The sequence below is a fragment of the Leopardus geoffroyi genome, chromosome X (genome assembly GCF_018350155.1).
Source record: "Leopardus geoffroyi isolate Oge1 chromosome X, O.geoffroyi_Oge1_pat1.0, whole genome shotgun sequence".
In the NCBI taxonomy this organism is placed as follows: domain Eukaryota; kingdom Metazoa; phylum Chordata; class Mammalia; order Carnivora; family Felidae; genus Leopardus; species Leopardus geoffroyi.
Window position 1 is genome coordinate 65,070,271 of NC_059343.1, and position 72,089 is coordinate 65,142,359.

The window sequence follows — 72,089 nt, forward strand, 5'->3', positions numbered from 1 at the left end:
CCCCATGCACCCCCCTTGTGTTAGTCTGTCTCTCAGCCTCCTCCACCACCATAGCTCTGTCCCCACTGCAGAGGCCACAATCCATTTCTCTATGAAACCATGTCTCTGTACTTCCTACCTTCTTCGATGTGGCCTCTTCTCTACCTTTAGTTGTGGAGTTTGTTCCTGCAGTTTTCAGGTCAATTTCTGGTGTATTTAGGATTATTTGATAGTCATTTAGCTGTGTTTGTGAGAGGAGGTAAGGCTAGGGTCCTATTACTTTGTTACTATTTTCCATTTTTTTAAATATATTTTTAATATATTTTATATTTCATAATTACATGATTGAGGAAGTATTTATAAATTGTCTTGACCTCTATCTCTAATTTGACTGGGCTTAAACTTTTTCTTTTTAAGTAGATCTGAGTGAGTCAAGATGTCCACCCTTTTTACATATAAAGACAGAGCCATAGAATTTAGCCTTTGAGTTTATTTGATATTTGGCCTTTCTTCTGTAACTAAATAAGACAAACCTTGCCACAGATTATATAATAGTGAGTAAATTACCCATATCATTGATGCCATTAGACCCTGGCCAGATGGAAATGATGTTGGTGAGGACATTGTCTTAAAAGTCAAGAAACCTGGGTCTAAGTGGCAGCTTTACCATTAATTCACTGTGAAACATGAATCAGGTCCTTCTCTCTTAACTTATTAATCTTTAAAATGAGGACTTAGACTACATCATGACTCCTATTGCATTCAGCTCTGAAAGTATTATTTGAGCAATTTGGAGTGGAATTTAACAATGTTCTTATAGGAGCATAAGTTGGATTCTCATCGAGGTAAATTTCCTTGACCTAAATAAGAAAGATAAGTATAGACTAGGTCAGGAAACTTCACCACCAGGTAGTTTTTCAAAATATATAAGGATTGGCTCCTATGTGTTCTATCTGAGACAGCCAGCTGAAACCTCAAGACTGATCTGTCTGTACCCAAACTTTATTTGGTGGAAGAAGACAGGAGAAAAATGAGGATAATAAAATGTGATCCTGTACAAAGAAGCAAAATTTATGAGTTTTTAGAAATTTGAAAAATACTGTCACTTCTGTAATTACTGAAATCCTTCCATTCTTTTTTTTTTTTAATTTTTTTTTAACGTTTATTTATTTTTGGGACAGAGAGAGACAGAGCATGAACGGGGGAGGGGCAGAGAGAGAGGGAGACACAGAATCGGAAACAGGCTCCAGGCTCTGAGCCATCAGCCCAGAGCCCGACGCGGGGCTCAAACTCACGGACCGCGAGATCGTGACCTGGCTGAAGTCAGACGCTTAACCGACTGCACCACCCAGGCGCCCCGAAATCCTTCCATTCTTAAGAGATACAGCCCAAACTCTCATTCTCCTGAAGACTTGCTTGACTTGCATCCTGAAATTCCATTTCTTATCGCAGCCCTCCTGGGATCCCTGACATACTCTGTAAAATATTACAGAAGTAGAAATAACATTTTTAGGCCCTTATGACATATATGCTGCCTTATAATTTAGGCAATTAGATAATGTCTTATCTGCTTAACTAGATTCTAAAAAGTTTCTGGGAAGCAGTATCCTTTCCTTTACCATCAGCTCTCTTGTACTCTTTTCCCCTCATTCTCTCCTTTTCAGCTATATTTGATCTACTGGTCTGCATTTGGCAGTTATTCAGTAAGTGTTTGCTGAATGGAGCTAAGGTTGTGTGAATGGAGAGAGCATCACAATAAACTCTGGACACAACAAACGCAAGTAGGACAATTTTCTTTAAATAAACACAGAATTAATGCCACATTCTTCCAGACTGTGGGGTACAGAATAAAAGGATATAGAAGGGGCAATGAATTGTGATCTTTTGTCAATATAGCTGACCTAATTAAAATTTAGATTAATTTACCCCTTCCCCTATATTTTCTCCACTTACTCAGAACTACACTCGACATAGCTTAGTGCAAAATCATTAAAGATTGGTAACTCAGTTTTCATTCCCTGGAATCTATTCAGTTTTCTTTTATATCCTGCTCTCATTATCTATTTTTATCTTTCCAATCCTAATAAATTTATTCACACCAAGGTTTTCAACTAAGTATATTTCTAAGAGTGTCAAGATTTGAAAATCAACACTTCAGGAAGAAAGGAATGCTTACCCCCAAAGGATTTGTTTTTCAGGCATTAGTGAAAAAAATATTTTGAGGTAAAGAGTCCTACAGATGCTTCCTAATGCTTCCTATAATATGCCATACAGATATGTCCTGGAATAAAACTGGATTTGCATTAATATACTTCTTTCTCCCATGGTACATGTGAAAATTTCCTTTGCTCTGATCTAAAATACTATGCAAGTCTTGGAGATTGCTTTCAGCTGCCCCTTGTCCATTTCACAGGTGTACTGCTGCAGGTAGAATATGTTAGGCATCTAATACAGTGTAGTCCTAGGCTCTGGGGCTCTGAAGGTGCTTGGAACACCATCTTCAACGGGTTGTGGCTACAGGTCTGGGCTACAGAAAACCAGCCTCTTTTCACCCAATTATTCCTAACCACTGAGAGGAAATGAAAGTTTACTTATACTTCCTGGCAGAGGACTCTGAGGGGAATGGGGAGTGGGTGGACAGGAAGTGTGAGGTGAGTTATGTATCTTTAAGTTTTTCTTAAGGAGTAGAGTATTTATTTTAATATCAGGGGTTTAAATGTCTGTATATCTAAGAATACTCTAGGCAGAAGTCATCCCCACTTTGAACTCTCCTATTGGGAGCTACCTAAGGGTCAATCTTAGGTAAGGAGTGTCCACTTTGGTACCTGAACACAACAATTGAGGGGCTTAGAGAAAGGATCATGATGAAGATTGTAGTGGTCCACTATGAAAGGGGCCAGAGGGCACATAGTTTCTACAAAAGACTCCATAAACAAATAAACCACGCATTGTCACAAACTCAAAGCTAAGTGCAACCACAGGATTGGAAGACAATGCACTGTCGCCCTATAAATAGAAACAAAAGTTTATTTGCTTAATGTGAAGCTTTGCAGCCTGTATTTACAGCCCATAAAATAGTTCTTCATAATTAATCAGAGATAAAGAGGGAGAGAGAGAGAAAAAGAGAGAGAGAGAGAAGAGAGAGAGAGAGAACAAGCACAGGCAAGCTTGCTAGCTCAAGCTACCGCCTGGAAAACGGAAATGTTCAGTGTGCACAGAGGCTTGCACATTTCACGCTGACATCTCACTACCATGTTTTCCAACATGGTAGTGGTTAGGTAATGCTGAGAATTTTCTTTCCTTCTTTTTTTTTTTTACCTTTGCTATCTTCATTTTTATTTTGGCTTTATTATATTTTGTTTTATTTTTACTCTTTCTTCCCTCCTTGTCTCCCTCCTCCCTCCCTTTCTTTTCTTTTTCTTCTTTATCTTTCACTCTTTCTCTATCTCCTTTCCTTTTGTCTTTCTTTATCTCATTTTTAAGAGGTTGTGTTTTTTTTTTTTGTTTTGTTTTTTGGTGATGGAAAAGGATGTTGGTTTTTCTCAGAACAAGGAGCTGGAATTGAGGTACAGATCAATAGCATCCTTGTTGAAGTGGCTGTCACTTGAATTCCTTGGAAATCATTGGAGAAAACAGAAAGAAACTGAAACGGTAGGCTCCAGTTTTTAATGAATTAGATCTCATCTGTATCTTTTACCATTAATATCTAGAACTGTTCTTTTCACACCAAGTTCTGGGTAATCTGTCAGATCTAAGGGTGGTATGGATATCATGAACCTGGACCATCCTTGTATGTCATTTCCTTAGTATTTGCACAAACAAAAATAATTATACACTTGATTGCTTAATATGGGAAGGGGGAGGTAACTTTTAACGGGGAGAAATTTAAGTTTGACATGGAGAGGTTTTTTCTAATGTGTTTCACTCAATTGATATTGAATAAAATAGCCCTGTGAACATTTGTAATTTAAGCAACTCTATATTAAGTAGAGTTACTTGCAGAATATGCAGGATGTTTTTTATCTACTCTTAGTTATAACTTTTTGGAGGTGATAGTTTCTCTGATAAATGATTTAAATGGTTAGATTTCTGTTATTTTCAAAATGAGCTATGATTAAAAAATAAGAACTATAATGTCTCAGGACATTTACCAACATGAATACATATTCTTATCAGCTTGTAAAAGTTATATATTTTTACTGTAAAAGTGAACTGTAATTAATGTTAAGTGTAAAGATTCTGCTTTCAAAGAAAGCACTCCAGAACAACAACAACAACAATAACAAACAACAACAACAAAAACATGTTTATAATGAGAGAGGAGAAATAAGAAGACAAGAGACTTATTTACTCTGTTTCTCATACATAAGCTTTATCTATCAGAATAATCAGTACATTACAATCAATAATGGGTTAAATGATTTTAGATTAAATTTACATTTTTAGATACTCATCATCAACATATTTTGACAAAATGTAAGTAAAATTGTTTTCTGGTTTGCGTGTTGCTTTTCTTTTATGCTCAAGTAGAAAATATTGAGGAAGGCACCTTCTAACTTTAAACCCAATGATAAGGCTATCAGTAGCATGTAACTTCTAGAAGCTGCATTTAGAGATTTTAAAAAAGGAAAGGATGTATGTCCATGGTGCAACATGACCCAAGATAAAAATCTCAAATGATTTTCTGCTCCTTCCTTTCTCTACTGTCAACAGTGGTGTCCTTGGACTTCATTTTGTTTTTTAATTTCTTTTTCATGGACTTTATTTTATACTGCTCTAATCTTTCCAGGGAAGTAAAAAAGTTATAATTTTATTCAACTAGAGCTAAATTTGTTAGAGAGCTTTGGGTCATTCAGCAAGGAGTATTTCTTTCAGGCAGCTGCTGTAAATATCAGGTATTGTGGCAAAGGCATTAATCTTATAGATGGGATTCAAGTTTTTCATCCCAAGGAAAGATTCCACCAGCCACATTAGTAAATATTTGGATCACATGAAAGTCATCCTCCAGGAACTTTGTATCAGAGGGGGTATTTTTTTATTATAGAAAATATTCTTTGTACTTGTAAACACATGTACTGCTCTCTCTTACTGTATGTTTGCAATAGTTACATTTCTGTGAGACAGGAATCATTTAATATACCAATTCTGTGTGGGCTGGTACAGTATGGTACAGAATATTGTAAAGGTGAATAAATACAAAGTGGGACATTGATTCCTCCAAAAATCTCACTGAATTTTCACCTAGAGACCCTTAGGAATGAATGAACTCAATTTTCCCCCTGTGTACTAGGTAAGTGAAATGAAAAGTAGAAAGAAGCATGCTTTATACCTTCTTTTTATAGATACTATTAGCACCAATCAGATGCTCAGAAACGAAAAGGAAATTAAACTCTTTCTTCTGACCCTTGCCTAATCCTGAAAGAAAGAACTACAGATAGTGCTCTTTCCCTTGCCCATTAAAGTTACATCCAAAAAGCCTTTGTCTTGTGACATAGGTCTAGAGAATCAGTCTGCAGACCACGAGTTAAAGGAAATTATTAGAAATGGATTCAAAACCTGTCACTTACAGGAGCATTGGAAAAACACCTAAGACTCTTTTATGCTTTGAAAAGTGACATAGATTGACAGTTTGCATTTTAAAGCTGGAAAAGCTGAGATTCAGAGAATTGAAGTGACCGAACCAAGTACCTCTGTGAGTCTATGACAGAGAAAAGACTGCAACTTAGGTCTCTGATACCTCATCAGTGCTCATTTTACTTTTTTATTACTGCTGAATAAGGCTTAAGAATTAAGAGACATATGTATTAATCGTTGGGAAATGTTAAAGATGTCCTTTTGAAATCACTCAAGAATGAAGGGGCACACTTCAGGCTTCTCCCAAGGGCCCTGATAATTTAGCAAATTTTGCTTTGCTGGGCTTTACTATGGTTTTCTTGCAAGAATAGGAGAAAATTATTCTACTGTTCCCACAGAAAAAACCCAAAATTAAAATGAATATAAACAAAATGATATAATAAACATTAACACAGACCTGTCCATGTACTGGATGCTTTTGTGAATTATTATGTGCCAGTGCAACAGTTTGGGCAAGCTATAAAACATCAGAAAGTACTCAGGAAGTTCTGAGGTCTAGGATATTCCAAATTTGAGAAAAGAGTAAGATTACAGGGTAAAAATAAAGGTAAAACAGCCTTAGAATAAAGTGTGAGGAAGTTAATATTATAATAATTGGTAGTATGTGAATACAGAAAAGGGTATAGTCATTAGTGCCTTGATTATTACTGCTTATCATATAACAGGATAATATCTGGGACTTGAAAATTAAAGTGGGTTTTCTTGGTATAGTCATTGAAAGATAATCCATAGAGGAGAGTGTGCTTCAGAGGAATAACTTTTACTTGTAGCAATGACTGCCTTAGTATCAGCCAGAAATCAAGATGCAGACAGAGTTCCTGAGAAATCATCAGAAGTACAGGAATTTAACCAAAATCAAGTCTGGGGATGGGTACGGGCCAAGAAATTCACTAAATCTAACTAGCTAGTGAGGAAACAGAAGTTTAAACCATTGGCCATGATCGGCAGGTGGATCATGAAAAGCATGATTTGAGCCCAGAACATGAGCCAATGCTGTCCATTTAGGCTCAAATGTATCTTGGACAGCATAATTAATATCTCACTAGGTACCTAAAATATATGCAATGTAAGTCATGAACTCAAAAAGCCCTTCAATTCCTTCCTTACTTCTTGAAAATATATTCGTTTCTTCCAAAAGCTTTTGCTCAATGCCACACTATTTACGAAAGGGAATGGCAAGGCTTCTTCCACATTCTCAGAAGCAGAAGAGAGCACGTAATTTAGTTATAATTATAGTTACTCAGTTAAAACTCTTTTCAGCTTTACTTGGTACATCATATTCAGATATTTCTCATAAGCTAACAACATATTACCAGATATTTCTTTTTTAAATGTTTTTCTTAAATTCCAGTTACCTAAGATATAGTATAGTATTAGTTGCAGGTATAAAGTTTAGTAATCCAACACCTCCATACAACACTCCATGCTCATCACAAGTGCACTCCTTAATTACCATCAGCTATTTAACTCATTCCTCCACCCACCTCCCCTTGTGTAACCATCACTTTGTTCTCTATAGTCAAGAGTCTAATCCTTAGTTTGTCTCCCTCTATTTTTCCCTATGCTCCTTTGTTTTGTTTCTTAAATTCTACTTATGAGTGAAAACATACAGTATTTGTCTTTTGCTGATTGACTTATTTCACTTAGCATAATAATCCCAAATTCCTTTCATTTCACTGTGAATGACAAGATTTCATTCTTTTTGATGGCTGGGTAATATTCCATTATATATATGAAAATATAATGGTGTGATATATATGCACCACATCTTCTTAATCCATTCATCAGTCAATGGACACTTGACTGAATATACGTATATGTATATGTATATGTTTATGTATGTAGATTGATTTGGGTAGTATAGACATTTTAACAATGTTTGTTATTCCAATCTATGAGCATGGAATGTCTTTCCATGTTTTTGTGTTGTCTTCAATTTCTTTCATAGTTTTTTTTTTCATAGTTTTCTTTTTATAGTTTTTAGAGTACACGTTTCCCCCCCTCTTTTACCAGATATTTCTTATAGGTTAATGATTTATTTTTATACGCTAAAATAATTCTTACACTTTATTTATAGGATAACATTAATGATACTTATTTACTGTTTGGAATATCTACTCATTTTTAGGTGATACAAGGTGACCTGTGAGTTGGTTCTTTATTTTTTCAAGTTTATTTATTAATTTTGAGAGAGAGTGAGCACATATGCAAGTGAGTGGGGGAAGAAAAGAGAGATAGAGGGAGAGAGAGAGAGAATCCCAAGCATGCTCCACACTTCCAGTGTAGAGCATGACGCAGGGCTCAAACTTACAAACTGTGAGATCATGACCTGAGCCAAAATCAAGAGTCCGATGTTTAACTGACTGAGACACCCAGGCACCCCAAGTTCTTTAAAACTGAAAATCTGTTACACTGAGTGGTTCCTCTATTTTGAGTGTGTCAGACCAAATGGTGTGCCAGAAAATAAATGACATCTAAAAGATCGATTGATTTATTATTTATCAAATGTGTTTTTTCAACAGCCATTTAATTCCAAACCTCCAGAAGGAAATGTTTTCTTGACATTTGTGATTGATGTCACATCAATATGTATAAATAGAGACACCCTGATTACAAAGGTGAATAAAGTAGCAAGACAGTGACTACAAACTATAGAAAAAAATTTGTTTTAAATTAAGCTTCACAATTTATGACTTCAAGTTATATTACAAACCTTAGTGATCATACAGTATTGTGCTGCCACAAAAATAGACACATCAATCAATGGAAAAGGATAGAAAACCCAGAAATGAACCCACAACTATATGGTCAATTAAATTTCAACAAAGCTGGAAAAAATATCCAATGGGAAAAAGAGAGTTTCTTCAAAAAATGGTGTTGGGAAAAATGAACAGCAACGTGCAAAAAAAAAAAAAAAAAAAAAAAAAAGAAAAGAAAAGAAACTGGACCACTTTTTTACACCATACACAAAACTAAATTCAAAATGGATTAAATACCTGAATGTGGTAACTTGAAATCATGAAAGTTTTAGGAGATCACACAGGCAGTAACCGCTTTGATATTGGCCATAGCAACTTCTTTCTAGATATATCTCCTGAGGCAAAGGAGACAAAACCAAAAATAAACTTCTGGGACTTCATAAAAATAAAAAGCTGCTGCACAGCAAAGGAAACAATCATGAAAACCTAGAGGGAACCTAAAGAATGAGAAAAGATATTTGCAAATGACATATCTGATAAAGGTTTACTATCCAAAATATATAAAGAAATTATAAAACTAAACCCTACAAAATAGAATAATCCAATTAAAAATGAGCAGAAGACATGAATAGACATTTTTCCAAAGAAGACATACAGGTGGCCAACAGTCACATGAAAAAAATGCTCAACATCATTGATCATCAGGGAAATAAAAATCAAAACTACAATGAGATATCATGTCACACCTGTCAGAATGGCTAAATTCAACAACACAAGAAACAACAGGCATTGGGAAGGATGTGGAGAAAGGGGATCTCTTTTGGTAAGAAGGAAAACTGGTGCAGCCACTCTGGAAAATAGCATGGAAATTCCTCAAAAAGTTAAAAATAGAACTACCCTATGATCAACCTATTGAACTACTAAGTATTTACCTAAAGAATACAAAACTACTAATTCAAAGGGATACATGCACCCTGATGTCTATAGCAGCATTATCTACAATAGAAAAATTATGGAAACAACACAAGTGTCCAGTGACTGATGAATGTATAAAGTGAATGTACACACACGCACACACACGCACACACACACGCCATATGTATATGTAATGGAATATTAGTCATAAAAAAAGAACGAAATCTTGCTACTTGCAATGATGTGGATGGAATTAGAGAGTATTATGCTTAGGAAATCAGTCAGAGAAAGAAAAATACCACATGATTTTATTCATATGTGGAATTTAAGAAACAAAAAAAAATGAGAAACTGACTCGTGTAGAGAACAAACTGATGGTTATCAGAGGGGAGGTGGATGGTGGGATGGGTAAAATAGGTCATGGGGATTAATATGTACCAATTTCAAAATTGGTTATTCTTTTCTTATATTGAAGCCATGTGAACTAAGAAGTAGGGGGGAGTAAAACAGATAAAATAGGGAATAAAGTAGATTAAAAATGGGGATCATAGAAAGCATAGATAAAATACTTTCTCTTCAACCAATATTTACTGTGTTTACTATTTTTCAAGTGTAGTATGGTTAATAATTGGAGTTTTTTTCCATAGGACCAAGGATTTGTAGTTACAGGATGACTGTCACAGGTTCAGAATACAATATATGGCTATATTACAGAGAGAATTAATGAAATCTAATTCACATACTTAAGTTTAGGAGCTCAGTGTTGTAACCATCTGACCCAACCATCAACAGAACTCTGAGAAACTAACTAGATAACTAACTAACTAACAGGTGCAAGGTTTTAGGATAGTCTGTCTCGTGATTATGTGGTTATTCCCCACATCCTCCTGCTCTCTATACCCCACCCTCCATGTCTATGCTTTCTTATCTAAGAGGAAGTAGAGGAAGAACCTTGAGACATGCATCCCTGAACTCTGTTCTAAATTATATTTTCGGCAAGCACGAATCAGAAATTTGAGCTTTAGATTGTACTCTTTTGGGACTGGCTAGGGGTATAAACCTGAATAAAGGAGTAAACTTCCTCATTTTTCAGTTTCACTATTTGTGAGAATAGTATGATTGAGGGCACCTCTCTTTCAGGGGTATTAATCACCATGCAAATACCTAATAGACACTTCTAATTACTTTGTTTAGAATTCTTCCGTAAAATTTGCAAAATGTCATGTGCAATTGGATTGAAATTATACTGGAAAAGTTAGGTTACACCTGCCTTCCACCTGTCAGATTTCTTTCAGCACATGGAAACATTATGCTTGGTCAAACTTCAACCTTAAATTATTTATAAGGAACATGACTGTTATAAGGTTTAAAGATGAAAAAATGAGAAATAGAAATATGAGTTTTATGGTTTAATAAAATAACTGCTTTTAGAAAGGCCATATGGAATGACCCAACCACATTAAAAACTATGCTGGGTTTGTACCCTACATATATGGCAGCTTTCTATAGAGCTTAGTACTTGACTTGCTCAATTTAGCAATCGATTTTATTCAATTTCTCTCTCATTTTGTGTATTGTGTTGCTGCTGACAGTCCACCAGTTTTCAAGTAGAGAGGCATGTCTTCTTTTTCTCTCCAGCATGGTAACTTGATTTACAACAAGGTATTGCTCATCTCGTCACTTTTTCCCTAGACTGATAATGTAGCAAATTGTAGCAGCAGGAAAGGGCTGGACAAAAAAGAACATTTGTCCCATTTTCGTTACTTTATCCAGTCTTGCATGCCAGTGAAAAATGGATGTCTGTATGTCTGTGTTTCTGTATGTAGGAATGGGGATAGAGAGGGAAGAGACAGGAATAGGTGTTGATTTTTTTTCTGCATGTAGTAAGAACACTGGTTCTTACTGCATTGAAGAAACAAAAATGAAGGACATGTGTTTTCAATGATTTACACACTGGTGTCTATTTAAAGATTGCCAGCCCTTAATAAAGTAAACAAAGCTTACATCCAAATGGTCTGACTATATGAGGACTAAAGTATCCACTAACATATTAGAGAGTGTAGAGTTGGAAGTGTGATGTGGATAAAAGAACCCAAAGCTTTTTAACTAAAATGTACGTTCTAGTAGTGGCTTTGCCGTTAAGTTGTTATGTAACTAAGAAGGGATACCTTACTTTCTCTAGCCCTCAGTTACTTTGTTTCTTAACAACAAAGCATTAATATAGATTAATAGATTATTAGTAAATAATTCTAAAATTTAATATTTTTTAAAAAATATTCAATCACTTCTACCAGCAATTGAAAAAAATATATAATAAGGCTTATTGAATTGTCAGCATACTGACAAAAGAAAAAAAAAGAAAAACTGCGTACTGCTCCAGATGCTCAAGACGATTGTGTTGACTGAACTTGTTGAATTATTTACTCCATGTGTAGGCTGATGAGAAAGTTTAGTATAATATATGAAGGGTACAAATTGTTTAAAACCTCTCCCTTACTCTCCTCCCTTGGTACTGTCCTCCGTTTTTCTTGGATCTGTGATGGTTCCCATGAATTATTTAGAACAAGACTACTGGGGGCACCTGGGTGGCTCAGTCAGTTAGGTGTGTGACTTTAGCTCAGGTCATGATCTTATGGTTCATGGGTTTGAGCCCTGTGTCAGGCTCTGTGCTGACAGCTCAGAGCCTGGAGCCTGCTTTGGATTCTGTCTCCCTCTTTCTCTGCCCCTCCCAACTCGTTCTCTCTCTCTCTCTCCCTCTCAAAAATAAATAAACATTAAAAAAATTAAAAAATTATAAAAATAAAAGACTCCTGGGAAAAACTCCTGGGAAAATGGTCTCAGTGAAGTTTGTGCATAACATCTTCTACTTCTTGGTCATGGATACATTAGCTTAAATCCACTGATAAAATCTCAGTCTTTTTGAGCTTAAAAAATAGAGACACTGTCTTTATTTCGCTTAGCATTATATCCTCTAGGTCAGTTAATGTTGTTGCAAATGGTAAGATCACAGTATTTTTTATGGATGAGTAATATCGCTTTCTATACCTTTTTTTAATCCATTAACTAAGGATAGGCACTTGGGTTGCTTTCATATCTTGGCTATTGTAAATAATGCTGCAATAAACATAGGGGTATATATATCTTTTAGAATTAGTGTTTTCTTTTTCTTTGGGCAAATACCCAGTAGTGGAATTATTGTATCTATTGTAATTATATTTTTAATTACTTCAAGGAATTTCCACACTTTTTTTCACAGTGGCTGCACCAATTTGCAGTCCCACCAACAGTGCTCAAGTGTTTATTTTTTTTTTCACATCATCACCAACACTTGTTATTTATTGTACTTTTGAGTTTAGCCATTCTGACATGTGTAAGGTGATATCTCATTGTGGTTGTGATTTATATTTCCCTGATGATTAATGATGTTGAGCATCTTTCCATGTGTCTGCTGGTCATCTGTATGTCTTCTTTGGAAAAAAGTTTTTAGGTCCTCTGCCCATTTTTAACCAGATCATTTTTTTGTGTGTTGAGTTGTATAGGTCCTTTATATATTTTGGAAATAACCCATTATTATTCATATCATTTTCAAATAACTTCTCCCTTTCAATAGGTTGCTTTTTTGTTTTGTTGATGGTTTCCTTCACTGTGTGCAAGTCTTGTATTTTGGTGTAGCCCCAACAATTTAATTTTGCTTTTGTTTCACTTGCCAGATGAAACATACCTAGGAAAATGTTGTTATGGCCCATGTCAAAGAAATTACTGTCTATGTTTTCTTCAAGGAATGTTATTGTTTCAGATCTCACATTTAGGTCTTTAATCCATTTTGAGTTTATTTTTGTATATAGTGTAAGGAAGTCGTCCAAATTCATTCTTTTTCATGTAGCTGTCCAGGTTTCTCAACACCATATCTTTCCAAATATATATTCTTCTCTCCTTTGTCATAGCTTAATTGATAATAATGTGTGGATTTGTTTCTGGGCTGTGTATTCTACTCCACTGATCTCTATCTATTTTTGTCCCAGTACCATGTTGTTTTGATTATTGCAGCTTCCTAGTATATCTTAAAATCTGGGATTGTGATATCTGCAGTCTTATTCTTCTTTTTCAAGATTGTTTTGGATATTTGGGGTCTTTATTGGTTCCATGTCCAATTTTAGCATTATTTGTTCTAGTTCTGTGAAAAATACTGCTGGTATTTTTTATAGGAAGTGCATTATATGTATAGATTTCTTTGGGTAGTATGGACATTTTAACAATATTTATTCTCCCAATCGGTGAGCAAGAAATATCTTTCCATTTCATTGTGTCATTTTAAGTTTCTTTCATCAGTATTTTATAGTTTTAGAGTACATATTTCACCTTCTTGGTTAAATTTGTTCCTCGGTGTTTTATTATTTTTGATGCAATTGTAATTGGGATTGTTTTCTTAATTTATCTTTCTTCTACTTCATTATTAGTGTACAGAAATGCAAAAGATTTCTTTATATTAATTTTGTTTCCTGCAAATTTGCTGAATTCATTTATCAGTTCTAGCAGTTTTTTGGTAGTATCTTTAGGGTTTTCTATATAGAGTATCATATCATCTGCAAATAGTGCCAGTTTTTTTTTATTTATTTTATTTTATTTTATTTTTAACATTTGTTTATTTTGGGGACATAGAGAGACAGGGCATGAACGGGGGGAGGGTCAGAGAGAGAGGAAGACACAGAATCTGAAACAGGATCCAGGCTCTGAACTGTCAGCACTGAGCCTGACGCGGGGCTCGAACTCACAGACTGTGAGATCATGACCTGAGCTGAAGTCGGACGCTTAACCAAGTGAGCCACCCAGGCGCCCCAATAGTGACAGTTTTACTTCTTCCTTACCAATTTGGATGCCTTTTTTTCCCCTTTTCTGATTACTGTGGATAAGATTTCAAGTACTATGTTGAATAAAAGTGGCGAGAATGGATATCCTTGTTTTGTTCCAAATATTAGAAAAAAAACCTCTCAGTTTTTCCCCATTAGGTATGATGTTAGCTGTAGTTTTCATTATATGGCTTTCGTTATGTTGAGGTATGTTCCCTCTAAGCTTACTTTGTTGAGGGTTTTTATCATGAATGGATGCTGTACTTTGTCAAATGCTTTGTCTGCATGTATTGAGTTGAACATATGGCTTTTATCCTTTCTCCTGTTAATGTGGTATATCTAATTGATTGATCTGAGAATATCAAAACACACTTGTATCTCAAAAGTAAATCCCCTGATGAGGAGTGACATTGAGCATCTTTTTATGTGCCTGGGAAGGAAAAAAAAAGTTAGAGAGGGAGAGAGCCAAACCATAAGAGACTCTTAAAAACAGAATAAACTGAGGGTTGATGGGAGGGTGGGAAGGAGGGGGGTGGGTGATGGGCATTGAGGAGGGCACCTGTTGGACTGAGCACTGGGTGTTGTATGGAAACCAATTTGACAATAAATTTCATGTTAAAAAAAAGTAAATCCCACTTGATCATGGTGACTGATTTTTAGCAAAATATTTATTTATTTATTTTGGAGAACACAAGTGGGGGAGGGGCACAGAAAGGGGCACAGAGGATCTGAAGCAGGCTCTGTGCTGACAGCCTGACAGCAGTGAGCTCGATGTGGTGCTTGAACTCATGAACCACAAGATCATGACCTTAGCTGAAGTCAGATACTTAACCAACTGGGCCACCCAGGTGCCCTAGTGACTTTTTAAAAGGTATTATTGGACTTGGTTTGCTAATATTATGTTGGAGATTTTTTCATCTAGGCTCATTAGAGATATTGGTCTGTAGTTTTATGTAGTGTATTTAACTGTTTTTAGTATTAGGGCAATGCTGGCCTTATAGAATGAATTTGGAAGCTTTCTTTCCTCTTCTATTTTTTGAAATGCTCTGAGAAGTATAGGTAGTAACTCTTCTTTTAATGTTTGGTAGAATTCACCCATGAAGGCATCTGTTCCTGGACTTTGTCTGCTGGGAGTTTATGATTACTGAGTCCATTTCATTGCTAGTAATCTGTCTTTTCATTTTTTTATTACTTCCTGATTCTATTTAGAAGCGTTATTATTTGCATGGATTTATACATTTCTTCTAGGTTGTACAATTTTTTGGCATACATTTTTTTGTCATGTCAATACAAATTCTTTCTATTTCTCTGGTGTCAGTTGCTATTTCTCTTTCTTCATCTGATTTTATTTATTTGCCTTTTTTGTGCCTGGCTAAAGGTTTAACAATTTTTTTTCAGTCTTTTCAAAGAAACAGTTCCTAGTTTTATTGATCTGGTTTTTTTTTTTTTTTTTTTTTTTTTTGGTTTTTGTTTTTTGTTTTTTTAGTCTCCATGTCATTTATTTCTATTCTAATCATTATATTTACCTTCCTTCTACTGGCTTTGGGCTTTGATTTTTTTTATTTTTCTAGCACATTTAAGTGTAAGTTTAGGTTATTTATTTGAAGTTGTTTTTATTCCTTAGGTAAACCAGTGTTATTATAATCTTCTTTCTCACAACAGCCTTTGCTGCATCCCAAAGATATTTGACTATTGTGCTTCTATTTTCATTTCTCTCCATTTGTTATTTTATTTTATCCTTGATTTCTTTAAAAAAAATAATGATTATTTAATTTTGAGAGAGAGAGATAGAACATCAGCAGAGGAGGGGTAGAGAGAGAGGGAGACACAGAATCTGAAGTGCAAGGCTTGAACTAATGGACCATGAGATTGTGACCTGAGCTGAAGTTGGATGCTTAACCGACTGAGCCACCCAAGTGCCCCTCTCCTTGATTTCTTGGTTGACCCATTAATGGTTGACTAGCATTTTATTTAGCCTCCACGTATTTGTGTATTTCAAGATTTTTCTTGTCGTTGATTTCTAGTTTCATACCATTGCTGTTGACAAAGAATCAAGATATGATTTTGACTTTTAAAAAAATGAGGCTTTTTTGTGGCCTAATATGTGATATATTCTGGAAGATGTAGAATATGCACTTGAAAAGAGTGTGCTGGGGCGCCTGGGTGGCGCAGTCGGTTAAGCGTCCGACTTCAGCCAGGTCACGATCTCGCGGTCTGTGAGTTCGAGCCCCGCGTCCGGCTCTGGGCTGATGGCTCAGAGCCTGGAGCCTGTTTCCGATTCTGTGTCTCCCTCTCTCTCTGCCCCTCCCCCATTCATGCTCTGTCTCTCTCTGTCCCAAAAATAAATAAACATTGAAAAGAGTGTGCATTTGACTGCTTTTGAATAAATTGTTCTGAATATATATTAATTCCATCTTTTCCAATGTATCATTCAAAGCTACTGTTTCCTTGTTGATTTTCTGTCTGGATGATCTATCCATTTTTTTAAGTGGAGTGTTAAAGTCCCTTATTGTATTATAGATTTTTGCTTTTATATCTGTTAATACTTGCTTTATTTCTTTGGGTGTTCCCATTCTGAGTCCATAAATATTTACAATTGTTATATATTCTTGTTGATTATTTCATGATTACATGAAAGAATACTTTGTTTTTTGTTACAATCTTTGTTTTAAAGTCTATTTTGTTTGATATAAGTACTGCTACCAGTTTTTTTCCCCTTCCATTTGCATGATAAATGTTTTTACATCTTTTCACTTTCAATCTGCAGATTTCTTCAGGTCTGTCATGAGTCTCTTGTATGCAGAATATAGATGGATGTTGCTTTTTTGTACATTTATTTCTCCCTGTGTCTTTGCTCCATTTAGTGCATTTATAATCAAAGTAATTATTGATAAGTATGCACTTACTGCCATTTTGTTACTTGTTTTACAGTTGTATTTTTTCTCTGTTCCTTTTTTTCTTGCTCTCTTCCCTTGTAGTTTGATGGCTTTCTTTAGCGATATGCTTGGGTTCCTCTCAGTATACTTTTTGCAATTCCATTATAGGTTTTTTTATTTGTGGTTACCATTAGGTTTATATACAACACCCTATGTATATAGGAATCTATATTATGTTGATGGTTGCTTAGGTTTAAAACCATTTTAAGTAAGCACTAAATTTTTACTCCACCCTCCATGTTATATATATAGATGTCATACTGTGTATCTTTTTATTATGTGAATTAATTGAATGATTTTTGTTGATATAATTGATTTACTGCTTTTGTGCTTTAACCTCCACACTGGTTTTATAAGTGATCAATCTATTACTTTTATTATGTTTCTATGTACTTATAAAGATTTTTCCTCTTCTAATTTTCTCCTGATTATGGCATTTTCTCTCCACTCAAAGAATTTCCTTTAATGTTTCTTGTAAGGTAAGTTTAGTGGTGATGAACTCCTTTAAATTGTGTTTGTCTTGGAAACTCTTTATTAAATTATCCTTCTATCTTGAATAGTAGCCTTGCTTGATAGAATTTTTTTCTGCAGTTTTTTTCTTTTTTTACAGTTTCTTATTTTTTTTTTTACAGTTTTTTTACACTTTTAAAATATCATCCCACTCCCTGAAAACATTTCTGCTGAAATATCAGCTGACAGCCTTATGGGGTTTCCCTTTTATGTAACTGTTTTTTTTTCTTGCTCCTTTTAAAGCTCTCTATCACTGCTTTTTACCATTTTAATTATTATGTGTCTTGGTGCAAACCTCCTTGGCTTCATTTTGTTGGTAGCTCTCTGTGATTCCTGAATCTGGATATCTGTTTCCTTCCCCACATTAGGGAATTTTTCAGCTTTTTTTTTTTGTCAAATTAATTTTCTGTCCTTTTATTCTCTTTCTTTTCCTTCTGGAATCCTTATAATTCCAATATTATTACAACTTATGAAGTTATTGAGTTCCCTTAACCTATTCCCATTTTTTATTAATTTTTCTTTGCCATTTAGCTTGGTTAGTTTCTATTAACTTGTCTCCCAGGTCTCTGATCTGTTTTCCTATTTCCTCTACTATATATTCTCTCTAGTGTATTTTTAAGTTCAGTTATTGAGTTCCTCATCTCTGACTGGTTCTCTCTCTCTCTCTCTCTCTTACATTTTCTGTCTCTTTGCCTAAGGTCTCAGGCATATTGCCAATCTCCATTCCATTTAACTCCTTTGCTGTGATTTTTCCCTGCTCTTCTGCTTGGAACATATTCCCCTGTCTCCTCATGTTGTTTAAATTTCTGTGTTTGTTTCTGTGTATTAGGAAGTTCAGTTATGGTCTGATCTTGACAGTAATGGCCTTATGAAGATGAGGTCCTGCAGTGCACTGTAGGGCAATGTCTCTTGGTCACTGGAACCAGGTACTTCAGGGGTGTCTTCTATGTGTGTTGCATGCACCTTACTATGGTGGTTGAACTGTGTTTGCCTTAAGTCCAGTAGGCTGTAAGGGCCTACTTTGCCTGTTGTAGGCAGGTTTTTGTCCTTGTACTTTGGAGGGGCCAGTCTAGGGTTGCCTTATTATTATACTTGGGTCAGACCAGATGCCTGCTTTTTTCTGGGGCTGCTTTTGCACTGAACTTCAGAGTGTTCTCCTTACATTGTCCCCTGAGAAGATTTACTTGATGGGTGGAACCTGCAGTCAGACCTAGATGTTTGCCTTCAGTCTGTCTCTTGGGGTTGCAGTGACCCCAAATTAAAAGGGCTTTCTCTTTGTGAAGTTTTGTTGGCAGGTGGAGCTGGCAGTCAGACAAGATATCTGTCCCCATCCCACTGCTGAGGCCATGGTTGGGTTGTGTGTGTAGTTATATTTCCTTCTCTCCAGGGCAGGATTCACTTTGGAATGATTACTGTTGAGTGGGTTGGACTGGATAGGCAACTATGCAGAACATGGGGATGGGGCCTGCAGTGTTTGCAAACTAGGTGAAGAGTGTTCAAGTTGGTTTCAGCAGGTATCTGGCTAGTTAGGTTGGCAATGGGGAGAGAAGTCATGCCCACCAGTTATTTTGTCTTTAAAGTATTTTAAATATCCTTGTTACTCCAGTACATGTTCTGAAATTAGTAAATAAATCTCCTTCCCATATACTTCAGGCACTTTTTAAACTGCTGCTTCTATGTTGTATCTTTCAGGGTGGGTTGTTTATTATACTGTCTCTTTAATAGCTGGGATTCAATTTTCCCTCTGGCTCTTCCACAGTTAAAAATGCTGATTTTTAAAGCACCCAGAGTTAAGCTGTTCTTAGTGTAAAAGTGCAAATTTAATCCCCACTGTTTTTCAAAGCCAAATGTTATAAGGATTCATCTGCCCAGTGCAGGTCCCTTGTATCTAGGGTGCCTGCTGTGGGGCCTATTCCTCTTCTTTTCCATGCTTGTGGTGTCCCTCCCATGTGTGGTTACTCTGACCAGGAGTTTGGTTCATAACCACATTTCTTTCCCTACTACCATTTTTATGTGATCTCTTCTCTAGGATTAACTATGGAAAGTCTGTTTTGCCAAGCTTTGGGTTGTTGCCTGGGTTAGATGCACTGGTGTGGCTATTTGGCGTATTCCTGGGTGGAGGTAAACTTAGGATCCACTTATTCACCTTCTTCCCAGGCTAATCAAATCAAGCTTTGTACTAGTTTTAAACTGTGAGAACTCAAAGGAACTTCAGGGATGATACAGTCTAACTATTAAATTTTACAGATGAAATATTGAGGCCCAGAGATAAAAGTAATTTTTCCAAAGTCATTTCACCAATTAGTGGTAAAGTGAAGACTAGAAGCAGGTGTCCTATGTCTATGACTTGTATTTTCCCCCCTATACCCTGCTTTCTCTCAGCTTAGTGTCCTGTCTTGGGAGTTGAAAAAAACCAGAAAGTAACACAGAATACTTTTAGGGCATATGATTTTTCTAGAAGAAATTGATGAAGTGACCCCCACCATCTTTTTGATATCTTACATGATTCCTGCCCATGAAATATAATAAGTAAAAAGATTTTTTAAAAGTGCCTGAGAATATTCACCACTTTAGTTAAATCTGTTTCTGTCCAGCTGGATTTGTCTGGTGATGTTTATGATTACCCTGTAACTCTGCTCAGTCACTGAATTCTGTCCCTGTGATATATTGTTCTAGTTTGTCTTCACATATCTGTCTCACTCCAGTAGTATTTGGATAGTCCTGGCTATGCCTTCACATACAACAAAGGACCAGTAGATTTTTTCCTAGCCCCCATGACAGACTACTATGGATTCTGGGCTCCTGGGAATGCCTTTGGCTTACACTAGTCTATTTTATCCTCACTGCTATTTTTTCTTCATCAAGTCTTTTTAAAGCATTTATTGAGAAGTCCTTGTATACCAAACATCTTATTTAGCCTATGTTGGAGGCCAGAAGAAAAGGACAAATGATATGTATTGGCATCTATTATGTGCTAAGCACTGTCTTACTGGATTTTACTTGGGATATTTCAGGTAATTTTAACAATACACCCCAGGAGTATACATTATTGTACTCATTGTACAAGAGGAAGAAACTGAGGTTAGGGTAGGGAGAAGAACAGAAAGCAAGTGGTTCAAGATTTCCCAACTGAAGCTGGCATTTTAACTCTAGTCACTTTTAAAGGAGACCCCTCCCCAAGAAGCTTGGAGTCTAGATGAGAAAAGGTTCTTAAAAGGATTAGATCAATACAAATTTGTTTAGGTGGAAGCTATTATGTTGGTTGCCTGCCTTCTATGTTTCCTGCCCACTCCTCTCTTTTGTAGAATTCTCTGCCAACACTTATGATATAATCTGGATTTTCTATTCCGTTCTATTGATGTATGCATCTATTTTTGTGCTAGTACCATACTATTTCGATTATTACAGCTTTGTAATATAACTTGAAGTCCAGAATTGTGATGTCTCCAGCTTTATTATTCTTTTTCAAGATTGTTTTGCCTATTCTCAGTCTTTTATGGTTCCATATAAAAGTATTATCTAAGGACAGGATCTAGCATTTGTCATTAAAATCCAAAAATGAGATCCCATATTTTAGATTAATTGCCCTCTCACTGGGATATCAAATGTCTCATAGACAGGTTTTTAGAGTAATTATTGAGAGCTATATGGGTATATTTTAGGGTAATCACTGAAAGCTAGACAATCTCTTCTGTTTGTCACTTGCATTTTAATATTTAAAATCTTAAAATTTAAATTATTTTTAACAGGATTTTTATGCAGTTTCTAAAGACCTCAAATATCTGCTGAGAAGCTTCCATAATATCCGTTTCTTCTTTAACACAAAATGTATAGATTTTGAATAATGTAGTGCAGAGAAAATGGCCTTAAGATATACGATACAACTAACTATGGAGGAAAAAGTACTAAGCATCAAGTACAAAAAAGCTGATACACTGAGCTGAAAAGCACAATGCAAAACAACAACAACAAAAAACAAACAACAACAACAACAACAACAACTCTATTGTCCATTACATATGATATGGAAAGACTGAGTTTGTTTAGGGTACTGATATTCCCCAGGAAAAGCTGCCAGTTTTAAGTTCCTGGACTCCATCTTTAAAGGTGGAAGTCTGGTATTCCAAGTCTATGTGTCCTCAATAAGGAATATGTCTCATTGTTAAGAAGGAGGTTTGGCCCCAGCCAACAAATAGGAAAGAATTTGTAGTTTCTTTTTTCTTAAAGAAGCACTTTTTGGCAGCTCTGGAAATCACACCATATTAGGTAGCCACCTACACCCAAAATGAAAGCCAACTCTGGAGTGAGGCCCTGGAGACTGGTTTAATTTTCCACTCCACTCTTGCTCTTTTTACCAGACCTCATAAAGTTGCTTTATTCCTCCACTTTTGCAGCCTATTAATCCTGTAAAGTAGTGGATATAAAACACTCTCAAAGAGAAAATTGCAAGAAAAGGACTGCAAATGAAAACAGCCAGAAGGACTTGGTTATCTTGGATCTTAGTTTATTTTATATAAACTTGGAAGCTTTTAACTTTCCTTAATAAAAATTCTCTTTTTGTCCAAATTCTGATGTCTGGTCTGAAACTCCAGATGAGCATTTAGAAGAGTGGAGGAAAATCCCCAAAGCAATGTCAGCACTGAGAACAGGAAATACATACAGTTTTCCCACTGTAACATAACTTGCGATTTTCTCATCACATTTACAAAGTGAATAATTTCAAATATAATATTTAAAATAAAACTCAGTGAAATGGTGAGTAATTCAAACCAAAATTTAGGATACATACACCCTAGTGGTAAAAATAGGAGACACTGATAGCTAGATAGTTGGCTACATGTAAATTCTAAACTGCTCAGTGTTTTATAATATCTATCAAAAGTAATGTACTGCTTTCTCTTATATTTTAATAATGTATAAATAAAGACTTGAGACCCACTATGAACCACAAGTTAAACAGTAGTCAACAATATGAGGCTATATGCAAATTGTTTGTAAAATAGCATACCATATATGAGACATAAAGGGATTCTCTCCCATTGTATTAAGCTCTGGTCTAGATGTTCAATAAACATGGTTGAATCAAATTGAGTTCCTACTACACGAAAAGTAGCCAGGCACTTTAGGGGTAAAGGGTCATATACATCAATAAAAAAATAGTGTTTGTTGGTAATGAGCTAACAATTTTGTGGAATGAATAAGAAAGCATATTTCTAATACAAAGTGCTATAGGAGTTCACAGGTGAATATAATCATAATCAGGCAGAAGATAATGAAAGATTTCATGAGGAAGTTGACATTTTTTTTTGAAGAGTGGCCTTGGAAGATAAGCAGGATTTCAATAGGTAAAGATGGGAATATATCACTTTAAGCAGATGGAGAACTCAAGAACCCAGGCAATGGAGATAGGAAAGCACAGAGTATCCCTACAAGGACCTAGTATTGGTATGGAACTTAAGAAAAATACTGTATTGATATTGAAATTGCCCTTTATAACTCAAGGAAGACTCTCATATTTGAAAGCTCTTGGATTTGTTTCTCTTGCGATCTTGTTAAAATATAGCTACCTTGTCTCTGTCTTTTGGAAATTAAGAATTGTTCCATCTGGGGGTCGCCTGGGTGGCTCAGTCGGTTAAGTGTCCAACTTCAGCTCAGATCATAATCTCAAGGTTCTTGAGTTTTAGCCCCACGTCAGGCCCTCGTCTGTGCTCAGCTGTCAGCACAGAGTCTGGAGTCTGCTTCAGATTCTGTGTCCCCCTCTCTGTCTGTCCCTCATCCACTTGCTCTCAAAAATAAATAAACATTAAAGATAGAATTAAAAAAATAATGTTCCATCTGGAAATATTCATTTTTAACATGCACTCCAGTTTTCCCAGAGACCACATTTTGAGAAACACTGGTTAAGAAAAAGGGAAAGAATAAAAATAAATACCTTTATTTTCTTTTTAATTTTTTCATGTTTATTTATTTTTTGAGAAAGAGTGTGTGAGCAGGCAAGGAGCAGAGAGAGAGGGAGATGCAGCATCCAAAACAGGCTCCAGGCTCTGAGCTGTCAGAACAGAGCCTGATGAGGGGTCAAACCCACAAACCACGAGATTATGACCTGAGCTGAAGTCAGATGCTTAACTGACTGAACCACCCAGGGGCCCCTAAAATAAATACCTTTAAATCACATGTATAAGACCAAGTCCCTGAGAGGAACTGTATAAGAACAAACTTACATGGTTTAATGGATAGTAGACACAAGGAAGTGGATAGTGGCTATATTACTTGTTAATTATCAGTGCAAATTTCATAGCCTCTGGGGTCACCAATAACGTTTGGTGTGACTTTGTCTCCAGGATATGAAATTATTACAAATTAGGATATCTGAGGAAAGGCCATGTGACTGGGCATGACTTACTGGTAATGTCAGATTAGGTAATGTACTCCTTGCTGTCTCTGGGTAATTAAGAGTACTACTCAGAGCAGAGTAACAAGATACACTATCTGTTGAAGAGGAAAGGGGCTTTAGATCTCAGCAAATACATTTATACCCAGCTAAATGAAAGAATTTCCTGGAAAAATGGCAACGCTCATAATAACTGCATTGTCTGTCCACACACAGTTATTTCCCCCCTTTATGAAGTTGGCTTATGAAAGAATCATAGGAGGTACCAAATATGAGAAGTTGGAAACCTAATTGGATGTGGTATCCAAGCAGAAAACCCCTCTTTAAAATAAAAATTCTATTTTAACTTTCAGTGGGGCAGAACTGGTGAATTCCCTAGGAGAATTATCCAGGCAAAGACTTTCTAAAGTATTTGCTTACTGTGCTGTAGTCAGCTCTTTACCTAGATGCAGTTGTCAGACACATTTTATGGAAAGATTATAAGCTTTTTGACTTCAAATATTTTCAAAAGTTAGAAAGAATCCCTGATATTTGCTCTGTGTGCTAATAAGAATCAGGAAGAAGTTGTTTCACTCTCTTCCATCTAATATTTGTGATTACTTATGTATCATAGTGGCACAGTTGCCTCCCACACACATGTACACACCTTATTCAGCCCCACATTATTTGCAGTCACTTAAAGCACTAGGTCTGCCTTTTCTTGGCTTAGTACAGTATATATCTAACCAGAATTCTAAAATAAAGTTGGCTTTTGAGTAAGTAGTTGCCTATGACTTATGATTGGACGGTTGCTGGGCAGAACTCCACATCCCAAAATATAGTCTTCCCTTGTCACTAATAGGTCTCAAAGACCACCATTAAAAATTAGGTCATTTGGTGGTTTAATATTTTTAATAATTTACTTTCTTTTATTAAAATACAGAAATACATTTTGATGGATAAAAGTCTAGCATCTTCATAGATAATAGTAACTTATTCAAGGACGTCTCAGTAAAATAACACAAAAAGCTATCCCTGATATTCATTTGAGTTATGTTTTTCCTGGATAAGCAAAGACATAGTATTACTGGAAAATACACTTGAACCATATCGTAAGTGAAATTTAATGAATCTTCAGGTTTGGATAAACATAAATATTCATAAATGAAAATAATATCTTCCCATGAGAACTCCATATGAAATAGTTTCTGACCTGCAGATTGCTGTGAAAGAGGACAGATTTAGTCCATTAGTTCATTTTTTATTTCTTTTTTTCATTTTTTTTCCATTTTTTTTCTTTTTTACTTATATCAGGAAGTAAGTAAAATTAAGGAAGAATAAGCTCGTGAAAGCAAAAAAAAAATAATAATTTGATCAAGGAGTCTGGCAAGTTTCTTCAAATAAATACCTCATTCAAAACTGGAGTCTGTTTCAGTGACTGTTAAATATGAATTTTTTCCTGAGAAAGGAAAATCTCAAAAAAATAGTGGCATGCTCTGAAAAAAAAATGCCTCCTTCATTTTTTTTTTTTTTTGTATTCAACACTCTTAGATAATGGACAATTTATATTCATTATGGAACAGCTAACTAGGGCTTTTTCCATGATGGAAAACCTTTTCAGTCATCCCAGGTAACTTTCCCTATTAGAAAATAATGGTATTTAAACAAAGGGTAAGCATCATCAGCTCTCCCAGAGGAAGCCAGAGGAATTTTAAGGGAGGCATTCTATTCAGGAGCATTTCAAGGTTACAGGCTAGGATATACATATGAAAATGCACTAAAATGTGGGCAGTGAGGGAATGACCAAAAGGAAAAGTATAGACTTCAGAAGGGTAGTCATGACTTTAAGTTCGCTTTACTTAAGGAAAATGTTCTGAATATTTTAGTTGTTTCCCCTCTTTTGTGCTTATAGACTACATTGTACACTGCCTATGAACACATATTTTTTTTAATATTGTGTGGCAATTATCATTCTTCCTCACTAGAAAAATAAGGTCCAAGAAGACAGAGATCATGTACCTTGTTCCACTGTCAATATCCCCAGTACCAAAAATAGTGCCTGGCAAATGGTAGATGCTGAGTAAATATTTGCTGAATAAATATTTGCTGAATCCACCACATTCTAAACATGGCTCTAGGTGTTCCAGGGGATATAAAGGTGTTTAAGACCCAGCCCTTCACTTCAAGGGATTTCTGGCCTCATTGTGGTAAGGTGGGATTGGCAGGGGAACAGAGGCATAAATAAGACACAGACACAAATTACTAACTAAAAAGTAGATAATGTTAGGTACTTTGAGAGAGATATAAATGAGTATTTAAAAAGGGGGTTAGCATAACAGTGTTGAGTTCATCACAAAAGTGTCCACGAAGAACAGGAAATTTGAAAAAGGCTTTTACAAATAGGTAGGACTAATATTCAAAAAGAAGATATTCCAGGATGAGTAGCATAATGTGCAAATGCTTGTGGGGGAAAAAAAAAAAGGTCAGTTTGAACAGTAAGGAGTTCCTTTCGGCTGGAGTGTGGATCATGCCAGGAGAGTAATGGGAGACAAAACTCTAAAGGTAGGAGGCACTGTATTTTAAGGAGGCCATTGACTACAAGGCTATGCACGTTGTGATTTGATGAGCAACAGGGAGTCATTAATGCTCTTTAAAAAGTACATTTCAGAAAAACATCTGATGGCATTATACATAATAGATTAGGAAAAGATATGGGATAGGGAGACAAATTCAGTTAATGAAAGCCTGAACTAGAGTAAAAACAATGTGAATTTTAAAAATGAGATGGTTGTGTTAAATAATGCAATTGCAGAAAATAGTAATAATATCAGTTATAACTCATGTGTTTATTGGGCACTTATTATGTACTAGACACTATGCAAAATAGATTCCATACAATAGCACAATTAATTCTTACACTGACTCTATAGGTTAGGTACTATGATTATTCTGATTTTGCCAATGAGAAAATTAAGGATCAGAGAGGTTTAGTCATATACCCAAGGTCACATAGCTCTTAATTGAAAGATCAGAAATTTAAACCTAGGTCAGTCTAACTTCTAAACATACATTAATTCCCCCCATAGTATGCTATTTCCCCCTTAGAAACTTGTTTGGAAGTGGAGAATAAGTGACAAAGAGTCAATGCCTCCAAGACTTTTAGACAACCTGGGAAAATATTGATGAACTTAGCAATAAGGAAACCTAGAGAAGAATCAGGTTTGAAGTTTTGAGAGATGATAATTTTTGTTTGGGAATGTTGATTTTTATATTCAACTAATTTTTATTACTGTGACGATTTCATTCAACTAATACTGAGAACTTACTTTGTGTTTTGCACAGTCTTTGGTTCTAGCATACAGCAAAGTAGACAAAACATAAGAATCCCTGTCTTCATGGACTTTACATTCTAGTAGGGAAAATATATAAAAACAAAATAAGTAAAAAAAAACATAAAGTATGTTAATTATGAATGAAAATGAATAAAATAAATACTGAAAGGAGATGCGGAATGTTGGAAGAGAACTGCTGTTTTAAGTAGAAACATCAGGGGAAGCCTCACCAAAAGGTAACATTTAGGTAAATATCTGCAGGAGATAAATGAATGCAACAAGTAAATAACTGGTCTAAAGCATTTCAGGCACAGGGAACTGCCAATTCAAAGGCTTTGAAGTAGGAGTTTACTGGTCTGTTCACCTAACAGCAAGAATGGCAAAGTGGCTGGAGCAGAGGGCAAGAGAATATTAGGAGGTGAGCTTGATATGTAACGGGGACCAGATCATGTAAGAAGATGTAGGCCATTGAAAAGAACTTTGTTTTTTCCTCTGAGAGAAAATGTCATTAGGAGATTTTTTTCCAAAGAGGTGACATAATCTGAAAAGACATATTCTGAATAAATAGTAAAGATCACTTGCATGTGTTGAATTTTGAAGTGATAATGAAATATTCAAGAGAAGAGTTCTTATGTATAGTTGGAAAGAGCTACAGCTCAAATGAAATCCAGAAGAGTCATTGGTCATGATAGGGAAGACAGATGTTCAATAAAGGTTCACTGGATGTATATTTGTATAGATTTCTAATGTTTATTCAGTGACATTAGAAGATAATGACTTCTATATAGTTAAAAGGAGGTTGGAACCCCAGGCTTTTGATCGGTCTGCCACCTGATTTGGCCTGTCACCTATCCAAAATCACTACCTGTGAAAATATTACAAAGACGTATTTCAATTTCAGAGCTAAACAACCTCTAATTTTAATTACTTTTTCAACAATAATGCTTTACAATTGTGTTTCCTTGTATTTTATAACACCATGTTTCTACTTTGCCCTTAACTGAGAAATCTCAAGTATTTAACCTCTTCAGTATGATGCATAGTTCATATTTTACATCAGGTCTTTTAGTTAAAGTGAACACTACGTTTTTGAACAAAATGTGCTATTTTTCTTATGAAGCAATTGAGGCAAAATAAGAACAATAACAATTCCTTCAGGGGCTGAATAAAGCACACTTTAAGCCACATGGATTTGATAATATAAAGCAGAATGTTTCATAATTCTTATTTCACTTTTGTTCTTCCCACATATCTTTAAGCCAGTTAAATCCTCCTGGATTTCAGCAGCCTTGGGGCAACTATCCAAGTTCCTAAGCTAAAATTTATTTACCTCAGACAAAGGTCATGAGTCCAGTCAATTCAACCACCTTGGAACTTGGACTCTCTCTACTGGTGCTATGTTTTGTTATCTTGGATAGTTAAGAGGTGACTAAATGATCCATGTCAATGAACTATTTATAGAGAGGCTGATTTGCAAAGATGTGAATGGAGCCAGAGTGTTTTATGCTAAGCGAAATAAGTCAGAGAAGGACAAATACCATATGATTCCACTCATATGAGGAATTTAAGAAACAAAACAGATGAACATATGGGAAGAGGGAAAAAGAGAGAGGGAAACAAACTGTATAAGACCCTTAAAGATAGAGAACAGAGGGATAATGGAGGGAGGTGGGTGGAGGATGGGCTAAATGAGTGATGGGGTATTGAGGGCAGTTGTGTTGAGCACTGGTTGTTATATGTAAGTGATGAATCACTAAATCACTGAGATTAATATTACACTATATGTTAACTAGAATTTAAATTACAATTTGAAGATAAATAAAATAAAGAGAGGCTGGTTTCCCACTTATTTTCAGACATATGAGAAGGATTCCTGCCAAATCAGTGGCCCCTAAAATGGTGGTTCAACGAGAAATGCTCGGTCAACTATATCTTAATCATATGGGAAACTTTTAAAAAATACAAATTTGGGGCCTTCTATAATGAATCAGAATCTCTGGAGGAGACACCAGGAAAGCTGTGGAAAACTGTATTTTTTTAACACCATCAGATGAGTCTGACAATGTGATTTGTGACTCACTGGTCTAAATCAGAGCCCCTCAAATTTTAATATGCATAATAATCACCTGTGGTTCTCATTAAACTGCAAACTGATTCCAAAGGTCCCAGGTGGGGTCTGAGAGTCTTCCCCATTTCTAACAAGCTCTCAGATAATGTTGGTTCAGTCACAGACTACATTACCTCTCAAGTTACTTCTAGCTGTGCTTTCCAGTGATTCTAAAGTACCTTATAGAACCTGGCTTATCACCCTAACTTCAGAATTTTCCATTCAAATGAATAGATTTTTGTATACATAGCCTTTTTCTTTTTTTGCAAAAAAAATGCAGACAATAATTGGCTTATTTGTTTTTTTCATTTGCAGTGCTGCCTTTGTTTCCCAATTTTTAGCTTTCAACACATAACTGAAAAACTCTCAGAAAGCTGATCTATCCAAGCTAATCATCTCTGAAGAATTGCAGACTCATTCAGTACTAAAGCAAATCTTTCTTCTATGTGAGCCAAAAATAAGGAAAAACAGCCTGTCAAACACCTGTAAAGAGATGGCTATCACCATATGGAAATTTGAAGAGCTTCTATGTGGCACATTCATGATCCAAATGGGAATCAACTGTCATGATATCCCAGAAGGCCTTATAACAGAGTAAACAAGAGGGAAAATTATAACAGCTTACCACCTGTGTTTGCACACTAGACTTCAGTGTAGTTACTATAAAAGAAAATCCAAGGAAAATATGCAGATAGTTCTTTGAAAACCCCAAAATTATGTGCAGGGGCTCAGACCAAAGCAGGAGAAAGGAAGCTATTTTACACTCACTCTGTACAACCCATTGATAAGTCTTTTAGAAAGAGTAGCAGTTGATTGTGAATTTATGTTTTTAACCACCATTTGGCAAAGGTAGTTGCTCTGGAAAGGAACATGCCTGCAAATGACACTTGTGCTGTGCCAGATGGAGACAATGGAGATTTTCGATATTTTATCTATGCAGTGACATACACTGTAATTCTTGTGCCAGGTCTCATAGGGAACATATTAGCCTTGTGGGTATTTTATGGCTATATGAAAGAAACCAAAAGGGCTGTGATATTCATGATAAACTTAGCCATTGCTGACTTACTACAAGTTCTATCCCTGCCACTGAGGATCTTTTACTACTTGAATCATGACTGGCCATTTGGGACTGGTCTTTGCATGTTCTGTTTCTACCTGAAGTATGTCAACATGTATGCAAGCATCTACTTCTTGGTCTGCATAAGTGTGCGACGATTTTGGTTTCTCATGTACCCCTTTCGCTTCCATGACTGCAAACAGAAATATGACCTATACGTCAGCATCGCTGGATGGTTGATCATCTGCCTTGCCTGTCTGCTCTTTCCTCTCTTCAGAACCAGTGATGACACTTCAGGCAACAGAACCAAATGCTTTGTGGGTCTTCCTACCAGGAATGTCAATCTGGTCCAATCTATTGCCATGATGACCATTGGTGAGCTGATTGGGTTTGTCACTCCTCTTCTGATTATCCTTTACTGTACCTGGAAGACAGTTTTATCACTGCATGATAAATATCCTGTGGTCCAAGACCTTGGGGAGAAAAAGAAAGCCTTGAAGATGATTCTAACCTGTGCAGGAGTATTCTTAATTTGCTTTGCACCTTATCACTTCAGTTTTCCTTTAGATTTTCTGGTCAAGTCCAACAAAATTCAAAGCTGCCTAGCCAGAAGGGTGATTCTAATATTTCATTCTGCTGCCCTCTGTCTTGCTAGTCTGAATTCCTGTCTTGACCCAGTCATATACTACTTCACCACTAATGAGTTCAGAAGACGACTTTCAAGACAAGAGAGCATCCAACTCCATGGAAAATCCTTTGTGAATATATGAAGTGAATTAGCGCCAGCAATTTTATCTGTGAACCTAAGACACAGAGAGTATTTGCTTGGGCTCATCATAAGCACTTAGTTTTGCTGCAATGGACACTGAGTCTTGTAGTTGTCTATTTATTATAGTAATCACAATTTATATTCAAATATAATATTTTTATTGTATTTTAAGTAGGATGAACAACATGTTATTCTGTGAAAACAAAGTGGTATAAACATGGAATCATTTTTATCTCTCATGTGTGATTATACAGTAAGGTTTGAAGACTTAAATAACTACTTCCTACATTTAAGTGTCATTATTAAACATCATCTGACACACCTATTCATAAAATGAATATTCAAACTCAAGCTTCTGGTATGTTTAAAGTAAGAACAGGAAACAAATACACATACAGTAATTTCTATGACTGTATAAGATGCCATATTGAATCTACCAGGTCAGATACCTTGCCAAAATACATATGATGTGACCCAAATTGCCTCTATAGGGCCAGAACAGATCCTATAAGTGACAATCACAGTTCTGGTTCTCTTAAACTATTTCTAAAGAACACCTATGGAAATGTATTGACCTGCCTAGAAGAGAGAATTTCCACCATGCTTCTAGACTAACATTGAATATCTCTGACAGTTTTCTGGTCCAGTTTTACCCCAGTCATACCATTGTGAGGCCTGCACAGCCTACCTCCCAGCAGCTGGGGAAGGAGATTCATCTTTTGGGAAAAAGTGCAGAAGACTAAGAGTAGTAATTAAATCTGAGGTTTTAAATGTTATAGTACTTTGAAACATGTTTTAACAAAAATCTCTAACTTTAAAAAGTGATTTACTTAAAATCTGTGCACTATATAATAAAGACACATGCTACTACTCATCTGGAAGGAATGTGGGAATCAACCAAGGGTTCCATCATATTTTTATAAAAAGGAGTTGTTTTATGCACATAATTATGATACTAATATGACTGGAGGAGAAACTGGTAAAATCAAAATTATTTCTATTATCTGAGAGGAATGGAAGATTTTCTAATGTTTTCTCTGGACAAGTATTGATTTTGCATGTACTTTATTATTAAAATAATAACCTAGTAGAAAACACACTTTGTGCTGCTAAATAGTGTATTTATATCCTAATTATTCATTGCAAGGTACATATTTTGATGTGTTAAATGAGTTATGAATGAGTGTCAAGTTGTGTTTCAGAGACTGTAACTATCTCTGTCTGGTCTGTTTTCTTTAAAGTGATTTATTTTTGAATATAATTTAGTGTTGTAATGTTATCAAAAGTAATAATTTTATGAGTACTTATAATGGAAGAGTCTTACCTATACTATATTTCATTACTACTTTTTATATTAGAATGGATTACACTTCTTAGGGTCATTTTGGGATACCAGAGACTTCATTTTTTTTTAATATAATTTATTGTCAAATTGGCTTGCATACAATACCCGGTGCTCATCTCAACATATTAATTTCACTTTAAACATATTTATTTTTTTCTAAAAGGGAGGGAAAATCTTTCTAGAACATTACTACATTTCTTAGAGGAATGGTTGAAGGGGTTAGAGCCCATTTATTAAGTGGTCCAGAAGCCGTTGCAGGTAATTTACATCATGCAAAGAGAGGACAAATGTCCTGTATTCTTTTGCTGCTTAGCTAGGACCACCCAATAAATCTGATCAATTTATTCATACTGAGATGCTAGTGAATAATGTTGGCATAGTATGAACTTGCCCAGGGATATCTGAATCCAAGGTTTAGGGATAAACTTTAATTCAAAGTGTTAATCATTTATTTTTAATGGAAGGATGAAAGACACTGAAGAAAACTGGAGGGGAAGATATTTTTAAGAAAATGGATTTTACATCAGTGTCTTTCAAATTATACACAGTAAATGATCACCTACTTTGCTTACCATAATGGGGATGCTAAATTCTAAGAAATATATCAACAAGAATGGTTATCAGTTTCAGATCTCTGCTTATTTCCTTTTCCTTTGGAATTTATGCTTTCCAACTCAGTACCTGATTTCCAGGAGAAAAACATTGCTTTTAGGAGTAGGAGAAATGGAATAAAATAGAGACCCTAGAATTGGACCCACAAATGTATGGCCAACTAAACTTTGACAAAGCAGGAAAGAGTGTCCAAAGGAAAAAAGTATAGTCTCTTTAACAAATGGTGCTGGGAGAACTGGACAGCAACATGCAGAAGAATAAAACTAGATCACTTGCTTACACTGTACAAAAAAATAAACCCAAAATGGATAAAGGACCTGAATGTGAGGAAACCATGAAAACCCTAGAGGAGAAAGCAGGAAAAAAAACCTCTCTGACCTCAGTCACAGCAATTTCTTGCTTGACACATCTCCAAAGGCAAGGGAATTAAAAGCAAAGATGAACTATTGGGACCTCATGAAGATAAAAACTTCTGCACTACAAAGGAAACAATCAACAAAATTAAAAGGCAACCAATGGAATGGGAAAAGATGTTTGCAAATGACACATCAAACAAAGGGCTAGTATCCAAAATCTATAAAGAACTCACCAAACTCCACACCCCCAAAACAAATAATCCAATGAAGAAATGGGCAGAAGACATGAATAGACACTCCTCTAAAGAAGACATCCAGATGTCCAACAGGCACATGAAGCGATGCTCAATGTCACTACTCATCAGGGAAATACAAGTCAAAACCACACTGAGACACCACCTCACCCTGGTCAGAGTGGCTAAAATGAACACATCAGGAGACTATAGATACTGGCGAGGATGTGGAGAAACGGGAACCCTCTTGCACTGTTGGTGGGAATGCAAACTGGTGCAGTCACTCTGGAAAACAGTGTGGAGGTTCCTCAAAAAATTAAAAATAGATCTGCCCTATGACCCAGCAGTAGCACTGCTAGGAATTTACCCAAGGGTTACAGGAGTGCTGATGCATAGGGGCACTTGTTCCCCCAATGTTTATAGCAGCACTTTCAACAATAGCTAAACTATGGAAAGAGCATAAATGTCCATCAACTGATGAATGGAAAGAGAAATTGTGGTTTATATACACAATGGAATACTGCTTGGCAATGAGAAAGAATGCAATCTGGCCATTTGCAGCAATGTGGATGGAACTGGAGGGTATTATGCTAAGTGAAATAATCCAGACAAAGAAAGACAGATACCATATGTTTTCACTCAAATATGGATCTTGAGAAACTTAACAGAAGACCATGGGGGAGGGGAAGGGGAAAAAAGTTACAGAGAGGGAGGGAGGCAAACCATAAGAGACTCTTAAGGACTGAAAACAAACCCAGGGATTGATGGGTGGTGGGGTAAAGGGGAAAGTGGGTTATGGGCATGGGGGAAGGCACTTGTTGGGATGAACACTTGGTATTGTATGGAAACCAATTTGACAATAAATTCTGTTTAAAAAAAAAAAAAGGAGTAGGAAAGATGTGCTACTGCACCTGACATTCAAATGGCAGCTTCTTTGTGCTTTTTTTCCTTGAAGAATCCTCTTTTTGAATCTCCTATTTACTAATTTCTTGGTTCAATGAAATCTGGGTGCAAAAAGTAAGCACCCTCAACCTCAGTAATATACAATTCAAGATAAATAAGCTCACATTTCCCATATAAATGTTTTGAGTTCTGATTCCAAAATATACACAGAATTATTCCAAAAACAGATATTTTAAATATGGAGTGACTTCCGTATTATTATTGCTGTCATTATTGTTTTTTTTATTATATTCAAATGGTTTATGTGTTTTCATTATCAGTTAATTACTCAGCTAATTCTATTAACCTGTAATTCCATACAAAAAGAGCTCCTACCCTAGGAACAACAGATCGAGCTACCTTGATCTGAAAAAGTACATAAGTGGAACTTTGTGCAACTTCATTATTATATCATTTTTTGTTTTTACTCTGAAGACACTGTGAAATTCTTGCACTTATAATTTATTTACATTTGTAAGTTATAAGTTGAATTTTAATAATAAAGATAGTCTCTGTAGTTACATAGAAATTTTATGCCTCCGGAGGTCAATGTATATTTAGTGACTTTTTCAGAAAATGTGAAACTTAAGGATATTTTTCTGTATTCTCATACACACAGATAAGTCCCATGAGACTTCACTCTTCCTTTCTCTCACTGGAGAGGTGCATTATATTCTCAGAAAGATGAGGAACTTCCCCCATCTTATTCTACCCCTATTTTCCACTTCTCCCATAGATTGATTCTTTATCCACACCTTATTGAGATTATTCCTATCCCTCACTTGTTGACCAAGTCTATTTGAATAACTTACCCTATATTTTCTAGAATGCAGTTTATGGGCATAAGGTGAGATGAGGTGACAGAGGAAGTGTTTTTTGCCTTAAGTCTTATGTGTTGTTAAAATGACAGTCTGATTTTTTGTGGATTGGCAGGAGGAAAAAAAACCATATTCCACTGTCTTCGTTTACTTTTCCAAAAACAGATATGAAAACAAACAGTGATGACAGTATAGTTGCTGTTGGCCCTCGTCTCATCTTAGTTCTTTTTCTTCCTCTTTAGCAACTCCCTTTTTATTTTACCTATATCCCTAGTGCTTTGGGGAGACCCAGGTATCTTCTGTAATAACCAAGTTGTTAAGAATTACATTTTGGCTGTTGATAAGAAATAATTTCCTAAGAAGTGTTAAAGGCTTTTCTAAGGAGAAATTTCTGATGTTTTGGTAGACATGAAGAAAATAATGGGATAAAAATATGAGATCTGGCCCATGCTTCCAATGTCCTAAAATCACATATACATCTTCTCTGTGCCTTCCTACAGCCAGGCCAGAAGTAACTTCACTGCCTTCACTGCCATATTTTGGGGGGAAGGAGTGAGAGATAAAACTCCCAAGTAAATGTGGTTCTTTTAACTTATTCCTCAATTATAGAAGATGTGATATATGTTTGGGGAACAAGGCAATGTATTGTAACTTTCTTGAACTTTATTGACTATTTTCTCAGCAGAACCATTTCGTGAAACTTAAACACTTATTTGGTTTTGCAAAGACCATATTTTTATTCTATTGTTTGTTGACTTTTATTTACCTAACTCTTTACTACACATCTGCTATGTCATCTATAGACATAGCTTTTATTTGATGGCTTACATTTGTCTTCTTGGATCTCTTCAAAGAATAATAGAACTCCCCTTGGCAGTGGGGGCTGTTATTAAGCCTCTCACCCTGACCCAATTGTCTTCTTTTTGCAAGAGCTTCATAAGCAGAGTCGAGAGACAGACAGGATTTTTGCTCTTCAAGGTTAGATTTTGGGCATAATGGGAAGAATTTTTTCAGCCCTTTCCAAGCAATATTGAATATTCACAACCTATTCACTGACAAGTATCATTCATACTTTTTAAAATGCTAATCTAATAATAAGAAAAAATAAATTTTATAAAAGCAGCTTGAAACACTAATGGTCCAAGTATTGGGCTCATTCAAGTATTTCATTGAAGGAACACATGAAAGAAGTAGCCTTATAACCTCCTCACCATGCTTGCATAAATTCAAATATGTAATACTAGGTTAAAAATGGTGTGAAATCACAGTGGTGTCTTATGTCACTAAGTTTAACCTTTTCACTTAGATGCATGTGTGTGTGTGTGTGCATGTGTGTGCGCATATGTCTGTTTAACTATGGAAAAGTTCAAGTATTTTCAAAAGAAGAGCAATTAGTATAATGATCCCCCATGTACCTGTTATTCAGTTTCTAACAACATCAACACATGGCCAATCTTCTTTTTTTCTGACTATACCTATTTTCCCTACCCCATATTACATTAAAGTACACTTCACACATTATGTAATTCCATCGTTAAATATTTTAATAAGTTACAGTACTATTTATTTTTTAAAGGATTTATTTATTTACTTTTGAGAGAGAGACAGTTTGAGTTGAGGATGGGCATAGAAAGAGGAGGAGAAAGAGAATCCCATGCAGCCTCTATACTATCAGTGTGGAGACTGATGTGGGGCTTGAACCCACAAACCATGAGATCATGACCTGAGCCAAAGTCAACTGCTTAACCAACTAAGCCACCTAGGTGCCCCCAATAAGTTATAGTACTGAACTATTCAATATATGATCAAAAAAGGTTAAATAATAAGACTGATTTAAGATGTTTTCAGTAATGACATCAAACACTAAATTCAAACAAATATAAGAATTTCCTTTTGATCAATATGAGCAGTTGCCAACTAAAATAAAAATGTTTATTAACCTGGCTCTCTTTTCCTTAGATGAGCCTTCTACTGCAGAAGTGTTATGGAGACTTTATCTTGCAATGGTATCCTTCTTATATGAAGGAGAAATAAAAGTTTCCCCAGACAAATGCTGAGGGAGATCACCACCACTAGAACTGCCTTGACAGAAATGTTAAAAGTTCTTCACGCTGTAATGAAGACGTTAATCAGTGACAGGAAAACATGTGAAAGTACATGAGACACTGGTAAAGGTGAAAAATAGACAGTCAGACTTAGAAAACTGCAATTCTCTATTAGGATGAGGTGTTAACCCCTCAACTATAGTAATGAAGTTGAGGGGAAATAAAGTAATAAAAATACCTATAGCCACAATATATTTACAAATACATGGAATCAAAGAAGTAAATTATAAAATCAATAATATAATAAAACTGAGACTTTATAGCCACTCAAAGATAAGTTCATGTCAGACTAAAGTGGACTGTTTTATCTATTAGACATTTTAAATAATGTAAAAAGTAACCACAAAGTAGAAACCTAGAGTAGATCCACAAAGACAAAGAAAGGGGAAACAGAGGATATCGCTATGGAACTTAAGGAAATTACAAAAATATGCAAAGACAATAGGAAAAAGAAACAATAAAAATACAAAACAATGAAAAATTAGTAAGATGGTATTAATAAGTCCTTATATATCAATAATTATTCTAAATATAAAGGGATTGAACTTACCAATCAAAAGGAACAAAATTGCTGGATAGAATTTTTAGAAATCCAAGTATATGCTGCCTAAAATAGGCCAATTTCAGATTTAAGAGTACATATAAACTCAAAGTGAATGTATGGAAATAGATATGCCATAAAAGTTTAAACCAAAGAAAGTAGGGGTAGCTATATCAGACAAAACAGACTTTAAGCCAAAAACAGTTACAAAAAACAAAGAAGGTCATTATATAATAATAGAAAGATCAATGCATGAATAAGATACAGCCATTATATGTATATATATATATATATATATATATATATATATATACCCAACATTGGAGTACCTAAAAATATTAAACAAATAATAACAGATCCAAAAGAAGAAATAGACAAAACAATAACAGTAGAGAACTTCAATACTTCGCTTTCAAAAATGGATAAAATAATACAGAGAGGAAATCAACAAGGAAATAATGGACTTGAATCATACATTGCATCAAATGGACCTAACAGACATGTATAGAACATTACACCTAAACAAAGCAGAATACACATTCTCAAGGGCACACAGAACACTGTCAAGGATAGATCATATAATAAGTCTTAGCAAATATATAAAAGACTGAAATCATACCAACTATCTTTTTTGACCACAATGATTCAAAACTAGAAATCAACATGAGGAAAGCTGGAAAATCTACAAATATGTGAACACTAATCAGCACCCTCCTGAACAACCAGCAGATCAAAAAAGAAATCAAAATGGAAATCAAATATATTTAGAAACAAATGAAAAGAAAAACACAACTTACCAAAACCGATGGGATGGCATAAAAGTGGTTCCAAAAGGGAAGTTAATAGTGGTAAAATGTATATATTAGGAAATTAGAAAGATTAAAAATAAACAACCTGACTTTACATCTAGAGGAATTAGGAAACAAAATCAAATTAAGCCCAAAGTTAAGGGAAAGAAAAAATAAAGATCAGAATGGAAGTAAATGAAATAGAGAGTAGAAAAAAAAGATCAATTAAAATAAGAGCAATTTTTTAAAAGGATAAACAAAATTGAGAGAACTTTACAATGCTAAGAAAAAAGATGACTCAAATAAATAAAATTAGAGATGAGAGGAGTAATCATAAGTGACACTACAGAAATACATATTATAAGAGACTACTATGAATGACTATAGCTAACACATTAGATAACCTAGATGAAATGGATAATTTCCTAGAATCATTCAACCAGGAAAAAAAATAGCAAGTATAAACAGACCAACAATGAGTAAGGAGTTGAATCAGTATTCTTATTCTTTTTTTTTTTTTAATTTTTTTTTTCAACGTTTATTTATTTTTGGGACAGAGAGAGACAGAGCATGAACGGGGGAGGGGCAGAGAGAGAGGGAGACACAGAATCGGAAACAGGCCCCAGGCTCTGAGCCATCAGCCCAGAGCCCGACGCGGGGCTCGAACTCACGGGCCGCGAGATCGTGACCTGGCTGAAGTCGGACGCTTAACCGACTGCGCCACCCAGGCGCCCCAGGAGTTGAATCAGTATTCTGTGCACTGTTAGTGGGAATGGAAATTGGTGCAAACACTGTGGAAAATGGTAGACATTCCTCAAAAAATTAAGAAGAGAAATACCAAATGACCCAGTAATTACACTACTGGCTATTTACGCAGTAAAGTTATGCAAAGATAACAAAAAGGCTAATTTGAACTTTAGTGTTTATGGCAATATTACTTACAATAAACAAAATCTGGGAGCAACCTAAGTGTCTACTAATAGCGGAATGGATGTTAGAAGGTGGAGTAGAGACAGTAAAATAACCTCTAGACTGAGAAGTCATTTTGAGACCAAAAGAAAACCCAAAAAGCAAACAAAACAAACAAACAAAAAACAATACAAGTCAGTCCATACTGTTTACAGAATTTTATTCAAGGTGACTTACTAAAGGGTAGATGGGGCAGACAGATGATCCAGCCACACTACACAGCTACTCTCTGCCAGAGTCTGGACCTTAATCCACAGCTTTCATAGGGCAAGGGGCATTGTGGTAAGGTCAAAGGGTAATCTAAAATAGCACCTTCTTTTTTAAAATGGGTTTTATTTTTTTAAGTTTATTTTTTTTGAGAGACTGAGACAACGCAATGGAGGAGAGGCAGAGAGAGAGAGAGAGTCCCATGAAGGCTCCACACTGCCAGTGCAGGGCCTGATGTGGGGCTTGAATCCACAAAGCTGTGAGATCATGACCTGAGCTGAAACCAAGAGTCAGATGCTTAACTGACTTAGCCACCCAGGCACCCCTGAAGTGGTACCTTCTATGCACCAGTCATTTCTACTAGTTATCTAAAGTGATGCCTTCTGTGTGTCACTTTAGAGAATATCAGAACAAGCCTTCTCACATTGCATTTGGAATGTACATTAACCTCCAAGGGCCCTAAACACACAACCTTGAAGGAGGTCATTGCATGGGCATAAACAAAATGAAGGTCCAAAGATGATGAAGTCAGTGTTTTCAGCAATCTTGAAAAAGATATATACACACATACACACAGATGTGGGATAGATAGATGATAGATAGATAGATAGATAGATGATAGATACGTAGATAAAGAGTCGAACATTACTCAGACATAAAATAATGAGATATTGCCTTTTGTGACAACATGGATTAACCCAGAGAATATTATGCTGAGAAAAATAATTCAAAGAAAGAAAAATATCATATGATTTCACTTATATGTGGAATATTAAAACAAATCAAATGAACAAACAAAAACATCAAAACAGAAACAGACCCATAAGTACAAAAAACAAACTGGTGGTTGCCAGAAGGGAGGGAGGTGGAGGATGGGTGAAATAGGTAAAGGGGATTAAGAGGTACAAACTTCCAATTATAAAATAAATAAGTCATGGGTATGAGAAGGATAGCATAGGGAGTATAACCAGTAATATTGTAATAACATTATATGGTGGCAGATAGTAACAACATTTAATCATGGTGAAATTGTGTAATTTATAGAATTGTCATATCACTCTATTATACACATAAAACTAATTGAATGTCAACCATACTTCAATAATAATAATTAATAATAATAATAATAATAAAATCCCAAACATAGACAGCCCCAGGACAAGATGGCTTACAGATGAATTTTACCAATCACTTAGGGAAGAATTAATACTAATCCTTCTGAAACTCTCCCAAAAATTTAAGAGGAGGAGAAAAATTTAAGAGCAGGATGCCAAACTCATTCTATAGAGGCAGAATTACCCTGATATGAAAGCCAGATGAAGACACTACGAGAAAAAAAAATCTAGAGACCAATATCCATGATAAACCAAGTTGCAAAAATACTGAAAATAATATTAACAAACTTAATTTAAGAACTAATCAAAAGGATTATACACCATGACTATGTGAAATTTACCCCAGGGAAGGATGTTTTAAAATACTCAAATATGAAATATGAGTCGAAGTGGGGCCAGTGAGCTGAGTGGTTTTGCTGTCACTTCTCAGAGACCAGTGCTACTTACAGCATAACTGATCAACTAACTGAACATCAGATTTCAGAATTCAAAGAAGCTGTTTCACTATTTGACAAGGATGGTGATGGAACTATAACAACAAAAAGAATTGGGAACTCTAATGAGGTCTCTTGGGCAGAATCCCACAGAAACAGAGTTACAGGACATGACTAATGAAGTAGATGCTAATGGTAATGGCACAATTAACTTCCCAGAACTTCTCGTAATGATGGCAATAAAAATTATAGACACAGACAATGAAAAAGAAATTAGAGAAGCATACCACGTGTTTGATAAGGATGGCAAAGGCTATATTAGTGTAGCAGAGCTTAGCCATGTGATGATAAACCTGGGAGAGAAGTTAACACATGATGAGGTTGATGAATTCTCAGGGAAGCAGATATTGATGGAGCTGGTAGGGTAAACTATGAAGAGTTTGTACAAATGATGACATCAAAGTGAAGACATTGTACAGAATGTATTAAATTTCTTGTACAAAATTGTTTATGTGCCTTTTCTTTTTAACTTATCTGTAAAAGGTTTCCCCCTGATGTAAAAAAATATATATATGCACGTACAGGAGCGCCTGGTGGCTCAGTTGGTTAAGCATAAGACTCTTGATATTGGCTCAGGTCATGATATTAAGGTCATGAGATCGAGCCCCATGTGGAGTCCAGTGTTGGGCTCCATGCTGTGCATGGAGCCTGCTTGGGATTCTCTCTTTTCTCTTCTCTCTGTACCTCCACCATTCACACACTCTCTCTCAAAATAAATATACAAACATTTAAAAAGATGCCTGTATAGTAATTAGGATTCCATTCCTCCATTTTTTTTCTTTTCTCAGCTTTCTGTCATTGTCCTGAAACCTTATTTTAGAAAATTGATCAAGTAACATGTTACATGTGGCTTACTCTGGATATATCTAAGATCTTCTGCACATCTAAACAGATGTAATTGGTCAAATGAGGGAACATCTGTGTTTTGCCTTTTTAAAAAAATAGTTTTCTTTAGGAACTGTCAGCATGTTGTTGAAATGTGGAGATGTAACTCTGTGGACTCTGGACTCTGTGTGGACAATATGTACTTAAAAGCTACACTATCACAAAACAGGTGTATTATCCAGGTGCTTGTACACTATTTTTTGGTACTGATGGTCCTGCACCTGAAACATTTTTTTATTACTACTTGATTTTAAAAAAAAGTTTATTTATTTATATTGAGAGAGAGAGAGAGAGAGAGAGAGCAGGGGAGATGCAGAGAGAAAGAGAATGCCAAGCAGGCTCTACTCTGTCAGTGCAGAGCCTGATACGGAGTTTGATCCCATGAACCATAAGATTATGACCTGAGCCAAAATCAAGAGTTGATGCTTAACCAACCGAGCCACTCAGGCACCCCTATTACTTGCTTTTTAAACTTTGCTTAGCCACTTAAAGAAAATCTGCTTATGGCATGATTTGCCACAAATCCATTCCAAGTTTTGTATTTGTTTTCCAATAAAAAATAGTTTACCCCAAAAAATAAAATACTCAAATAAATAAATGTGATACACTTCATAGGATGAAAGATAAAATTTGTACGATCATCTCAAAAAATGCAGAAAAAGCATTTGACAAAATACATTTCTAATGGTAAAATCTGTCAACAGATAGGTAGAGAAAGAACATACGTCAGTATAATAAAGGCCATACGTGACAAACCCATAGCTAACATTCTATTAATGGAAAATACTAATCTTTTCTTTGAGGATTAAGAACATGACAAAGGTGCCTACTCCATTCTTACTCAACATAGTATTGGAAGTACTAACTAGAGAAATCAGCAAGGCAAAGAAATAAAAGGCATTCATATCTGAAATGAAGAAGTACAATTATCACTATTTGTTGATGATACGATTTTATGTAATAAAAATCCCATATACCAAACTAAAAAACTATCGGATTTAAATAATGGATTCCATAAAGTTGTAGGATATAAAATCAATACACAGAAATCAGGTGTTTTTCTATATACTAATAATGAGGCATCTGAAAAAAGAAATAAAGAAAATATCCCATTCACAATAGTATCCAAAACAATAAAATACCTAGGAATAAATTTATCCAAAGAAGTAATGGATTTGTTATAATGAAAAGAATAAGACTTCACTGAAAGAAATCTAAGACACAAATGGAAGGACATCCTGTTTTCATGGATTGGAAGACTTAATATTGTCAAAATGTTCATACTACCCAAAGCCACCTGTAGATTAAATGCAATCCCTATCAAAATACCAATAGCATTTTTTTTGGAACTAGAAAAAGCAATCCTAAAATGTGTATGGAATCATAAAAGATCTTGAATAGATAAAGCAATCATGAGAAAGAATGAAAAAAACTGGAGGCATCACATTTCCTGATTTCAAACTATATTTAAAAACTATAAGAATTATAATCATGCAGTACTGCAAATAATAATAATAATAATTAATAATAATAATAATAATAAATAGGCACATAGACCAATGGAACAGGAGAGCCCAGAATTAAACCTCTGCATATACGGTCAAATAATATTTGATAAGGGGGTCAGGAACCTCCAGTGGGGAAAGAATAGTCTTCCAAAAATGGTATTGGAAAAACTGTATAACCTGCAGAAAAATGAAATTGGTCACATATCTCATACCATTCACAAAAATTAATTCTAAAAGGATCAAAGTCTACACATAAAGGCCTTAAACTATAAAACTCCTGAAAGAAAGCATAGTGAAAAATACTCCTTGACATTGGTCTTAACAGTGCTTTTTTTGGATATGACACCAAAATCACAAACAAAAAAAGAAAATATCAACAAGTGGGACTAAATTAAACACAAAACTCCTGCAAAGCAAAAGAAAAAATAAACAAAATAAAAAGACTACCTATAGAATAGGTCAAACTTTTGGCAAACCATGTCATATATCAGATAATGGGCTAATATTCAAAGTCAAACCATAAAAGACTCTTAAAAACTGAGAACAATATGAGGGTTGATGGGGGGTGGGAGGTAGGGGAGGGTGGCTGATGGGTATTGAGGAGGCCACCTGTTGGGATGAGCACTGGGTGTTGTACGGAAACTAATTTGACAATAAATTTCATATTAAAAATTAAAAAAAAAACATACAACTGAACAACAACAACAACAACAACAAAACCAAACAATCTGATTTTTAAAACTGGGCAGAGGACCTAAATAGACATTTTTCAAAGGAAGATATCCAAATTTCTAACAGGTACATGAAAAGGTGCTCAACACTGCTAACCATCAAGGAAATGCAAATTATAAATAGGATGAGATATCACCTCACACCTGTAAATGGAAATCATCAGGAAGACAAGAAATGAAAACGATGTTGGTGAGGAAGTAATGAAAAAGGAACATTTGTGCACTGGTTGTAAACTGGTTCAGCCACTGTGGAGAACAGTATGGAGCTTCATCAAAAAAATTAAATACAAAACTATCATATGATATTGTAATTCCACTGCTGAATTTATACCCAAAGAAAATGAAAAGAGGTTATTGAGGAGTTATATGCACTCCTATGTTTATTGCACCAGTAGCTGAGATATGGAAACAACATGTGTCTATCAATTGTTGAACATACAAAGAAGAGGCAGTATATATATCCAATGTAATACTATTCAGCCATGAAGAAATGGAAATTCTGCCATTTGCAACAAGTATGGACCTTGAGAACATGATAGTAAGTGACATAAGTCAGGCAGAGAAATACAAATACTGTATTGTGTCTTTTATACATAGATTAAAAAAACCTGAAATCACAAAGTCAAAGAGTAAAATGGTGGAACCAGAGACCGGTGGTTGGGGGAATGGAAGAGATGATGTTTAAGGGTACGTACTTGCACCTAGTTGATAAATTAGTCCTGGAGACCTAATACACAGTATAGGGCTTGTAGACAACAAAAAATGTACTTACAAACATTAAACTTGCTAAGAGACCAAATCTTAATTGCTCTTAACCACAAGAGGAAATGATAATTGTGTGATGCACTAAAAGTATTACCTAATGCTATAATGGTGATTATATTGCAATATAAAAGTACCAAATCAGGGTGCCTGGGTGGCTCAGTCGGTTAAGGGTCCAACTTGTGCTCAGGGCATGCTCTAGTGGTTCGTGTGTTCAAGCTCTGTGTCAGAATCTCTTCTGTCAGCACAGAGCCTACTTCAGATCCTCTATCCCTCCCTCTCTCTGACCTTCTCATGCTCTGTCTCTCAAGTATAAAAAAAATAAACATGTAAAAAAAAGTACCAAATCATGTTGTACACCTTAAACTTACATAATGTTGTATGTCAAATAAATCTCAATTATCTATATACTGATAAATAAATAAAAATGGATAAATAAAAAATGAAGGTAAATAAGTTGAACTCATACAGCATTCAACTATTCTATATCAACTTACAACTTTGCGTTCTATAAAGAGGTAGAGGAAGAAAGGTATGTTTGGGAAACTAGAGGAGAAGGATCATTACAACAACCAGAGAAGCTTAAGTATTTAGAAAAGGCATTTCTTCTTTTTTGTTAAGTTTATTTATTTATTTGTTGAGAGTGAAGAGAGAGAGAGAGAGAGAGAGAGAGAGAAATGCATGAGTAGGGGAGGGGCAGAGAAAGAGAGGCAGAGAGAGACTCCCAAGTAGCCTCAGCATTGTCAGCACAGAGCGACACAGGGATGGATCTCACCATCCGTGAGATCATGATCTGAGCCAAAATCAAGAGACGGACGCTTAACTGACTGAACAACCCAGGCGTCCCCTAGAAAAGGCATTTCTAATAATATTATATGCTTAATATAAATCACTTTCAAAACTCTTTTGTTTTGTCTCTGGCTATGAAAATGAAACAAAGCAATAGACTTGTTATTTAAGGTGACCTATAATGTGATGTATCTTCAACTTTAGCTAGAATAGGAAAGTTGTGGAAATTTTCTTGTCTTAAAACTCATGGTAATTAAATAGTTAAACACCGACTGATTACTATGAAGCATGCTTTGTGTTAGGCACTGGGGATATGAAGAAAATAATGACAGAGTTAGCTTAATGATGTTGTCTCTACCTCTTGACCTCCCACTTACTCCTCAGTCCATCTTAATCTGGTTTCTTCTGTCATTATTTTATTATCCATCCATCTGTGAATAAATATTTTTTGAGTACCTACTACTGCCATGTAGTAGCTGGGTCCTGGATTTTTATAATAAAAAAAAGTATGGTTGAAATTAACTGTTTACAGATACAATTATATGTTCAGTTTTAGAGATAAAATACATTTTGTTCTAAAATCACCATTGCTTATATTTATGGTCATAATATTTAATATATTTTTAAACTTTAGGTATCATTAAACAAGGACATGAGACTGCTTTGTCTTTTTATTAAAGAGAAGCATGGGTTTAAATAAGGTTACGAAAGATGTCATTTAAGTAGTTTATTGAGGGATAACCTCGTTCTATATATCTTCTAGGATCATGTCTAGTACAAATGGAGATTTGACTTAGTTATCTAAATTGCTGTAGTAAGAAACAGGCTTATCTGGACAAGTTAAGGACAAGGTCTTTTTTTTTTTTTTTTAACAGCTCCTTCCTTCACAACAAAGATTACCAAAATTTAGAAAAGCCTTTAAACCATCATCTACACTGGAATTACCTTTGATAAAATACTTTTGCCCTGTGCAGATAAATTAATCTTTCTGAACTTCTATTATAACAACCAACAGCTTTACTATTTATCCTTATAAAACAGCTTACTATTTATCCAGCTGTCTATCTTTAGGGCCTCAGTGTCTTCTTGTGTAAACTCAAGTTATTCAGCTATAATTTGTAAAAATTATAGTCTATAATATAGTCTAAATTATTCGACTATAATTTGTAATAATTATATAATTAACATTTTACGGTTTGATGAAATTATTTGTATCACCAGTATAATCAGAAATTTCCACTAAAGGTCTTCTCTATCCCATGATATATGAGGGTAAAGATATTCCTCTCTTCTAAGTCCTCCCTGGTGAAGGAAACCACAAAGTTGTTCTAGATTGTAAAACATTGCAAAATTAGGCAGTGTGAAGCTTACAAGACATGCATTTCAGAATTTAATGTTTTATGTCGTAATTAGTGCCTTATACTGCAAAAAGTAACCACCTCTTAACAGTTTAGGGAGAAGAAATGCAAAGTGCTGCATGGTTTACCTCTGACTTACTTCTTAATTAAGGGTCCCCAAATCCCTATAATACATTCAAGTAAACTTAAATAGCTTATCACAAGAGTTGTTATCACAATAGATGTGAATTTCACAGTCCAGAAAATAATTCTATAGAAAAAAATAGGAGGAACTGGCAGAGATTGTATTTTGCCAAATATATTAAAGCAAATCACCAATTACATCTACTATTACCATTAATATATTTTTAAAGGACCTTTTAATCTACCACCCTTATTTAAAGAAAGAACCCAAGCTTGGAATAAAAACATGTTTAACTGGAATGCATTTAGCTTTGTGAAAATGTATTATTTATATTTTTCCCATGTCTGTGAAAATGGTATTATTAATTGGTATTTGAGAACCACCATTGGTATTTGAGTTGCATAAGTTTAAATGAAGTGATTTCATTTTCAGGCTTCAAGTAAAGTAGTGATGGGACTTACGGCTTACTATTAGCTCTTGCAAATTATATGTGCCCAAGAGCCTAGGCTCAGTGCTCAGAAGAAATTTCCTAAGCACAAGTTAAATATAACACACACAAATTAAGCAAAAATTAAAAATAACATTGAAAAGACAAAAGGCCATGCCCTTCTTCCTCTCTGGTTACGGTATTTTTTTTTAATCCAGTTAATCTGATATAAGTATGGCTACTCTGGCTTTCGTTGGATGTCCATTAGCATGATAGATGGATCTCCATCCTCTCACTTTCACACCGAAGTTGACTTTAGGTCTTAAAAGAGTCTCTTATAGGCAGTATATAGATGGAACTTGTTTTTTTTTTTTTTTAAATCCATTATGATACTCTATGTCTCTTGATTGGAGAATTTAGTCGTTACATTCAGAGTGATTATTGAAAGATATGAATTTAGTGTCAATGTGTTGCCTGTAGAGTTGGTGTTTCTAGTGATGTTCTCTGGTCCTTTCTAGTCTTTGTTGCTACACATTCAAAGCAATCCCTATCAAAATAACACCAGCATTCTTCACAGAAACAGAACAAACAGTACTAAAATTTGTATGGAACCAGAAAATACCTTGAATAGCTAAAGTAATGTTGAAAAAGAAAACCAAAGCTGGAAACATCACAATTCTGGACTTCAAGCTGTATTACAAAGCTGTAATCATCAAGACTGTATGGTATTGGCACAAAAAATAGACACATAGATCAATGGAAAAGAACACAAAACCCATAAATGGACTCACAAATGTGTGGCCCACTAATCATTGACAAAATAGGAAAGAATATACAATGGAAAAAAGGCAGCCTCTTCAGCAAATGGTGTTGGGAAAAGTAAACAGCAACATGCAGAAGAATGAAACTGGAGAACTTTCTTACACCATACAGAAAAATAGTAAATTCAAAATGGATGAAACACCTAAATGCAAGAAAGGAAACCATCAAAATCCTAGAGGAGAAACAGGCAGCAATGTCTTTGACCTCAGCAGCAGCAGCTACCTACTAGACTTATCTCTGGAAGCAAGGAAAACAAAAGCAAAAATGAACTACTGAGGCCTCATCAATATTAAAAAAAAAAAAACCTTATATACAGCAAAGGAAACAATCAACAAAACTAAAATGCAACTGACAGAGTGGAAGAAGATATTTTCAAATGACATATAAGATAAAGGGTTGGGATCCAAACTCAACACCCCTCCCCCACACAAAAAAAATTACGTGAATAAATGAACAGACACTTTTCCAAAGAACATATCCAGGTGGCTAACAGACACATGAAAAGATGGTCAACATCACTCACCATCAAGGAAATAGATATCAAAAACACAATGAGATACCACCTCATACTTGTCAGAATGGCTAAAATTAACAACTCAGGAAACAACAGAAGTTGGTGATGATGCAGAGAAAAGGGAGCACTTCTCCACTGCTGGTAGGAATGAAAACTGGTGCATCCACTCTGAAAACAGTGTGGAGTTTCCTCAAAAAACTAAAAATAGAACTACCCTATGACCTAGAAATTGCACCACCAAGTATTTATCCAAAAGATACAAAAATGCTGAATCAAAGGGGCCCATGCATCTCCCATATTTATAGCAGTGTTATCAATAATAGCCAGTTAATGGAAAGAGCCCAAATGTTCAACTAATGAATGAATACAGAAGATGTGGTATATATATATACATACATATATATATATATATACACACAAAATGGAATATATATATACATATATATATATAAAGGACTATATATATATACACACAAAATGAAATATATATATACATATATATATATAAAGGAATATATATATATATGTATATATATATATATATATATATATATATATAATGGAATGTTACTGAGTTTTCAAAAAGAATGAAATCCTGCCATTTGCAACAATGTGGATGGAACTAGAGTGTATTATGCTAATCAAAATAAGTCAATCAGAGAAAGACAAATATCATATGACTTCACACATATGTGGAATTTAAGATACAAAACATGAAAATAAAGGAAGGGAAGCAAAAAAAAATATAAAAACATGGAGGTTGGCAAAACATAAGACACTTTTAAATATAGAGAATGAACTGAGTGTTGCTGGAGGCGAAGTGGGTGGGGAATGGGCTAAGTGGGTGATGGGCATTAAAGAGGCCTAAGCACTGGGTGTTATATATGTAAGTGATGAATCACTAAATTCTACTCCTGAAACCAATACTACACTATAGGTTAACTAACTGGAGTCTAAATAATAAATAAAAACCTGTTTGTTGAATTAAAATATAAATACCAACAAATACACATTAAAAATAAAGAAAAGACAAAACACCAGTGACTTTGGAATAAAGCTGAGTAGGTTTGAATCTTATCATTGACATTTATTAGCACTGTCTTAATAGCCTTCATTCACCAAATGAAAATAGTAACAACTCTTTAGGTTAAGGTAAAATCACTGCCTCTATTCACAAATGTATAGAAGTATTGAGTTCAATTCTTTCCCCTTCATATTACACTTCTGGGTGCATTCTGCATCACTTCTTTCCACAATTCTCAAATTAAAACTCAAACAAGCCCTTCACCCTTCCCTTTACAGTGCATCACTTTCTCTTAGGGCCATTGTGCAGTAAGCGAGGCAATTTCTGTAAGATGCCTGACACGGAAATGTATGTTTCTTTCCAGTTGAGAAATAGAAAAAGTAAATAATAAATAAAAGCAACTTGTTCAATCCTTTTACCAATTAAAAATCTTTTCTTTCCTTCTTTTTTTTTCAAAAGTTTGTTTATTTTTAGAGAGAAAAATCTGGGGAGAGACAGAGAGACAGGGAGAAACAAAATCCCAAGCAGGTTCTCCACTGATAGAGTAGAGCCTGACACAGGGCTCGAACTCGCTAACTGGAGACCATGCCTCGAGCTTAAATCAAGTCGGATGCCCAACCAACTGAGCCATACAGGTGCCCCCTTTCTTTCTTTTTCCTTCCTTCCTTCCTTCCTTCCTCCCTCTTTCTTTCTTTCTTTCTTTCTTTCTTTCTTTCTTTCTTTCTTTCTTTCTCTTTCTTTCCTTATCCTTCTTTCCTTCCTCCCTTCTTTCATTCCCTACTATCTTTTTCTTTCTTTCTGTCTCTTGCCCCCACACACACCAATCCAGACAGTGATCTGAGAAAGAACTATTCTGTCTATATGGCAGAGCCTTTCTGATCTTATTTAGATGACTTCATCTAAATAAGATCAGAAAGGCTCTGCCATATAGACAGAATCATTTAAGACCTGTCGAAACTGCAGGAGAAGTCAACATGGCAGAAAAGCAGGGGGACCTGAAGTTCCCTCCTCCCTCAAACACAGCAGTGTTGAGGACAGAAGACTTGGAATTCCAGAAATTTGGGCTACAAAATGATGGAAACATCTCCAAGAGCCCACAGGGACAACATGGCAGGCCATAGTTGCATGATTATGAACTAGGAGAGATAAAATCAGAGACAAAGGAATGGAGAGGAGGGATCCTATTCTATGGAGATACAAAAGGAAGAGAAAGAGAGTCTGTGGAAGTGTAATATTGTATTTGGATAAGAGAAAAACCTTGGAACAGGGAACCAAAAAAACAGAAAGAACCAATCTCTAATGGTGGGGCTTTCTCTGGCCTGTTCATGTGTCTGGTGGGGAGGGGAGCCAGCCCCAGGCTCAGTAGCTAGCTTCCAGGTGCAGAGAGAGCATTCCCCTCCCTTTAGTGCCGTGGGAAGAAGGAAAGTAGCCACTCCAACTACAAAAGACCCTGCAGGCCCCCACCACCCAGAGGCCCTTTGTGACAGTACCCCAGAGTAAAAGCATCCTGGAACTGGGGCACATGGAGTAGGATCCTTTAAGACATCGGGGTTTGAATCCCAGCCAAGTGACAGGGAGGTGCGGGAAATGGTGAAGCAGGACATAGTGGCCTGCTCACTCCGCACTGTGAGGACCCAGGGGCCCTTAGTCTGTGGGGTGGAGTTGCTCTTCCCCAGAACCAGGGCACATGTAGCAGAATCCTTTAAGACACTGGGGTTTTAACCCCATCCAAGCAGCTGGGAGGCATGGGAGACTGGAGTGGAGTAGAACTGGCCATCTCGCACACAGTGGCATTGTGAGGACAGACTGAACAGAGTGGTTTGGGACACCCGGTCTGGGGAAGAGAGACTGGAGCATTGCCATTTTTCTCCTCATCACCAACAAGGTGGGGTTTCAGGAAATGGACAATGGGCACACACTGGAGGCAAGCCCAGCTACACAAAACCACACCCCTCCATGTCTGGTAACTGAATATCTAACACAGCAAGATTGACACTGATGGAACCAGAAAGGCCCTCCTCAAGAGGAGTGCAGTCACCAGTTTCAAGGCACTGCCAGATGTCAGTCCAGTGGTTTTGCATTCTCTGATTTGATTCTTGGTCAGTTGTTATTTTATGTATGTAGATGCATACATATATATTTGTATATATATAAAAAGTATGTGTATATTTTCTTCCTTTTCTTCCTCTTTTTTCTTCCCTTCTCTAGTCTGGTTATTCTGGTTTTTGGTTTGTTTAAACAGAAATTAATAATCTATTCTTTTTACATCTCTTCTGCATCTCCTTCTTTATTTTCCTCTCTCTCTCTCTCTCTCTGGACTAATCCGTGTAGTTTTTCTGATTCTCTGGCATGTCAATTTTTATTCTATTCCTTTTCCCCACCTCTGATATTCCTTTCTATGTATGGGATAAGTCTTCTTCCACCACCACCCCCTTTTTTCCCCTAAATCTCTTTCCAGAGATACTTGAATGAACATATTAAGGCACACCTGATGGAAGGTCCAAACCACTAATACAAGTAGAGAGATAAAGCAACCAGAGTCTCAACAACAGAAATCATGAAACACAATCCAAAAACACCTCCTGAAGGGCCAGGCCCTGGACAGCACAGGACCTGTGCTTTTAACATAGTAGTGCTCAAAGGTTCAGGACTCATAGCAAGCTATTAAAACACATAAGGAACAGAAAACTAGCCAATATGATGAAACAGAAGAATCCTCCTCGAAAGAAATTCTGGGAAGAAATGAAAGCTAAAGAATTGCTCAAAACTGATATAAACTATATATCTGAGCAAGAATTTTAAATAATAGCCATAAGATTAATAGCTGACTTGAAAAAAGCATAGAAGACAGCAGAGAATCTATTGCTGCAGAGATCAAGGAACTAATAGACAAGATGAATTAAGAAGTGCTATAAATGAGGTGAAAAATAAACTAGATGTGGTGACAGCAAGGATGGAGGAGGCAGAGGGGAGATTCGGTGAAATACAGGAAAAATTATGGAAAATGATGAAACTGAGAAAAAGATGAGGAACTACTAGACCACGAGGGGAGAATTAGACAACTAAGTGATTCAGTGAAATGTAATAATATCCATACCATAGGAGATTCATAAGAAGAAGAGACAGAAAGGAGCAGAAGGGCGGATTATGGGTTTAGGAAATTTTTTCCAGTTTAGGATTAATATCAAAAAAAGAAGGGAGGTGGAACATAAGTGACAAATATTATGAAATAGGGTTCCTGGAGGAAGATGGCAGCGTAGAAGGACGCTGGGCTCACCGCCCGTACTGCTGATCACTTAGATTCCACCTACACCTGCCTAAATAACCCAGAAAACTGCCAGAGGATTAGCAGAACGGAGTCTCCAGAGCCAAACGCAGACAAGAGGCCCACGGAAGAGGATAGGAAGGGCGGCGAGGCGGTGCGCGCTCCACGGACTGGCAGGAGGGAGCCGGGGCGGAGGGGTGGCTCCCCGGCCAAGCAGAGCACTCGAGTCTGGCTTGCAAAAGCAGAGGGGCCGGACAGATGGAGTGTGTTCCGACAGCAAGCGCGACATAGCGTCTGGGAGGTCATAAGTTAACAGCTCTGCTCAGAAAGCAGGAAGGCTGGAGGACAAAGGGAGGGAGAGCTGCTGAGCCCCCAGACGACAGAGCTCAGTTTGGTGGGGAACAAAGGCGCTCGCCAGCGCCATCTCCCCCGCCCATCCCCCAGCCAAAATCCCAAAGGGAATCAGTTCCACCTGGGGAACTTGCTCCCTCCGCACAAACAGCCAACTCTGTGCTTCTGCGGAGCCAAACCACGGCAGCGGATCTGACCCCCTCCCGCTGCCACAGGGCCCCTCCTGAAGTGGATCACCTAAGGAGAAGCGAGCTAAGCCTGCCCCTCCTGCCCCATGCACCTTGCCTACCGACCCCAGCTAATACGCCAGATCCCCAGCACCACAAGCCTGGCAGTGTGCAAGTACCCAGATGGGCCACGCCACCCCACAGTGAATCCCGCCCCTAGGAGAGGGGAAGAGAAGGCACACACCAGTCTGACTGTGGCCCCAGCGGTGGGCCGGGGGCAGATATCAGGACTGACTGCGGCCCCGCCCACCAACTCCAGTTATACACCACAGCACAGGGGAAGTGCCCTGCAGGTCCTCACCACTCCAGGGACTATCCAAAATGACTAAACGGAAGAATTCCCCTCAGAAGAATCTCCAGGCAATAACAACAGCTAATGAACTGATCAAAAAAGATTTAAATAATATAACAGAAAGTGAATTTAGAATAATATTCATAAAATTAATCGCTGGGCTTGAAAACAGTATAGAGGACAGCAGAGAATCTCTTGCTACAGAGATCAAAGGACTAAGGAACAATCACGAGGAGCTGAAAAGCGCTTTAAATGAAATGCAAAACAAAATGGAAACGAGGACAGCTCAGATTGAAGAGGAAGAGGAGAGAATAGGTGAACTAGAAGATAAAGTTATGGAAAAAGAGGAAGCTGAGAAAAAGAGAGATAAAAAAATCCAGGAGTATGAGGGGAAAATTAGAGAACTAAGTGATACACTAAAAAGAAATAATATACGCATAATTGGTATCCCAGAGGAGGAAGAGAGAGGGAAAGGTGCTGAAGGGGTACTTGAAGAAATTAGAGCTGAGAACTTCCCTGAACTGGGGAAGGAAAAAGGCATTGAAATCCAAGAGGCACAGAGAACTCCCTTCAGACGTAACTTGAATCGATCTTCTGCATGACATATCATAGTGAAACAGGCAAAATACAAGGATAAAGAGAAAATTCTGAAAGCAGCAAGGGGTAAACGTGCCCTCACATATAAAGGGAGACCTATAAGACTCGTGACTGATCTCTCTTTTGAAACTTGGCAGGCCAGAAAGGATTGGAAAGATATCTTCAGTGTGCTAAACAGGAAAATTATGCAGCCGAGAATCCTTTATCCAGCAAGTCTGTCATTTAGAATAGAAGGAGAGATAAAGGTCTTCCCAAACAAACAAAAACTGAAGGAATTTGTCACCACTAAACCAGCCCTACAAGAGATCCTAAGGGGGACCCTGTGAGACAAAGCACCAGAGACATCACTACAAGCATAAAATATGCAGACATCACAATGACTCTAAGCCCGTATCTTTCTATAATAACACTGAATGTAAATGGATTAAATGCACCAATCAAAAGACATAGGGTATCAGAATGGATAAAAAAACAAGACCCATCTATTTGCTGTCTACAAGAGACTCATTTTAGACCTGAGGACACCTTTAGATTGAGAGTGAGGGGATGGAGAACTATTTATCATGCTACTGGAAGCCAAAAGAAAGCTGGAGTAGCCATACTTATATCAGACAAACTAGACTTTAAATTAAAGGCTGTAACAAGAGATGAAGAAGGGCATTAAATAATAATTACAGGGTCTATCCATCAGGAAGAGCTAACAATTATAAATGTCTATGCGCCAAATACTGGAGCCCCCAAATATATAAAACAATTACTCATAAACATAAGCAACCTTACTGATAAGAATGTGATAATTGCAGGGGACTTTAACACCCCACTTACAGAAATGGATAGATCATCTAGACACAGGGTCAATAAAGAAACAAGGGCCCTGAATGAGACATTGGGTCAGATGGACTTGACAGATATATTTAGAACTCTGCATCCCAAAGCAACAGAATATACTTTCTTCTCGAGTGCACATGGAACATTCCCCAGGATAGATCATATACTGGGTCACAAAACAGCCCTTCATAAGTTCACAAGAATTGAAATCATACCATGCATACTTTCAGACCACAATGCTATGAAGCTTGAAATCAACCACAGGAAAAAGTCTGGAAAACCTCCAAAAGCATGGAGGTTAAAGAACACCCTACTAAAGAATGAATGGGTCAACCAGGCAATTAGAGAAGAAATTAAAAAATATATGGAAACAAACGAAAATGAAAATACAACAATCCAAACGCTTTGGGACGCAGCGAAGGCAGTCCTGAGAGGAAAATACATTGAAATCCAGGCTTATCTCAAGAAACAAGGAAAATCCCAAATACAAAATCTAACAGCACACCTAAAGGAAATAGAAGCAGAATAGCAAAGGCAGCCTAAACCCAGCTGAAGAAGAGAAATAATAAAGATCAGAGCAGAAATAAACAATGTAGAATCTAAAAAAAAAACTGTAGAACAGATCAACGAAACCAAGAGCTGTTTTTTTGAAAAAATAAACAAAATTGACAAACCTCTAGCCAGGCTTCTCAAAAAGAAAAGGGAGATGACCCACATAGATAAAATCATGAATGAAAATGGGATTATTACAACCAATCCCTCAGAGATACAAACAATTATCAGGGAATACTATGAAAAATTATATGCCAACAAATTGGACAACCTGGAAGAAATGGACAAATTCCTAAACACCCACACTCTTCCAAAACTCAATCAGGAGGAAATAGAAAGCTTGAACAGACCCATAACCAGCAAAGAAATTGAATCGGTTATCAAAAATCTCCCAACAAATAAGAGTCCAGGACCAGATGGCTTCCCAGGGGAGTTCTACCAGACGTTTAAAGCAGAGATAATACCTATCTGTCTCAAGCTATTCCAAGAAATAGAAAGGGAAGGAAAACTTCCAGACTCATTCTATGAAGCCAGTATTACTTTGATTCCTAAACCAGACAGAGAGCCAGTAAAAAAAGAGAACTACAGGCAAATATCCCTGATGAATATGGATGCAAAAAATCTCAATAAGATACTAGCAAATCGAATTCAACAGCATATAAAAAGAATGATTCACCATGATCAAGTGGGATTCCTTCCTGGGATGCAGGGCTGGTTCAACATTCGCAAATCAATCAAAGTGATGCATCACATTAATAAAGAAAAAAAGAGAAGAGCCATATGATCCTGTCAATCGATGCAGAAAAGGCCTTTGACAAAATCCAGCACCCTTTCTTAATAAAAACCCTTGAGAAAGTCGGGATAGAAGGAACATACTTACACAGAATAAAAGCCATTTATGAAAAGCCCACAGCTAACATCATCCTCAATGGGGAAAAACTGAGAGCTTTTTCCCTGAGATCAGGAACATGACAGGGATGCCCACTCTCACCGCTGATGTTTAATATAGTGTTGGAAGTTCTAGCATCAGCAATCAAACAACAAAAGGAAATCAAAGGCATCAAAATTGGCAAAGATGAAGTCAAGCTTTCGCTTTTTGCAGATGACATGATATTATACATGGAAAATCTGATAGACTCCACCAAAAGTCTGCTAGAATTGATACATGAATTCAGCAAAGTTGCAGGATACAAAATCAATGTACAGAAATCAGTTGCATTCTTATATACTAACAATGAAGCAACAGAAAGACAAATAAACTGATCCCATTCACAATTGCACCAAGAAGGATAAAATACCTAGGAATAAATCTAACCAAAGATGTAAAAGATCTGTATGCTGAAAACTATAGAAAGCTTATGAAGGTAATTGAAGAAGATTTAAAGAAATGGAAAGACATTCCCTGCTCATGGATTGGAAGAATAAATATTGTAAAAATGTCAATACTACCCAAAGCTACCTACACATTCAATGCAATCCCAATCAAAATTGCACCAGCATTCTTCTAGAAACTAGAACAAGCCATCCTAAAATTCGTATGGAACCACAAAAGGCCCAGAATAGCCAAAGTAATTCTGAAGAAGAAGACCAAAGCAGGAGGCATCACAATCCCAGACTTTAGCCTCTACTACAAAGCTGTCATCATCAAGACAGCATGGTATTGGCACAAAAACAGACACATAGACCAATGGAATAGAATAGAAACCCCAGAACTAGACCCACAAACGTATGGCCAACTCATCTTTGACAAAGCAGGAAAGAACATCCAATGGGAAAAAGACAGTCTCTTTAACAAATGGTGCTGGGAGAACTGGACAGCAACATGCAGAAGGTTGAAACTAGACCACTTTCTCACACCATTCACAAAAATAAACTCAAAATGGATAAAGGACCTGAATGTGAGACAGGAAACCATCAAAACCCTAGAGGAGAAAGCAGGAAAAGACCTCTCTGACCTCAGCCGTAGCAATCTCTTACTCGACACATCCCCAAAGGCAAGGGAAATAAAAGCAAAAGTGAATTACTGGGACCTTATGGAGATAAAAAGCTTCTGCACAGCAAAGGAAACAACCAACAAAACTAAAAGGCAACCAACGGAATGGGAAAAGATATTTGCAAATGACGTATCGGACAAAGGGCTAGTATCCAAAATCTATAAAGAGCTCACCAAACTCCACACCCGAAAAACAAATAACCCAGTGAAGAAATGGGCAGAAAACATGAAAAGACACTTCTCTAAAGAAGACATCCGGATGGCCAACAGGCACATGAAAAGATGTTCAACGTCGCTCCTTATCAGGGAAATACAAATCAAAACCACACTCAGATATCACCTCACGCCAGTCAGAGTGGCCAAAATGAACAAATCAGGAGACTATAGATGCTGGAGAGGATGTGGAGAAACAGGAACCCTCTTGCACTGTTGGTGGGAATGCAAATTGGTGCATCCACTCTGGAAAGCAGTGTGGAGGTTCCTCAGAAAAATTAAAAATAGACTTACCGTATGACCCAGCAATAGCACTGCTAGGAATTTATCCAAGGGATATAGGAGTGCTGATGCATAGGGGCACTTGTACCTCAATGTTTAGAGCAGCACTCTCAACATTAGCCAAATTATGGAGGGAGCCTAAATGTCCATCAATTGATGAATGGATAAAGAAATTGTGGTTTATATACACAATGGAATACTACGTGGCAATGAGAAATAATGAAATATGGCCTTTTGTAGCAACGTGGATGGAACTGGAGAGTGTGATGCTAAGTGAAATAAGCCATACAGAGAAAGACAGATACCATATGGTTTCACTCTTATGTGGATCCTAAGAAACTTAACAGAAACCCATGGGGGTAGGGAAGGAAAAAAGAAAGAGGTTAGAGTGGGAGAGAGCCAAAACATAAGAGAGTGTTAAAAACTGAGAACAAACTGAGGGTTGATGGGGGGTGGGAGGGAGGAGAGGGTGGGTGATGGGTATTGAGGAGGGCACCTTTTGGGATGAGCACTGGGTGTTGTATGGAAACCAATTTGACAATAAATTTCATATATTAAAAAAAAAGTCACTATCTTCAACAAATGGTGTAGGGAAAAGTGGACAGCAACATGCGAAAGAATGTAACTGAGCAACTTTCTTGCACCAAAAACAAAAATAAATTAGAAATGGATTAAAGTCCTGAAACCATAAAAATTCTAGAAGAGAACACAGGCAGTAACCTGTTTGACATTAGTCATAGAAAGATTTCCCTAGATATGTCTCTTGAGGCAAGGGAAACAAAATAAAAAATAAACTATTTGGACTTCATCTAAATAAAAATCTTCTGCTTAGAGAATGAAACAATCAACAAAACTAAAAAGTAAGTTAAGGAATGGGAGAATATATTTGCTAATGGCATATCTGGTAAAGGGCTAGTATCTGAAATACATAAAGAACTTACATAACTCAACACCTAGTGTAGAAATAATCTTATTAAAAATAGGCAGAAGACATAAAGAGACCTTTCTCCAAAGAAGTCATCCAGATGGCTAGGAGCCACATGGGAAGATGCTCATCATCAGTCATTATCAGTGAAATTCAAAGCAAAACTACAATATCACTTCACACATGTCAGAATGGCTAAAATAAAAAAAAAAAACACATGAAACAACAAGTATTGGTGAGGATGTGGAGAAAAAGAAACTCTTTCCTACTTTTGGTGGCAATGCAAACTGGTGCAGCCACTGTGGAAAACAGTGCCAGTTCTTGGAGTGTTTGCAGTTTCCTTCAAAAGTTAAAAACAGATCTACCTTATAATTCAGCAAATGATATTGTGGGTATCTAATCCAAACATACAAAATCACTAATTCAAAGGGATACTTGCATCCATATGTTTATAGGAGCATTGCTTACAATAGCCAAGATATGGAAGCAGTCCAAATGTCCATCAATTAGTGAATGGATAATGAGTGTATGGTGTGTGTGTGTGTGCGTGTGTAGAATAGAATATTAATCAACCATAAAAAGAATATCTTGACATTTGCAACGACATGGATGGAGCTAGACAGAATAATGCTAAGTGTACTAAGTCAGTCAGAGGAAGACAGATGCCATGTGACTTTACTTATATGTGGAATTTAAGGACCAAAAGAAGTGAGGAAGGAAGAAAGAGAAAGGGAGGGAGAGGGAGAGAGAGAGGGAAATTAATAAATAGACTATTCATTATAGTGTATAAAGTGATGGTTACCAAAAGGGAGGTGGTTGGGGTTATGGGTGAAATAGGTGATGGCTATAAAGGAGGGCATTTGTTGTGATGAGTTCTTGGTGTTTCATGTAAGTGATGAATCACTAAATTCTACACCTGAAACTAAGATTACACTGTATGCTAATTTAATATAAAAAAACTTGATTTAATTTCGTTTAAAATTGGTTTAAAAACTAATTTAAATTAAAAAACTTAAAAAATAAAATAAATTGAGACCATGCAAGTGGAAAAAAAGATAGCTACATGTCTTCCAATTGATGAATGGATAAAGAAATGTGGTATATGCACACAATGGAATATTATCCAGTTTTTAAAAAGATGGAAACCCTGTCAGTTGACTCAACATAGAGGAAACTGGAAAGCATTGTGCTCAGTGAAATAGACCAGACAGAGAAAGGAAAACATGGCATGGTATCTCTTCTCTGTGGAATCTAAATAAAAAAGTCAAACTCATAGAAACAGACAGTGGAAAAGTGGTTGGTGGGGTAGGGGGAAGAAGGACATTAAAGTTATGAAAAGTTTACAAGCTTTCACTTATAACGTGAATAAAGTTTGAGAATCTAATGTACATAATGCGATGACTATAGTTGATAACACTGTATTGCATAATTGAAATTTGGTAAGAGAATAAAACTTAAGATGAATTCTAGGGAGACAGATGGCAGCAGAGGAGGACGCTGGGCTCACCTTGTCCTGCTGATCCGTTAGATTCCACACATATCAGCCTAAATAACCCATAAAACCACCAGAAGACTAGTAGAACAGACTCTCCCGAGCCAAGCATAGAAAAGAGGCCCACGGAAGAGGGTATGAAGGGTGGAGAGGCAATGCGTGCTATATGGACTGGTGGGAGGGAGCCAGGGAAGTGGAAGGGCAGCCCTTCGGACAAAGCAGAGACCCTCAAGTCTGGCTTGCAAAAGTGGAGGGACCAGACTGCATGAGTTCCGAAAGCCAGTGGGATTTAACATCTGGAATGTTAAAACTCAAGAGTTCTGCTCTCAGAGAGCGGGAAGGGCGAGAGGATGCTGGGAGGGAGAGTTGTTGAGCCAAAGAAGGACAGAGCTAGGCAGGAGAAAAAAGGCACTGGAAAGTACCATCTCCCTTTCCCATCCCCTGGCCAAAATTCCAAAGGGAACCACTTCCTGTAACAGAACTTCCTTGCACCACACAAACGCCCAACACTGTGCTTCTGTGGATCCATCCCTCAAATGGGCCTGCCTCCCATCCAGTGCTGCAGGGCCCCTCCTGCAGAGGACCACCGATGGCAAAGTAAGCTAAGCCTACCCCTCCCCGCCCTGTGCACCTTGTGGATACACCCCTCTAATACATCCTTGGCTAGATCCCATGGAAGCAGCACCACAAACCTGGCAGTGTGCAAGCAGCTCAGACAGGGGCCACACCACTCCAAAGTGAGTCCTGCCCCATGGAGAGGGGAAGATAAGGTACACACCAGTCTAACTGTGGCTCCAGTGGTGGGCTGGAGGGCAGACATCAGATCTGACTATGACCACGCCCACCAACACAAGTTACTCCAGACAGTAAAGGGGAAGTTCCTGCAGTTTGGAGGTAACTCAGGGACTAACAAAAATGATGAAACAGAAGAATTCTCCTGGAAAGAAACTCCAGGAAGTAGGGACAGCTAACGAATTGGTCAAAAACGATTTAAGCAATATAACAGAAAAAGAATTTAGAATTTAGAATAAATTTAGAAGAGAATTTAGAATAAAGTCATAAAATTAATCACTGGGCCTGAAAAAAACATACAGGAGAGCAGAGAATCTATTGCTACAGAGATCAAGGGACTAAAAATAGTCATGAGGAGATAAAAAATGCTATAAATGAGGTGGAAAATAAAATGGAGGTGGCCATAGCACTGATTGAAGAGGCAGAGGAGAGAATAGGTGAATTAGAAGATAAAATTGTGGAAAAAGAGGAAGCTCAGAAAAAGAGAGATAAACAAATCCAGGAGTAGGAGGGGAGAATTAGAGAACTAAGTGATGCAATCAAATGGAACAATATCCACATCATAGAAATTCCAGAAGAAGAGAGAGAGAGGAAGGGGCTGAAGGTGTACTTGAACAAATCATAGCTGAGAACTTCCCTGGTCTGAGGAAGGAAAAAGGCATGGAAATCCAAGAGGCACAGAGAACTCCCTTCAGAAGTAACTTTAATTGATCTTCTGCATGACATATCATAGTGAAACTGGCAAAATACAAGGATAAAGAAAGAATTCTGAAAGCAGCTAGGGATAAATGGGCCCTAAAATACAAAGGTAGAAACATAAGGGTAGTAGCAGACCTATATACTGAAACTTGGCAGGTGAGAAAGGAATGGCAAGAAATCTTCAATATGATGAACAGAAAAAAAAATATGCAAGCAAGAATCCTTTAGCCAGCAAGTCTGTCATTCAGAATAGAAGGAGAGATAAAGGTTTTCCCAACCAAACAAAAACTGGAGGAAATCATCACCACTAAACCAGCCCTACAAGAGATCCTCACGGGGACTCTGTGAGTGAAATGTTGCAAAGACCACAAAGTATCAGAGACAACACTGCAAGAATGAAACCTGCAGCCATCACAATGACTCTAAACCCATATATTTCAATAATAACACTCAATGTAAATGAACTAAATGCTCTAAACAAAAGACATAGGGTATCAGAATGGATTAAAAATGAGACCTTCTATTTTCTGTCTGCAAGAGACTCATTTTAGACCTGAGGACACCTTCATATTGAAAGTGAGGGGACGGAGAACTATCTATCATAGTTCTGGAACTATCTATCATAGTACTGGAAGTCAAAAGAAAGCTGGAGTAGCCATACTTATATCAGACAAACTAGACTTTGAAATAAAGGTTGTAACAAGAGATGAAGAAGGGAATTATATAATAATTACAGTGTCTATACATAAGGAAGAGATAATAATTATAAATGTCTATGCACCAAATTTGGGGGAACCCAAGTATATAAAACAATTAATCAAAAACATAAGCAACCTAACTGATAAGTCGGTAATTGCAGGGGACATGAATAATTCACTTACAACAATGGATAGATCATCTAGACACACAATCAATAAAGAAACAAGGGCTCTGAATGATACATTGGGTCAGATGGACCTGGCAGATTTATTTAGAACTCTGCATCCCAAAGCAACAGAATATACTTTCTTCTCGAGTGCACATGGACCATTCTCCAAGATAGATCACATACTGGGTCACAAAACAGCCCTTCATAAGTGAGACCATATGAGACCAACCATGTACAATTTCAGACCACAATACTATGAAACATAAAATCAATCATAAGAAAAAGTTGGAAAACCTCCTAAAGCATGGAGGTTAAAGAACACCCTACGAAAGAATGAATGGGTCAACCAGGCAATTAAAGAGAAGTTTAAAAATATATGACACAAAGGAAAATGAAAAGACAACAATCCAAACGCTTTGGATTGTAGCGAGGGCAGTCCTGAGAGGAAAATACTTTGCAATCCAGGCCCATCTCAAGAAACAAGAAAAATCTGAAATACAAAATCTAATACCACACCTAAAGGAAATAGAAGCAGAACAGCCAAGACACCCCAAACCCAGCAGAAGAAGAGAAATAATAAAGATCAGAGCAGAAATAAACAATATAGAATCTAAAAAAAAAACAGTAGGGCAGATCAATGAAACCAAGAGTTGGTTTTGTGAAAAAATAAACAAAATTGATAAACCTCTAGCCAGGCTTCTCAAAAAGAAAAAGGGAGAGGACCCAAATAGATAAAATCATGAATGAAAATGGAATTATTACAACCAATCCCTCAGAAATACAAGCAATTATCAGGGAATACTATAAAAAGTTATATGCCAACAAACCAGACAACCTGGAAGAAATGGACGAATTCCTAAGCACCCACACACTTCCAAAAGTCAAACAGGAAGAAATAGAAAACTTGAACGCACCCATAAACAGCGAAGAAATTGAATCAGTTATCAAAATCTCCCAACAAATAAGAGTCCAGGACCAGATGGTTTCCCAGGGGAATTCTACCAGACATATAAAGTAGAGATAATACCTATCCTTCTCAAGCTGTTCCAAAAAATAGAAAGGAAAGGAAAATTTCCAGACTCATTCTGTGAAGCCAGCATCACTTTGATTCCTAAACCAGACAGAAACCCAGCAAAAAAAAACAAAAAAAAAAAAACAAAAAAAAAACTACACGCCAATATCCCTGATGAATATGGATGCAAAACTTCTCAACAAGATACTAGCAAATTGAATTCAACAGCATATAAAAAGAATTATTCACCATGATCAAGTGGGATTCCTTCCTGGGCTGCAGGGCTGGTTCAACATGCGCAAATCAATCAATGTGATACATCACATTAATAAAAGAAAAGAAAAGAAATATTTGATTCTGTCAATCGATGCAGAAAAAGACGTTGACAAAATTCAACATCCTTCCTTAATAAAAACCATCAAGAAAGGCAATCCAAACAATGGAAGATAATACTGACAAATCATATATCTAAGAAATGATTAGTTCCCAAGTATTTAAATATCTTTATATCTCAATAATAAAACATATAGTAGCCCATTTAAAATGCACCAATTAGGTCTTTTATCCATTCTGAATTATTTCTGTTTAATGTGTAAGAATATGGATGAAATACCTAATTGTGAGGAATGAAACCATCAAAAGTATGACAGGAGAAAACAGGCAGAAACTTCTTTGACCTTGGTCGCAGCAACTTCTTACTTGACATGTCTCAGAAGTCAAGGGAAATAAAAGCAAAAGTGAACTATTGGGTCCTCATCAAGATAAAAAGCTTTTGCACAGCAAAGAAAACAAGCAACAAACCAAAGGAACCAATGGAATGGGAGAAGATATTTGCAAATGACAATCAGATAAAGGGTTAGTATCAAAAATCTATAAAGAACTTTTCAAATTCAACACCAAAAAACAAATAATACAGTGAATAAATGGGCAGAAGACATGAATAGACACTTTTCCAAGGAAGACATCCAGATGGCCAACAGACACATGAAAAGATGCTCAACATCACTCATCACCAAGGAAATACAAATAAAAATCATGATGAGCTATCACCTCGCACTGCTCAGAATGGCTAAAATTAAAAATCAGGGGGTGGTCGGGTGGCTCAGTTGGTTAAGCATTAGATTTTGGCTCAGGTCATGATCTTGCAGCTGCTGGGTTCAAGCCCCACATCAGGCTCTGTGCTGACAGCTCAGAGCCTGGAGCCTGCTTTGGATTCTGGGTCTCCCTCTCTTTCTGCTTCTCCCCTGCTCACTCTCTGTCTCTGTCTGTCTGTCTGTCTGCCTCTCTCTCAAAAGTAAATAAATATTAAAATTAACAACTCAGGAAACAACAGATGATGACAAGGATGTGGAGAAATGAGAGCCCTCTTGCACTGTTGGTGGGAATGTAAACTGGTGCAGCCACTCCGGAAAACAGTGTGGGGGTTCCTCAAAAAACTAAAAATAGAACTACCCTACAACGCATCAATTGCACGACTAGGAATTTATCCAAATGATACAAAAATGCTGATTAGAAGGGGCACATGCACTCCAATGTTTATAGCAGTGCTATCAACAATAGCCAAATTATGGAAAGGACCCAAATGTCTATTAACTGATGAACGGATTAAGAAGATGTCACACACACACACACACACACACACACACACACACACACACTGGAATACTACTCAGTGATGAAAAAAGAATGAAAACTGGCAGTTTGCAACAACATGGATGGAGCTGGAGGGTATTATGTTAAACAAAATAAGTCATTTGAAAAAACATATCACATGATTTCACTCACGTGGAATTTGAGAAACTTAACATATGATCATAGGGGAAGGGAAGGAAAAATAAGATAAAAACAGATAAGGAGGCAAACCATAAGATACTAAAATACAGAGAAAAAACTGAGGGTTGGTGGCAGGGTGAGGGGGTGGGGAAATGGGTGATGGGCCTTAAGAAGAGCAATTGTTGGGATGAGCCCTGAGTGTTATATGTAAGTGATGAATCACTGGATTCTACTCCTAAAACCAAGACTACACTGTATATTAACTAACTTGAGATAAATAAATAAATAAAAAATAAATAAAATGGGACAATTATATGAATAAACATTTCTCCAACAAAGATATGCAAATGACCAAAAAGCATATGGAAGCAGTGTTCAATATTGTTAGTCATTTGGAAAGATAAACTGAAATCTCAAGATACGACATAATACCCCCAGATGGTTATAATAAAAAATGAGAATAGCAAGTGTTTTCAAGGATGTGAAGATATCAGAACCCTCATACATTACTGGTGGGAATGTAAAATGATGCAAATACTTTGGAAAACAACTCTTGAGTTCCTCAAAAATTTACACATCAAATTACTATACAACCAAGGAATTTCACACCTAGATTATGTACAAAAGACAACTGAAAACATATTCACACAAAAATTTATACATGAATTTAAATCAATATTATTCATGAGTCAAAAACCAGAGATAACCCAAATGCCCATTAACTGATGAATGGATAAACAAAATGTAGTATATCCATACAATGGAATGTTATTTGACAATGAAAAGGAATGACATACTGCTACATACTTGCTACATACTGAAATATGGGTGAATTTTGAAAACAAAATGCCTAGTGAGATAAACCAGTCAGAAAATAGGAGTCCAGTTATACAAAATGTCCAGAATAGGCAAGTATGATAAAGCAAAAAGTAGATTAGTGGTTTCAGAAGTATGTGAGGGAATGGGGAATGACCATTAATGGGTATGAATTTTCTTTTTTGGGTGATGAAAAATTTCTGGAATTAGCAGTTATTGTTGCACAATTTTGGCAATACACTAAAAACAACTAAAAAGTCAACTATAGTATTACTTATAAAGTTATTGATTTCTTATCAGAATTAATGATCTGTTTGTCTCCCCCATTTATTCCTTGCATAACTATTTTTTGAGCCTCTTCTAATTGTCTGAAAATGTGCTAGACGTGGGAACACCGACTTTAGCTGGATTTGAGCATCTACATAAATCCTTATAACTCTCTGCAGTGGATACTACTTATTGACACATGGCCTTATCTGGTAGGCTGATTTTTGGTTGATATAATGAGCAACAGATTCCTAAGACACTTACAAGAACTAATATTTTGGTGGTCTTTTCAGAATATAGGCTCATTGAACATTTAGAAAACAGAAACATCTTCCTGTAACTATAAAATCACTTGACTACATCGCAGAGTTTCCTTCATTAATTTTGTTATATAAAATGTTATATAAAATGTTATATAAAATAAATCCCATTGTTCTTAGCACTTTATGATCCATGAAATGCTTTCTCAGAGGTTCTGTCATATTAGCCTCAAAAAAGAAAAATAAAAACCTATGTAGATAGTATACTGCTGATTATCCCATACACATATGATGAAACTAAGGCTCTAGGAAAGTAAAGAACTCACCTAAAGTTGTCACTTCAATAGCAAGTAATAGAACTGGCATTAAAACTAGGTTTTTTGATTCTGAAATCATCATTCTTTTCTTTATACCAGCAACTCCCTTTTTTATTTCATAAACTTGTACATATAAAAAGTGGGTATTTTTACAGTCTTGCCCATATTTTATTTGTCAAGAGGTTAAAAACAATAAATTATAGGGCGCCTGGGTGGCTCAGTCAACTTTGGCTCAGGTCATGATCTCAAGGTTCGCGGGTTCCAGCTCCAGGTCCGGTTCTGTGCTGACAGCTCAGAGTCTGGAGCCTGCTTCGGACTCTGTGTCTCCTTCCCTCACTCCCCCTCCCCCACTCATGCTTTGTTTATCTTTGTCTCTCAAAAGTAAATAAATGTTTAAAAAAATAAAAGCAATAAATTATTATCAACTAACACCAACAACTAGGAAGATAGAGAATATGAGAAATGTCTTTAAGTTAAATTCTTTCAACCTTATAAACCACTTGTCACATTGTCCTGGTTTTCTCATTTTGCTTTGGATTGATAAAACTTTTTCATGGGCAGTCACTGGCCAACTACTCAGAGACAGCTAGCTTCATGTTTGAAGAAGACTTACCATGTATTTCATCAGTAGAAAAATAAAAAGATTAATAAAGCTTATTTATTACCAGTGTCATCCTGAACTTGGGTAACAATGTTTACATCTTTTGCAATTCATGCACTATAAGTTGGCCAAAAATCATCCCTCTTATTTTTAAGTAAAAAGCATATTGTAAGTGAAGCAAACTTAATATTCAAAACATACCAAATAACTAAAAAAAGAAATTGCTGCAAGATGAGGCATAATATACACTTCCTCCCACTCCCTGGAGGATTCACAATAATTGAGAAAGTCCAAGACACATGTTTATCTTGTATGTTATATTTAAAACATGATTACTTCTGCTTCACTCTCAACTGCATTTTGGGCTGTTTTAGATTTTGGCTGCATTTATAATATATCAACACATATGTAAGAAATGAAAAAACTTTATCATTCAGAATACTTCATGATCCTCGATATCTGGATGACTGCAAATATCTGGGTGATTAAAATTATCATAATAAAATGTGCCTGTGTTTAACATCATTGATGAAGGAACTAATACTGTGATGTTAATTTAAGGTTGAACTCAGTAATTGTTAGATAAATGTTGGCTGGCTGGTAGGCTAAATGTATGTATGTATGTATGGATGGATGGATGGATGGATGATTGTTTGATGGATGGATGGAAGGATGGGTAGATAACTGGATGGATGAATAAATATTTTTTCAATACATGTTTAGTAAATTCAATTTAATGTTGAAAACATTATTAATGATACAATGTTGTTCAGGTTTTATAATGCATGTTATTTTATTTGGTTTGAATTTTACTTACAATACATCATTTTTCCAGTTTTTAATAATTTCCATGCAGATAAACTTGCCAGGTTGTGATACTTGGCACTTTAAACCCTGTATAAATTTTCTATGCTTGGAGTAACAAACTACCATAACCTGTGTAGCTTAAAACAATAGAAATTTATTCTCTTATTAGTTCTAGAGCTCACAAGCCCAAAATTGGTGTTGGCAAGCCTTCTGTGCTTTTTCCCAAGGCTCTGGAGGAGAATCCATTCCATTCCTCTCTCCTAGTTTCTGGTGGCTGCTGGCAATTATTGGCATTCTTTGCCTTCTTCCATTGCTACTCATATATCTGCATCCATCTTCATAATGTCTTCTCTGTGTGTTTATATCTTTCCCTCTTTTATCTTATAAGGATACTTGTCATTGGATTTAGGGCCCATCCAGATAATTCAGGATATTGTCTTCATCTCAAAATTCTTAATCACATGTGCAATGACTTGTTTTCCAAATAAGGTAGCATTCACAGTTTCTAAGAATTACAGCATGGGCATATCTTTTGTTGGGAAGCATAATTCAACCCACCACAAATATCAAAAGATATTTAAATAGAGCTGTTTCTAAAAATTGTTATGTGCCTGTCTTATTAAGTAGAGGATAGTTAACATGACAGAAGAGTGTTCTAATAGCTCGGGTCTTTTACTGTGTAGTCTAGTAGATATAGTAAAATTCTCATGAGGTGTGTAGGTCTGTTTGCCCTTATAGTGAGTGCTTCTGGACTAACATTCCTTTTTGTCATTCTTGTTTTCATTTTTTAGATTGTTGTTTTGGTCAGCTGTAATTTATTTATCCTATGCTAGTGTTTACTCTCCTTTCCCTATTCTAATGCAATGTTTCTAATATTCTGCAATAACAATGCTCATTAGAAGTATTTGTAAAATAGGATCCAAATAATTTAGAATTCATTTAAATATTGTGAAACACATAGTAAAACAAAAAAATTATAAATTTGCATTTAAGTTCAATAAGATAATTATGCAAGTCAGATATAAAGAGACCTGACATCATGAAAATTCATGTTTAAGACACAGCAGGCTATGTCTTACATAGCCTAACTACACTAAGTACATTAACTCCACAGTTTAGTATGGTTATCCATAAGGTAGCAGAACTCTTTAATACATTAAGAAATAAAAATTTTCCAGGATTAGGAAGGTGTCATTTTTGTTCTAATACACATTGGTCAGATGAGTTTTCGAAATCACATTTTTAAAACAGACTTAAATAAATTGAAGTACCCACAGGAAGACGACAAATGGAGCTAGAGGCTGAAAAGCATGACTAATGAAGAATATGTGATGAAACTAGTGATGAATATCCTAGGAAAGTGAAAAACAACCCTGGAGAAGGGGAGGGAAAAAACATGCTGGCTGTCTTCAGAACGAAAAATGGCTGTCATGTGTAAGAATGAAAGAAACTAATTCTTTAATGTAAGAAAAGGGAGAAATAAGACAAATAAGTGGAAATTAGGTACAGATGGATATCTGTTTAAAATACAGAAATTACAAGTAGTTCTTTGATAATGGGGCAACCTGCATATGAAAGTAGAAGTTTCCCCAAAATTGGAGGGGATTGAAATGAAATATAATTTTATTTACTTTATGAATTAGAAAATATGCTGAAGAAATTTTCTTGCTATTAAAAAAATTACATCTAAGGAATGTTAGGTCTGTGAAGATTCTTCCTTAATAGGTTAGCTTTTGACCTAGGTGAAATATGCATCTAAATGCCAGAGAGAGACAGCTCTGAGGCCATGGTAATTGACCTTTTAACCCTCAATGCTATGCCTCTTTCTTTCTGTGTTTTTTTCCTTTTCCTATTTACTTTTTCCCCTCACCCTTAGTCTATGCTTTAAGTCACTAAATGTTTTCACTTGTTATCCTCAGGGATAAAGAAGACAATGAGACTTGACATAAGATTTTTCCCACCCTAATTGGTCTAATTCTATTTCTCTAACTATTAACTGTATGATCTTAGGCAATTTTCCAAATTTGTTTTGATTTTAGTTCCCTTCTGTGTAAAATAATTGAAATAATACTTGCCCTCCTTTTTGTTGAAACAGTATGTGTGTGTATGCACACAAATCTATGTGTGAAAGAAAGACATAAAAATTAGCATCCAAAAGCTAGGCATTATTAGTTTACTCTCTCAGACATGAATAAAATTTTGGCAGTTTAACAAATTGTTACCATAGGAAGCT

The 72,089-nt window shown here is 36.2% G+C and overlaps 1 protein-coding gene and 1 pseudogene across 1 annotated transcript; both read left to right on the forward strand.

Moving 5' to 3' along the window:
* Window positions 1–3,175: 3,175 nt before the first annotated feature.
* Window positions 3,176–32,257, forward strand: GPR174 (G protein-coupled receptor 174). Its single transcript, XM_045471634.1, has 3 exons — window positions 3,176–3,257; window positions 3,508–3,630; window positions 29,645–32,257. The coding sequence occupies exon 3, from the start codon at window positions 30,200–30,202 to the stop codon at window positions 31,157–31,159; it is 960 nt and encodes a 319-aa protein (XP_045327590.1). The 5' UTR covers window positions 3,176–3,257; window positions 3,508–3,630; window positions 29,645–30,199; the 3' UTR covers window positions 31,160–32,257.
* An 8,702-nt stretch (window positions 32,258–40,959) lies between these two features.
* On the forward strand, window positions 40,960–42,208 carry LOC123594758 (annotated as a pseudogene).
* Window positions 42,209–72,089: the final 29,881 nt, after the last annotated feature.

Excerpts from the sequence above, each read along its gene's own strand:
- GPR174 (XM_045471634.1), top strand. The coding sequence starts at position 30,200 with ATGCCTGCAAATGACACTTGTGCTGTGCCAGATGGAGACAATGGAGAT.